This window comes from Homarus americanus, unplaced genomic scaffold, assembly GCF_018991925.1.
Source record: "Homarus americanus isolate GMGI-L3 unplaced genomic scaffold, GMGI_Hamer_2.0 scaffold41444, whole genome shotgun sequence".
Taxonomy (NCBI): Eukaryota; Metazoa; Arthropoda; class Malacostraca; order Decapoda; family Nephropidae; genus Homarus; species Homarus americanus.
Window position 1 is genome coordinate 907,261 of NW_024753611.1, and position 62,516 is coordinate 969,776.

Below are 62,516 nucleotides of genomic sequence, written 5' to 3' on the forward strand. Positions count from 1 at the left end.
TGACAAAAAATTTTCCCTTTGTTTATTAATAATAAATGAATGAATGGTAAAATAAGTTTCCTTAGATTAAACACTATATGTTTTTAGATGAAGATTATCAAATACAGATGTCTTTAGGTGTGTGCATGTGTGCGTGTGTGTGTGTGTGTGTGTGTATGTGTGTGTGTGTGTGTGTAAACTTTTCTCTCTCGATTATTTACATAAAATTAAACCCAGCTAGTAAAATCCTCCAAACCCCAATTAAGATGTTTAAAAAAAGGTAACTCATTTTTGTAATAAGAAATCAACAAACCTTTTTTCCTCTACCCAGGGAACAAGTCTGAGACTCCTTCAATAAAAGAGATAAAAAGAACCAAGAACATATGATAATTAATAAAAATAAAAAGGTGGCCAAGAACTGACTTTAAGCTACATCAGTGTGGATTGGCTGCCTTGAGCTGACTCGTAATTGCTTCACGATAGTTTGAGTGAGCAGTTCCCCACGTGTAGTTTGTTCTCTATAGTAACAAAAGTAATAAGTACACTGGCTGATCCTCTGACCTAAACCAGTGTGGAGAGTCTTCATCAACAAGTACCTGAGTTATTTTGTGGAAACCATTTGTCTACAGACCAACATACAGTAAACATGACTACCCCACACACACAACCTTATCGAGAGAGGGACAAAGAATGGTGACCAAGATTTAGTCACGGGGGGGGGGTCACATTGTGCTTGAAAACGTCCCTCGAGCTCAAATATATTGTTCAGTCAGGTCAACAAACTAGGCCTTGGGATGACTTAAATAGCCAAAAGATAATAATAATAATAATAATAATAATAATAATAATAATAATAATAATAATAAACGTTCCATCAGAGTAAGTAACATTGTAATCTCAGTATATACAGTTGTGGGGCTCAGAATATACTCCCAGCGCTACAAGCAGGTTCTAAAAATTAAGCTTCTATAACCCCAAAGTAAATAAACATTCCCCTGAAATATAGATTAACAAAAAAAAAAGAGAAAAATAATTAGTCATCTATTAGGAATTCATTAACACACACACACACACAACGCACCTCTGTACACAAGGGCCAGAAGGGAAGAAAATAAGAAAATAATCCAATCCGTCAATTTGTTGTGTTACGTCTTATCCCAGGGTGGTGTCGCTACAATGTCAATACCTAGGAGGCTCTGCCGTGTCCTCAGGAAGATTACAGGTAACACAAGCCCTTTCTAACACAGGTGCTGGAAATAGTCTCTCTCTTTCATGTTCCTCTCTCTCTCTCTCTCTCTCTCTCTCTCACCATCCGGGCCATCTCCAGACTGGGAAATACCACAACAATAAATCGGGACCCGAATCCATTTCTCAGACAAAATAAAATGTTTCCAAGATAATAGGGGTGGCCTACGTTGTGTGTGTGTGTGTGAGAGAGAGAGAGTGGTTCTTCATCTAATACTGTACCGATGTAGTCAACCGCTTGAACTTTTATTATCCAATCTCCTTGCCTGACTGAGCTAAACTGAGAGACTAACTGACTGACTAACTAACTCACTCAATAACTCATTCTCACTTGCTCCAGAGTTCATATGCTACTCCCGAAGACCAAAACAATACTTATAATCCTCAGTTCCTCCACAGATTCAGATACAATAAATAATTAATTAATAATAAACTCACACAAAAAAAATCCTCGCTGGTTTAACTATATATACAAAAAACAAATCCGAATTATTGACACCTGGACAACGCGGAGATGTTGAGAAGCGAGGGGGAAGTAAAACCATTGAATATTAATGGAGAAATATGGAGGGGAGTCTTTCAAATAGAATGGGAAACGTCATCTGAGTGAACACAGGACAAAGGGCAGGGAATTATGCAACATCCTTATTTTCTTTTTTTTTTACTAACATATGGACGTTCTATCCCGACTTGCATCCTTTGTTCAATTGTCTGTCGATATTCTGTTCTCATCATCAATTCTGACTAACGTTCACACTTTCTCTTGTCACTGTTCAAATCTAAATTACTTTATCATCACTAACATATCACCACTTTATCACCAACACACCACCCCATCCCATCACCACTAAGACTCCGCCCATCCCCATCACGAAGACCACGCCCATCCTCATCACTAAAACTCCGCCCATCTTGGCCACGAACACTACCAAGCCCTCACAGCCATTTCCCAAATACTAATGAGGTAATCAAGAGCCCACACACACACACACACACCTTGAAGACACCAAAGAAACCTGGATGATGGCCTTGAAAAATTACTGAGAGCTGCTGTAAACCTCTTAATGACTCAGTCTAGCGCGTCAACATCATCTCTAAGGGCAGCTGTCTACCCCCTCCTGTGTTATCATGGCAAGGTAATCACCGACCTGTTATCACGGCAAAGTAATTATTCCCCTCCAGTTACGCTATCAATATCATGAATAATGTTATGACAATTAATCATCATGTGTTATCCCCCCAATATGATCAGTAAGTTGTTATCGTATAATAGTAACAGCTCTCTATATAAAGTATGGACAGAGATAACAGCTCCTCTGGTTATCTTAAAACTGGAATGGTTATCTCTTATTTCCCGACAGCATTCCAGGTTCCTATTTTTCCTCTCTTTTTTTTTCAACTCTTGATGGATTAGTGAAGATACACACAACCTAACCTAACCTAACCTATTCCTAACCTAATCTAACCAAATCTCTTGACGGACTAGGGGCGCTAATACACATACCGCTTAACCATGAATACGCATTTCAACACCACCACAAACTAATTAAATGAGGATAAGTGTACAGTATATATCACCCTATTTAAATACATAATTTATGAGCCAGTAGGGTGGGCTTATTAATGGCTCCCAACAGGTATCAATCACACACACCACATTGCCTCGGGGATTCGAACGTGGAGTCAGTAGGATGTCAACCCAATATGATCATCACTCCCGCTACACTACCCAAAATAATGTAACCTCTAAAGGATTTATTACAATGATAAACACAGAACCTAAGGGTATACAAAACACCATTACTCAAATAAATATCTCGACTTAGGGTTAATCGATGAATTTCAGAATTAACACTGCGAATCCTGTTGTCTCGGTAGGGTTGTCAAAATCCTTCATCTGCTGTGTCATATTTTATCAACACAATTTTGTATAGAAAATTTGTTGAGTGATTGTACATATATAAAGCAAACAATACTAACGAAAATAAACAATATTCACGAGGGGTAAACACACAGTATACAAACCACCATTACAAATATGAAACAAATATTTCTTTCGATGACAAATAAACAATTCATAAATAACGATTTAACAGGAGACACTGGCTAGTTACACTCTTATTATCATAGTTATGTAAACATCTCCCTACCATGACCATAACCATGTATTACACAATTCCCTTCACCCACCAAAACCAACACTACCATATAAACACCCTTAAACCATAGCCACCATTACCATAACCAGAAACACAATATCGTTCAATCACCATAATCACAAACCATCTACGGCTTACCACCATAACTATGAATAAGGTTCCCTGTTAATCACTATAACCATATATAGCTACAGTACAGTATCTTCAAGCACCATAACTACACCATATCACTTTCCACCATAACCATACAGAGAGGGATACTTCTTCATCACCATAACCATCACAACCACAGTTCCTTCCAAACACTAAGACGGTAAACTCTCGCGGTCTGACACCATAACTCACCATTAATGCCTGCACCACATACTCATTAACTTCCCCTCCCCCCCACGTAAACACTAATACCATGAAAACAGGCTCTCCCTTCATCACCATAACCATGTAATCATCACAATATCCCTCCAAACACCATAACCATACACCATCTGCGTCTTGCCACCATAACCATGCAAACTGCAGCTCATCCCATCATGAACGAACCCAACGATGCCATTTAGCGACAGTGGGTACTTGTCCGTGACCATTTTACAAGTATTGCATGACATTACGGAGCGAGGGGCCACCAACGCTGACACTGCTTTAGTCTGGATGAAGTGTATGTGGGGGTGTAGTGGTGTTGTGGGTGGGTGTAGTAGTGTGGGTAGGTGTGGGGTGTAGGAGTAGTGTGTGTGTGTGTGTGGGTGTGGGTGTGGGGTGGGATGAGTGTGATCTCAGGGGATGTGTGGTCTGGAAGTGTGGGTGTGTGTGTGTGTGATATCCGGGAACCTTTAAACTGTTATCATGTTGTGTTCTCAGATGCCAACCTCACGGGCTTTTTACATCACTGGTTTCATTTCATATCAATGATTAATTTTTCACTACTTTAACAAATAACTATACACGAAAAACCTTACCATTCATCGGGTTAGTTACAGAAGCTACCTGTAATATAAACACAAGTACTAAGGTAAAGTAAGTGTAGCATAGAGCTGGCATATTAATGGACCCGGGTTTGGATCCACAATGAGAGGACCCATTACTAACCCAAGTGTCTGGTCTGAGCTGGTAATCTCGTCGTGTACATCCAACGGGTTCAGATTTATCCAAGTAGAAATGGACGAGTTAAACCTATCGTACTCAGAAGCCATGGATCGGCTTAGTCACCAACAAGCAGTTTCTCAACAGCTTGGGGAAAACAAAAGACCAAGGACAAAGGCAATCACAGAATTCCCAGACGAGTCAGACAAAAGTAACACATAAATTACTAAAAACATTCATGAAATTACAAGGAAAAATGTCACACGGGATCCTGCATTATTTTGAAGTATCAGAGAAATACTTTTAACTGGGAAGGAGGAATGAATGCCGAAGCATCTGACCGAGTCTTCAAAGGCATACAGCTGACAGGTGTTGTAAAGAGTGACTCATGAGGGAAATGAACGAACAGAGTTTACAAGTGAGGCTGAGTCTATTGCAAGTCATGGTTCAGCCCCTGATACTGAGACGTGAAGTACAGGTGTGTGATATTACCTAACCCCCACATAATTTGATTATGTTAGGTCGGGGTTTATTGGGAATAGAGCCCATTTAATCATACTTCCTGGACTAATAGGCAAAATACAAGCTGTTGAGATAGATTCTTTGAGATGTGTTTGTTGAACATATAGACCGTGGACAGAAGGACACGAGATGAGTAAACGGAATACGGGGGCGAGTGAAACAAATAAGAGTAAGCTCTCACAAAGCTTCGCCAGCGCATTAATTAATCTTCTCCATCGGTGACTGAGACAGTCAGTCAGTGACAAATGACACGCAAAACTACTGGTTCAGCTAAATAAAGATGCAATAATAAAGGAGCATATAGGGGAAAATGGATAAAAACAGGTCGATGATCAGTGTGTGTGTGACTGAGGGGGAGGGGAGGTAACCAAGAGACCGAGGAAGGTGGAAAGGTAAGAGGAAGTGTGTGGGTGAGAGGGTTATTAGTCCAGAAAAGTGTGTGGGTGGAGGCGAGTTAGTGACTTAACAATGGAGGAGTGTGTGGTGTTGTAAAATGCGAGGAGACTGCCCTATCAACCTGCTACATAATGCTAAAATATATATATATATATAATTACGGTATCAAGAGATATTACCCCCGTTACTAAAGGCATATTTATCTTCATAAAAATGGTTAACAATATTATAGATAGGATATTATTTGGCGATTGTATTTGGGTTTTATTCACCTTTACAATGGAAAATTGTGGTTGAAATGTTATATATTCTCGCTATATATTACACAGTTTTACCACCGTATCCACCAGTGGCGAGTTTTACAGTGGCTTATACGGATGGGTAGAGACGCGATATACGAAAAAGTTTGATATTTCGTGTCGTAAAATAAAGTACTGTACACGGGAAGAATACCTCTGAGCTTACGATAAATAAACAAATAAATAAATACAATTGAGTAGGCTAGTGATGCGCTGCTCTTAAGAGTGGCTGTGAAATGTGTGTTAAAATTTATGGCATTACTAATTCCTAATCATTTCTTCAAAATTTGTTATGAAGTATTATATAAAATTCGTGACCGGTTTTCAAGCGTTACAAACACCTATACATGAAGGTAACTTTTTTCTTAGGAGTGCCCATTTTACACTAAGTTTCATAAGTGCTGCAACAGGAAACCTACAGATGTGATATAAACATGACGTCACCGACAAAAAGCAATTCATAAGTAAAATATGAATAAAAAGAAAACACTCGGATCCCCTTCCCATTCAACCATATTATTCTAATACCAAAGTGTTCTGTAATGATTTCTTTTATATGTTCAGTGCCATAAAAAAACCTTCGTGGTAATTATAAATAAAAATTTAGTATGTTGTCACGCATGCCAACAAATTATAACATGGCTTTTATCACTCGTTTTGCCCACACAAAACTCTCGCGAAATTGCATCTACCGATTTGTATATTTTCGCTGGGTTTGTCCCGTTTCTTTCAAAATAATGCACTATGAAGAACACTGGTCGTAAAAATGGAGGCGGGTGGTTGTGATTTACAGCGATAACACTACGGAAAAACAAAATTACGAAAATTGCAGTTCCTGTGCTTGATCTCCGGTTTTATGGAGGTAAGAAGGAAGTTCTCAAATACAATATAAATCATTGTGGTTTAGGTGCACAAGAACTGTTAAGTATTGCTCATACCAGTTAGAAGTGATTTTGTAGCATGACGGCAGAAGAAAATAGATGCACTTGCTGTCACAAGGTTATAAGTTCCCGCCTCACGAAGCGTCGCCATGGTTACTGACCCCAGCAGCTTACCTCCCACCCACTCTTCAGGACTAGTCACTCCCATACTTTGCATCATTATCGAAAAAAATCCTGTTTCAAAACCCGAAAGTTACCTTAAAATAAATAAAAAACAACAATTTAATCTATTTTGTACACCAAAATGTACTGCATAAAGCGAGAGAGGAAAAGAGAACTTATAAAGAGAAGGCTTAGAACAGTGCTGGTGCCGGTGTCTATGTTAAAGGCGCACGGCTGGTGCCACCCCAGTGTGGCCGTGAACGTTATGTACCTGTACAGTACGTGGTGTATATTGTGTGCGTGAAGCATGCTGTGTGCATGATGTATAGTATGCTGTGTGCATGATGTATAGTATGCTGTGTACGTGGTGCATGTTGTGTATGTAATGTATCTTGTGCACGTGGTATATATTAATGTTATGTATGTAATGTATGCAGCGTATGTGTCGCATGTTTTCGACGTATAAATGTTGTGTACGTGGTAAATATGAATATTACGAATGTGGTGTGATGTTGTCATTCACGTGGTGGATATAAATTTGTGTGGTGTATATTGCCATGTTTATGACAGACTTGTGTTGGTGGTATGTTATCGTCTACATGTTGAGAGATGGGAAAGACAGGGGGAGGGAAAATGTAAGAAGGATAGTTGGAATACGAATGAGAACTTAAAAAGCAGGTAAAGGATGAAGAGAATATGGAGAAAAACGAGGGAGGGGGAAGAGGAGGAGAACAAGAATGTGAAGGAAGGCGAAGGAGAAGGAAATGGAAAGAATAAGCCAGAGGGAAATTAACAAATGTAAGAATATTATGATTTAAAATCCGGCTTTCGACTGCGGTTAAACAAAACGCAATTTTCTTGGGGATACTAAACAGTCATGCTTTATACAAGATAGACCAGATACCGTCAGTTACTTGACCAATCCTACGAGAAAATGTAAACAAGAAGTACGTAATTGTTTCTTGCGTGATAAAGTAGTATTTAGAATGAAAGTTTCTTGGCTTTCACTGACCTACGACACACTGTTCGTAATACTGTGAGATGTTTCTTTAATTACAGAAAAGTTAAGTTTCCAACAACCTAGATTTAAAAAACTTCGATCATAATGAAGTTGTAGAGTGTTACATGTTATACACAATTTCCGGGAAGGTTTCTTTAGGCATCATAAGAGATACCTCTTGTCGTAAAAGATGGAAGTGAATATAATACAGATCTTCACAAACCTAAAGTAATGATATTAATAGTTGTATATTACTACTACCATTATTATTATTATTATTATTATTATCATTATTATTATTATTATTATTTCCGAGTATTATTAATCTCACTCCTACTTCTACTCCTATGCATAGTCACTATTGCCGCGGGCGCCCAAATTCCACTTGGTGCCTGAAACTCGGAAACCCGTGTCTCAATTGTGTGATTATATGATTATTTCCTTCCGTATGTATTATTCAATTCATTCCTAGAGATGAATGGTGATGATATCGTCCTCGTGGTGATTAGTAGGGCCTAACAATTTGATTGTTCTCAGTGGCACATTGTACTGGAGTGCCCCCATGACGGACATTACCAAAGCCTCAAGCTGGGCTATAGTTTGGTACGGCGAGCAAGTGTATAAGAGTGTTTGCACAAGAAAAAACCGCACTAGGGGAAACCTGTGATGTTTGGTAGTGAGGGTCACACTGGATAACACCCTTCGCACGTGTGTCTCGGCCGAGCAGGATTAGAACCCTTGACATCTTAGTGAGAGATATGCGAGTTACTGCACTAACGTAGAAAAATTGGCAGCGGCGTCACACAGGTGGGCCATACCTGAATACAGATATATGCAGCTGCTATGGTTATCAAGCCGCCTCTCCTGTAAAAAATGGTGACGGTATGAATGCGTTACACTAGCATAGGAGCGCATTTTTAAGTATACTATACAATGCAGTGTGAGTACGAGCGTATAGTACATGTGTTTTAGTGCTACACCATCATCACTGGAGGGAAGTGGCACTCCGACAGAAAATGAAAGCGTATTTAATGTTGCGAAGCCTGTTTGTCTTCACTACGGTTCAGCTGGTGCAAGTCGCTAGGCGTCTGTAATGGCCACATCTGATGCGATAGTGTTCAGTTTATTGCGTTCCTTGTTGCTATGCTTGTCTTTAATGGCCACAGTTACTATTAATTTATAGTTTATTGTTTGTGTTCCACCATGTTAGTCGTCTATAACAAAAGGCTACACAGTCTGAATATTTTTCTTCACTTTACTATCTCAAACTGCAAACTGTTCTGCAATTTATAAGTGAACATTAATTGAAAGTTGTTTTTTTATCTTGCATTACATTGTAACTTACTAAGCACAGTGGCCAAGCTGCTAGGCTTATTATACCGTATTCCAAGCTGATGAACCAATATTCACAGGGAGGTATTCGTTAACGCTGTAAATTGAAAGCGTTAAACACAGGTATTATTTGGAGCTTTCAATGTACTGTGCTGCACTCGTCTAAATATAAAATAACGATTTTCATAGCATACAAGGCAAGACGACAACTAAATAAATTACAATAACAAAATCCACAATTTGATGTGTCGAAGATCCACAATAAAAATATATATTTACAGTTATACCAAGAAAATCCCAGCAAAGATAATACTTGCAAACAATTTACAAATGACCAAAACCTTATCAAAATACCACTTGTTCAACTCCGAATGCCCCTTTAGGTTGGGTTAGGTTAAGTTAGGTTAGGTTAAGTTAAGTTGAGTTAGGTTAGGTCCGAATGAGCCTGGTTTCCCCGATATTGCCGTTCACTTGGGAAACAAGACTGTATTAGGAGAGTAAAGGTTGTCTCAGGGGGATTATATAATGAGGAAAGTTTGATGAAGCAGGAAGAAAGAACAAGGAAAAGGGGAAAGAGTGAGAGAGAAAAAGAAAATACGATGTGGCGTTAGAGAAAATTAATTTACATAACTAATGGAAAATAACATAAATACTGGTCATTTATAAATATAATAAAAGACTAAAGAAACAAGAATGACGAAAACGGAAGTACTGTACTGTAGATTTCCTCCTGCGGAAATGCATCCTCACGGCTAAAGATCAACTGGGGAAAGGACATTTTGCTCCTCAGTTTCCAGGAAAATTACTCAAGCCTCCATGGCTCAGCCATGTTAATATTGTTATTATTATCCACTCTGTATCTGTGTTTTTCTGGCTAAATAAACTGTTTCAATTCAATTCAATTTAAGTGAGAGAAAAAAAGTCCATACAAGTGACGATACGTTAAGGTTATAAAATGTTTATGATTTCTAGGTATTTTCGCTCCCTGGAATATCCTGTTACCCTATATATAAACGTACATGAGTATATAATAAAAATACCGCAGTCAGCAACGAGAACTTTATATAGTTCTGTTAATGTCTCACTATTCATCCTTCAGTTATTACCAGACACAGCAATAATACCAAGATAGTTAGGTCCAATAACCCGATAAAAGACTTAAAAGGAAGTGTGCAGCCAGCGTTCAGTTTAGACGGAAGGAGGTAGCGCGCGTCATTTAACCTTTACGTGATGCGTCGATCAGACCGCCCACACGTTGACATGCTCTTCTTTGATGAACACCCACACTGCTGACAATAATATTATCGACGCCTCTTAAGATTGTAATTATTTTTATTAATGATTACAATATCAGGTACACACACACACACAGAAAACCGATAAATTTTTTTAATGTTTATATCTTACCATAGCTTATGTGAAAGATAAGCAACAAGAAACCCATCACATTATACAATTCTTCCTATGAAAGTTTCACCTTCTTTGTGACCCTAATTAATGACTTAAAAAAAATGCACTACTTTTTCCTCGACAAACTCCCAACACGTCTCCCAAGTTTCATACAAATTTGTCCTCAAACTTTTCGGGCGTTTTGTTCACACACAACGAAATCAATAGCCCCCTTCACCCACCAACTAGCAGTTATTAAGTTTTTAACGTATGTAAGTTGTCAGTTTGTCTGCAATGCTTTGACCATGTAAATAAAAAAATTACGTGATATGGAAAATATTATTAATCTTATAACGCAAAGGGTTATCACTTGATATACATCGCTTTTGAGTCATGTGCAGTATTTATACAGTAAAAATTTATATCATTAGTAACTTTAAATGAATTCCGTTTAAATGCCACTTATAATATTTACTATGTAGTTTAGGTAAGTGATTGTGACTCAGAAATATGCAAAAATATAAACAACGCATCTTTAAGACCCATGTATGATGTATAAATCTTTAAACAGGACAATATACAGGGGTGGGTGACCCGCCCCCACCCAGCGGAGGCGCCAGGCAGCATCACCGCGCCGCTCCATCACCTGACACACGCACACGTCAACAGCTACTTACTTTCCGATGATTTCGCAGACGTCGTAGACCTCGTCGAATAGCACATCATCCTCCGCCATGGTGAGGGTTGGAAGTTCCGCGCGCACACCTCCTCCCAAAATCTCCTCTCACCACAGTCACAGGCTACCGCTGCTCCTGCTACGTTATCCCTTAGAGGATAATTTTACTATTTTCTGCTAACACTTGACTGATTTCTACACAGGATTATTACGAATTCACTGAACTGTCTAATTCCAAAGAAGTGGGTAGATGTATGGGATAGGGGGGCCGGGGCCGAAGCCCAAAGAGGGGCTTGCTCGCCTGTTAGCTGCTATGCCTGGGTTATACTGACACTATCACTACACTGTATATTCCAGCACTTGCACAGCACCACACACTGCGGCAGCACACCACACTACACTTTATCAACCACAGGAACAACACTGAATCAGCTGTTCCTCCAGGCGCCCCCACCTTCACCCCCGCTACTGCGACACCTCCTGGGCCTCGGAACGCGGCTGCCCAACTACCACTTCATATACCTTCTAAACTACCCTAAACAAGCCAGTTAAGTGGCTGGTGACGACAGAGAGGGCCCTGCCGTCCGTCTTAGCCTCACGTAGAGTAGACGCACACTGCCCATTGATTTGCCACCGAACCCCGCTATAGCGCATGTGCCATGGCATAGTTACCAGGTACCGCCAACCGGCTTTTTCGCGCACACCCTAAATTTTTCCTCTCTTAGTCCATGTTAAGGGGAAAAGTCTGTGTGAAATTCTGAAGATATCTTCCTAATATTCATATATCATTCGGGAGTAGAGATAGTCTACTGTCGAGGCCTATACATATATAGTATACAGTATATATACAGTGTATATATATATATATATATATATATATATATATATATATATATATATATATATATATATATATATATATATATATATATATATATATATATATATATATATATATATATATATATATATATATATATATATATGGTCAAAAGAATAAGTATCTCACCAATATGAATAAAAATATCGAAATATATCGTCACTTGATATTGAAAAATCGCGGAGAAAGTTTCATCTCGAAGAAAAGTAACCAACCACAGAGGTGATGAAAAAATGAAAGTTATTGAAAACTTAACAGAAACGTTCGAAGGTTAGAGAAACGCATGTTACTAGGCGATACACTGAAACAGTTACCAGGCAGGTTATTTTTTCACTTTAATATGTTTACCACGGTGGCAGGGCACACACACACACCCTCCCACATACAATTTAATTCCCCGGGTGCACCTTCGCACCGGCCACACCATTACGAAGACGCTGGCCGATTGGGGGTATGAGGGAGAAAATGCTATATTAGCACAGGTAGGAAGGACACACAGTTGCCATCGTGAGAATTCAAAATGCATGACAGCGCCTATTGTGCCCGCGGGTACTTGCTAATAATTCTCCCCCGCGCTAAAAAAAAAATTACCCCCCCCCTCCTCCTCCTCCCTCCCCCCAGCCTAAATTCCCTCAGAAAATGTGAACTTACGAGACCACGAAATTATTCATTAGCTTCTTACCTCGTCTTATTATAATATCATACATTATGTAAATATCAATTTTCACCTTCACGAGTACGATAATTAGAAACAAAATCTGATTTAAAACAAAACAAGAAAAACTAATCAAAAATAAACTGTAAGACTCAGCACAGTCAGTCTAAGTTACACGTAATTAATACGTCGGTATGTAAGTCTAAAATTTTTCCCAGACCTTAATTTTATACCTATTTCTGACATCAACATCAACACCGTCATAATGAGTGTGTCCAAGTCTTTAATGGCAGCTTAATTTAGTATATAAACCTCATTCATCAAACAGCTGTTATTAAGTTTACAGTGCGTGTTTACCCGCGCCCACTAGCTGGGGTGAAATAAGCTGCGACTAACCTTCAGGTGAAATACGATTATTCAGGTGATACGATTATTGTGTTAAATGGGTTTTTTTCGTAGTGTCACCGTAAAATTTCAATACAGTAAAGGCTTAGTCACCGTATAAGGTCAAAAGTCAGTAAAGTATCATAGTAAAGGATCAGTCATTGATTGATTAGTTGTCTAGACTCTAGACAACCAACTTGTTACGACGTCAGATGTACTCTAGACTCTGGAGTACATCTGAAGTCGTAACAAGTCAAGTGACGACGTATTCACCGAAAAAACTTTTTCTATTTATATAATATAGTATACATATAGTAACTATACTTAAATGATTATAATAACTAGTTTATATTATTCTGGAGGAGATCAGCTGGGGGGGGGGGGTGGAGCCTCCTCAATAAGATTAAAAATTCCTTCCTCAATTCTGCTGCGAGATGATGGATACGCGGCGGCAGTTACCACCCCTTCCCCGATTCCTGGATAGATGTTGCCTACGAGGACGCCACTTTTAATATTTTATTTGGTAAATGCCAGACGATTTTATTCATCACAAAGACGGAGGGGATAAGTCTCCTAAACTAGATAAGTTTTATAGTCAGAAGTGTTAATGCGCAATCTAGCCAGGGCTATGTTTCACCTCCATGGCATTCAGAAATAAGTCCATGGGCGTACCTCTGCTGTATTCTCCTCGGGAGACTAAAGCAGAGACTACAACATGCTCCAGGAGACTCTCCTGGAGCATGTTTACACAGTCATTGAAAAAGGTCAATGGTCCATATAGTAAAGATTCGGTCATTGAAAACGGACGTTGGTATAAAGTCCCATCAAAGGTAAAAACCATATCAGAGGTCAAAGGTCAAGAAACATTACACGTCAAGATCACTAAAGAGGGTCACAGTTGAAGGCAAGGTGGATCCTACGAAACCTTACAAGCTCTGTTAGGTGAGAGGCATCAAGAACATAGTTCGTTCTTCAGACAGTATTATCAAGAAACAAAGGCGAATATAAACACTATTGTTAAATACACACTAGATATTCCCACTTAATAATTCAGGTGCCGGCCATCAGCACATGACAGGTAAGAGCTATTAAATCGGTATTGACTTAAAATCTGGGGTAGATTATAAATATTTCCTTTAATTGAAGTTGAAGAACAACTGTTCTTCTATGTGAGTCAGTTTCCCGCATACATCATGCTGCTTGTTTCACAGGCAACTCGATACATGTGGCAACAGACTTCGGGAACATGCGTCCGGGTCAAGTAGGACTCACCATGGTTTTGTGGTGAGAGATACTAGCATTACAACTGTACCACCAACACTTTAATTCAGGATGTGATTGATTAGGTTACAACAAAATTAAAATGATTAGGTTACACAATAATTTAACTGATTAAGGTTACAAAAAACAGAATTTATATCTAATGTTTCGCTTACTTGTCAGTTAGTAGGTGGTAGGCAGCTATCAAACAAGGAGGTACTACCATCTGGGAAGATAATGGGAGCATAATGTGTTGTCTAATTGTAGACCCTGCTTATTTAACGATTAACAAATTTATTGGCAAAGATCTGGGTACAGTTTGCCTATTCTGAGTAATTCAGTCAGGTCTTGATACTGAGGGTGCTATCACTGTCACGCAGGACAGTGGTTCATATACAGTAGAAGTCATATTCTATTTGAGGAGTAATCAGTGTGGGCTAGCAAATTTGGGATAGACAGCAAGAATGTCCTCATAGTTCATAGTTCATTATACAATAAGCCGGGTAGCCTGAAGTCTTTGACAGTGTCACATTCAATAAGACCCTGCTGCCATATGGCATCACAAAAATTGTGACCAAATTCCAGGTTGCTGATTTGACTTTCTGCCTCATTTACACACAATAGCAGGGTCTCAAATGTTTCTCTTATTTCGACAACACAACATACATACCTGTATATGGTTTCTCACTATTGATTTTTGTTTTTTCTTTTTTATTGATGGTCCGTTATTTTTATTATTATTATTATTATTATTATTATTATTATTATTATTATTATATTTATTTAATCTTTTTTATATTTTTGGGTTATTTTTTATTAAATTTTATTTATTTATTATTATTATTATTATTATTATTATTATTATTATTATTATTATTATATTTTCGACCCCAGGCCCTGATGTGGGTTATTAATAATAGACCTTGTGCCTTGGTGGGCTAATCCCGTAAGAAAAAAAATCACTAAAGTACTGATACGATGCATTTTATGTACGACAATGATATTATTTGTATTGCTCTCATTATCTTGGTTAACACAATGATGGATACTTTTTTATTAAGACCATCCCCCATGCGCTCCTCTCAGTCCCAGACCTCCATAAAATATCATGGTGTGAAGGTGTGGAACAACTTACCCCCACACATCCCAGTAAAGACTACACGCCCTTCCTTTAAATCATCTCTAAAAAAAATATCTATTGTCGAAGTATTAATATTTTTTGTAACACATACTATATTTACAGTACCTGCTTTTATTGTACCATCAAAACCGATTTATCTGAAATTATCATGTAAATAAATCAGTAATTACCATTGCAATAAACATAATTGCCAACTAGATATAATCCTGAAAGCTGTCCTCTTGTTCAACCGTATTACTGTGCAACCCAGGTTGTACTGCTCCCCCATTATACTTATGTTTTTCAATTCCACTGTAATTTATGTGTGTATATATATATATATATATATATATATATATATATATATATATATATATATATATATATATATATATATATATATATATATATATATATATATATATATATATATATATGTGTGTGTGTGTGTGTGTGTGTGTGTGTGTGTGTAAATAAATAAATAAGTAAAATAAATAAATACAAAATAAAAATAATAAATAATAAAATAAATAAATATTGAAGTGATAACCGTGGTAACATTTTGAGATGTACTTATTACCACCATGCTATTATACTATTCCAGATGATACTAAATGTTACATAATACTTCCTTGAGATAAATGTATAGTATATATCAGGTGCCTCAAAGAGAGCTCAAGTCTCCATGGCTCAGCCATGTTAATATTGTTATTAATCCACTCTGTATCTGTATTTTTCTGGCTAAATAAAATGTTTCAATTCAATTCAATTCAACATTTTGCCTGAATGTACTGTAATTATGTTTGAAGATGAAGGTGGTAACTGTTAGGTCACTCATAAAAAAGTAATGGCAAGTAATGTGCCTCAAGCTACCATTATTTCAAGTTTAATTCCTTATTAATCTTATCTAGAGACGATTCATTGACTGATTTAGTGATTTGTATATAGTACAGTTTGTTTTGTGACGCTGTATTCGCTGAAACCTATAAAGTACATACATACTGTATAGTTGTTGCTACTATAGTATATTTAACAGATTTTAAAATGGCTATATTTTTTTGCTATTCCTTTCTCCAAAAATAAAGATTTTATTATTTTTTTTTTTTTTTGCAATCAGCATAATCTACATTAGAAAAAATATATATTTCCATCTTTGAGTGCGGTACAAGGAACCGAAAAAATCTGTATTCTCTAGACATCGGTACGAGCATAGCCTAATTAATTATATAATTTACGTAGTGGATATTATGTCGTGACCGGCTAAGTTCCTACTTATGCTATTTTACCGCGAGTGCGCTCTGGTTGTCTAAGTACTTTTTATAGGACGAAAGGCGGGGGGGGGAGTTGACCCTCGGCTAGGAAGTTAGATAAGGTTAGGTAGGTTTCTTTGGTTGGAGAGGTCAGGTTCTATTAGGTTCTAGTAAATGTCGCCTCTTTTATACGATAAGTTTCCATGCACAACAGAAATATGGTTAGGTATGTTTACAGCTACACAACGGTCAACTCACAATGAAATAAATGCCAAATGCCGTCAGTCACGGTCACATATAGTTCTCGCGTTGTTCGCCGATTAATTTGGACGATTAGCCAATCAGCGCACTTTCGGTAAAATAGTGTTAGTCGGAACTTAGCCGTTCACGACAAAATATCCACTGCCTATAATTTAATGTTGAAAGTCTACAAAAGGGTCATGACGGCAAACAACCACAATACAATGTGAGAGTTTATATTAGAGGAAGAGAGGTTTTGCTGCCTCCACGTCCATTGATAACCCAATTGATGTGAAAATAAGCACATGAAAATTATGACTGGAAACATGATATTTGTTCATCTCCCACGCGGCAGCTTACACCTCCCTCAACATTCAACTACAGTGTTCTTATCTAATGATAATGGTCATTTAAAAACTTGTGAATTAAGAAAATAATAATGACACTCCTTCAAAAAACGCTGTTTATAGTGTTTTCTGCTTCTTTGAAATATACAAAAAGTTATAACACCCATTTTTATGTTGAAGCGGAAATAATGTACAGTACGCTTACCTTTTGAACATGACAGTTGTAATGTTGGTATTGCTCCATTCTTAATCCTTACAAAGGTTCTTGGCACTGATAGCCCAAGTAGTTACTACTTCAAGTTCTCCTCAAATGCACTGACCTCAAAATGCAAGCTGCATATTTGGGTATTTTCAGCATTTTTAGTCTTCCCTCTTCTTCTCAGTTCTTTATCCTTCGGAAAGCGATGGGAAATTACATCATCTCAGTGTCTAATTTTGATAAACACCCCAAAACCTGAGCAAGTGGTCGACTTGGTTGCTGCTGTTGAATTTCTGTAGGCACAGGTGACGTCACGAGCTCCAAGGGGTTGTAGTGGATTCCTCCCCTACAAGCACCGAACCTTCTCGAATTCCCCAGCCTACGCCTCCACCGCCGCCCACGGAGCGGGGGTCAACTATCTACCCACGCCTACCCCTGCCTTATAAGGCCTGACACCGCTGTGACCACCCTCTTTTCTACTCAGTGCCACCTTCAAGCAACACCTCCTCCTCCGCGCCAGCCTGGCGGCTGCCGCTCCCGCCAGCGACCTTGGCGTCCCTCAAGCCGGTGCCCTCACTCTGGGCACCCTCACCACCCAGCTCTCTCTACTCAATGCTTATTACCATGCTACCTACCCAGCATAAAGCTGCATTGTACATCCAATACAATATGTGTACAGTGAGCACATTGTGAGTTTCCTTTCTCCATCCCATCCTGAGTGTGAACCAACATCTCATACCCCCACAGGGTTCTGCCTTCTTTGACGAGAGAGTAGAGTTTTCTATATATAGTATACAGAACTTGACATAAAGGCGAAAAAAAACTCAGCTACTGTCATGCGCATTTGCAAAAATGAAGGTTACTTCTTTAACATACTTTTACAGCATATAACATTGAGAATTACAGTTGAAGAAATATTACTCTATAAATTGACAACCTGACACTAATTTTGTCCACAAATAATGTTTTCAGGATGTAGGTTAAATACGTAGTTCCAATTCTGAAAAATCAGTAAATCTGAGAAAAGGCGTGTGTAACCAGCCTAAGGGTCGAGTTCAATGTAGTATCTATTGATTCAAATTATTTACATAAACTCAACCCATATCCGGACCTACCTGTGAGAGGCAAGATATAACACAAAATTTAAATACTAGTTGAGAAATATTCACACTGACTTGATGAATTATATTAAAATACAGTATTTTCCATTACGTTCAAAATTATCCTTTTGGGACTAACAGAAATAACTTATAATGTTTCTTTGTTTATTTTGGGTGATGAATATTACCTTGAGTTTCCTGTTGCAATGAAGAATACCAGGGACCATTACGCTAAAAATAAGCTGTAGTATCCGTAAACTGTCATATAAGTAACGTACTTCAGGTAAACGCCTCAATAAACATATTTATTTCACAAATTTGTCGCTTTCTAACATAAAAAAGAACTTTATTATTACTAACACTTCTTGTGCCCTAAAGCGTTCAGCTGACGTCAACTGTCAGCTGCCAACATGGCTAAGAAAAGTGAAAATGAAATAGTTCGCGTTATTTTATTATGTATATTATGGTATTTAGTTAGTTCTAGTAATAATGTAGTAGGCAAGACGCTACTCAACGAATTCCCCTATCCAATGACAGTAACTATGGTACAATTGGTGTCGATAACGTTATACAGTAGCCCAGTGTTAAGATGGATGGGAGTGAGAAGAACAGCTGATATTAGTTGGAGTTATTACAAGAAAATCATTATTCCTCTCGCTTTTGGAAAATTTGTTGCATCAGTGTTTTCACATGTTAGTATATGGAGAGTGCCAGTCTCCTATGCTCATACAGGTGAGAGACTATGTGGTGTGGAGTGTGTAGTGCAATTTGGGAATTTCATATTAAAATATACTGTGCACTGTATTGTATATGGTTACGTGAATTTAAAACTATTGCATTATTTGATTTATTATCTCAGACATAAATAATGTGTGAATCAGGATTTTAATTAAGGTACCCAAAAAACATGTACAACAGCCAGTATATATTTTTGTGTCTTAAAAATCATAGTGTTTCACTGCTTTGTACAGTGAATAAAGAGGCTTACTGGTAATAATGTACTATTTAACAGATTATTTTATTTTGGTCATTCATGGAATCATAGGAATTTAATCCCCACCAGAAAAGGGGAGTAGCCCCTCCCCCCGGTTAGGTTAGATATACTGTGCCTGGGTTCTGTCGCTCGGTTGAGTTAAGTTAGATTAGGTTGAATATCTAAATACACGGATGACCGAAACTAAAATTTTACCATTTAATACACGTAAAATCATGTGGATGAGTTTTCGTTTGAGGATGGTATTCATTGCTTCCTTTCATATATATATATTTTTTTTAAAGATACAGTAATTGTTAGGTTATGTTATGTACTGTTAGGGGTAACAGTCTAGCAGAGGAGGGGCTCTATAATAACTATATTGTAGAACATACAATATCACTATATGATAAATGATTTCTTGGTAAAATTTTAGTTTCGTTCATCCCTGTATTTATATATCCAAACTATGGGATTTCAGACAGATATGCAGGTCCAAATCTTTCAAAACTCATCAAAAACCATCGGAAAAACATAGTTTGGACATCTAACCTAACCTATTTCCTAAGATTCTCTAAATGAACAAAATTAAAGTAAAGTAATACCAATTTCTTATCTAATGAAAAGGGCAAAAGTGAGCAAAAATTATATTTCGAGTAGTACAGTACTGTAATATCACTTTGGGGTAATAGAGTAGATGGCTAACACCAGAAAGAGCTGTTGGGGTTTGTTCACTTTTCCACAGATGTTCTTTGGATGATAGTAAGTAATAAGACTGGTATGACAACTGTTTCCTTTAATTTTAAGTATGATTTTTAATTTGGTTTTCCGTCTTTGATTGTAAACCATTGTAGTGGGCAGGGCATGAAAGAAAAGTGAAATTATGCGGTAAAACACGGCAAACAGTTATAATATGGTAGTAGTTTGATGTCTTTACATAGTTTATGGGTGAAGAAATTAATTATTTACTGTACATGTGGAGCTACTCTTTTTTTTTTTAGCCGAGTCCCTCTTCAAGAGACGTTTCCCCAATGAAGAAGACAGATTCCGCCACCTCAATATTAAGGTAAGTTCCTTCTGTTGAATATGCCAAAGTTAGGTTAGGTTCTACAGTATTAGGTTCTGTGCATTGTCGTATCATTTGTATTACTTACTATCATCCAAAAATTATATCTGGAAAAAGTCAAGAAAATCGAACAACGGCTTCTAGTTTTTGCAATCTCCTTATGTTAGGTTACATTAGACAAGTTTAGGTCAGTTTCTAATAGGTTCTGTGCATTGTCGTATCATTTTCATTATTATCATCCAAAGAATATCTTCTGAAAAAATGAACAGGTAATCCTGGACCTAACCAACCAAAAAAACCTTCCTAACTTCCTAGCCTGGGGGGGACGGAGCCCCGTGAACCCTCCATTTTTTTGAGGACGTCAGAGTACTCTAGGACCAAGCGGATCAGCAAATAATTAATTTCTTCACTTACAAAGCACATAAGGGCATCATTTTAGTGTCAATGAACAGTTTTTCACCATTTTTTTACCCCCATAATTTCCTTCATCCTTCATACCCTGCTCAGTACAGTTGAATCATGATCATAATAGAGAAAAATATAAGAAAACTAAGAAAATAATTATAAGTAAAATAAAAAGTTGTCCTATTGGTTTTATTACTTACTACTGTATCATCCCAAGAACATGTGGGAAAATGAACAAAATCGAACCACTCCTCCTGGTGTTATCCATCTACTTCAGTATTACCAATGAACGAAATCAAACACCTCCTTCTGGAGTTCGCCGTCTGCTCCACCGTTACCCACTTTAGTACAATCTGCACTTGACAACTGCTGTGAACAAACAGTAATTTCATTCCTGTTACTTCAGGAATGTTAGCAGGTGCCAGCAGTGTCTGGAGGTACATCATCAAACTAACATGTATTTTTATTACAAAATGTGCAAATCCTACTACAGTACAGTACAGTATTATTAATACTAAGTCATATTTTTAATTATTATTATTAATGTAATAAAAATAATACCAACACAGGGTATCATCTGTAGAAAAATTGTCTAAAGTTGCTGATGCTTTTGTTGTTTATTAGTGAGTATTAAACAGAATAGGTCAGTACTGTATTTATTATTAATGTCTAAAAATTTTTGGACTATGCCTTCTGTTGCTCATGGAAACATAGTTGGCAGTGGTATTGTGCAAGCAGCAGTAGCATTTTTGTTTAAGAACAAAACATAAAAGGAAAAGAGGTATTCCTCCACCAAATTTGCTTTATTTTTGGGGTAAGAAATAAGTTTTCTTCAATAAATATTTTTCATTACGTACAGTAGCTGATAACCCCTCTTGTTAACCTTAGGCTGGAATGAAAAATGTGGGGCCATGCCTTTCATATAAGGCAGTATCCTGTAGTCATCACAAAAATCTAATTAGTTTTTTTTTCATTATTTTAAATTGTTTAGCATCACTTTATTTACAGTATTTACAGGTATTGTATTTAAATTATTTGTAATGTATGATATATTAATTTTGTTTGCTCAGGGTTGTGTTTTGACCTAACCTAACATAACCTATGGAATAAACTGCTAAATAGCTAATTTTGAAAATGAGAGTGGATTGGAGTATGGATATTTATGATCAAGCCGGAAAACTTGTCAGCTTTCTCCGTTTTAGGGCACACATATGGAATCCCTTATTTGGCATGCCGCTGTCCAGAAGGATCTGAAAACCAGTTACTCTAGCCATGGGTAGGAATTTTAAATGCAAGTGCCAATACAGGTAGTTCTCCTAGCTGCCACTTCATAAGGTTACCGGGTAGGTTAGTTTAGGTTGTCTGTTTGTAAGTTATTTTGTAAAATTACCAATATGCATGCCAGTAATTTTGCAAAATAACCAATTTATAAAAAAAATAGTTACACATACTACAGTACATTAACATCGTCTCAAGGTTTTCTCTTAAAAGGATTTTCTTTCTTGCAGTAAAAGCTACAATGCCTCTATTCACTGTTGTGCTTGCGAGAATGTTGTTTGGAGAAAAGCAGACAACTAAGGTATGAGTAAATTTGTCCTCTTTGGAAGCTTAAGTATACTGTAAAGCTTATGATATTTTATGTATACCTTCTGCATGTTTACAATATTTTTGAAAAATTGGCCCATTTGCAAAAAGGCCAAACAGCTGGCATATTTGCATAATTATATTAATGCTAGGAGCTTAATCTAAACATAGCCTGGCCTTAGCCATGGCTTGGCATTAAATGGCTTTGTGCAAAAAGACCAGCTGTTTTTCCTTTTTGCAAAAGCCAGTTTCATAAAAAGGCCATAACATATACAGGTACCTGTATATTGTAATTTATTGGAGTTGTTTTTCTGCTTCTGAAGTACAGTAATGTATTTATATGTGCTGTACTGGTGTGTTTCTAAAAAATTATGGATTAATTCTGATAATCCTATTTCATGATTTAGTCCAAATTAAGCAACTTGCACACACTGTACAGCAATCCCATGAATTCTTTAGGTTTAAACCCATGTAAACCGAAGACAATGAGAGCTTGGAATAATTCATTGACATGTTTATACCATCCTGTTACAACCATTACCCATAAATAGTGCACCACCAGTAATAATATATTCTTTGTCATTGCCAATTCCAAACAATCATATTGTCAGAATAATTAATGAACACAATGCAAGCATAGTTTTGATGGCTCTGAACCTGTTGGTTTTCACCAGCTAGCAACTGCAGTTCAGTGATGAGTTTTTTTTTATCACTCATTATAACTGTTCATGTTCAGTTCTATTCATTAAAGCCAAGGAATAGAATGGCGACAACAAGATCATGGCACTATACTGGTCAAGGGAGCTCAGATACCGTATAAATCTGTCAAACATCAGACTTGTCATGATACAGTATAAGTGTACAGTATTGTACTGTACTGTACTATATTGTACTGTACTGTACTTTACTGTACTCTATTAGGAGCAATTGAGATAATGACATAAACCCAGTCAAGAGGGTGTTCAAGGCCACAAGTTTGTTTAGCGAGAATCCAGTTTGATGTCATCCAAGCTCCACCCATTCAAGGAGGCAGGTTTCAATTTTATTGTTGTAGAAACCAATATGTAGTTGTGGTTCAAATTTTTCTGCCATTGTCTTTAGACCTTTAATCTCTGTTGTATAAGAATAGATACCAGCTAATGTGCTGTCACAACTTATTTATGTCTTAAGCCTCAAATAGTAACTTTACCCCCCGGACACTTTTTAAGGTTATAACAGGAAGGTATAAAATAATCAGTGAATAGACCCAGCCATCCTTGTCTAAGGTTTAACAGGATATATATATATATATATATATATATATATATATATATATATATATATATATATATATATATATATATATATATATATATATATATATATATATATATATATATATATATATACTGTATATAATTTTTTTTAGATTACTGTAATATACAGGTTTATGACTGCTGTTTTTATTGCAGGTATATTTTGCATTAGTTCCAATCATCTTGGGAGTAGCCATTGCCACCATAACAGAGATCTCTTTTGACATGCTGGGGCTTGTGGCTGCCCTCATGGCAACAGGAGGCTTCTCACTCCAAAACTTATTTTCTAAAAAGGTAAGAGTGGATGGAGTTCATCCATGGCATATACTGTATATTAGAGCATCTAGAGTAATTTAGTAAAATAAAATATCAAAAAATAATTGTTGAAAAACTTGCTCATGTCTGGCAATGTATTTACAATATAATTAGGGTCAAACATCTCCCTGAATTTCAGAAGTTGACCCTAAGGCTAACAGTCTTTGAGCCATCTACCACAATTTGTGAGGATAAAATCCCTGAATGAGAAGCTCAGATAAATCCAGAACCATGTGATGGTAAACAACTATCTATGTCATCAGCACTGACAATAACATTGGTCTAACACCGCCCAGTCAGAAGATCCAACTCAATACCCTATTTCATGTTACAAGTGTAAAATACTGTATTACCTCAAAAACTCCAGCAATGAATATCACACCTAACTTTTATCTTCATCAAAACATTGTTGCAGATATTGAGCAAATTATCATCACCATTTTATGGCCATATTCCACACTTGATTAGGTTTGCATGGTACACTGTACTAAAAAATATTGATCCCTATAACCTTCTTACAGGATATATATATATATATATATATATATATATATATATATATATATATATATATATATATATATATATATATATATATATATATATATATATATATATATATATATATATATATATATATCCATTAGTCTGAATCCTTCTTAACAGTAACTCTCCGATAACTGGAAAGTTCCGAGAATTCTGGGGATAGGGTAGTTTTTTCCGGGTTTGAGAGATGAAAATCAGGATAATTTTTCGGAAATTCCGGAAATTTCTGGGGATGGGGGATATTTTTCTGGGTTCGAGAGATGATGTAATGTACAATTTCTGGAACTTAGGAGAGCATTTTTTCTGTTACCTTGAAAATTACGGAGATAAGGGATTATTTCCGGCTTTGAGAGAGTCGTCTCGTTACCCGGAAATCTCTCATTAGCAGAATTTCTCTGCATCAATTGTTCAGGCTAATGAATATATATACAGGTATATATATATATATATATATATATATATATATATATATATATATATATATATATATATATATATATATATATATATATATATATATATATATATATATATATATATATATATATATATATATATTATGCAAGTAAATCACTGTAGGTGAGTACAGACTGTACTCACCCTGAAGATGTGAATTACACAAAGCGCTTTGGGAACTTGTTTTCTTCTTATTATATATATATATATATATATATATATATATATATATATATATATATATATATATATATATATATATATGTATATATATATATATGTATATATATATGTATATATATATATATATATATATATATATATATATATATATATATATATATATATATATATATATATATATGTATATATATATATATATATATATATATATATAATGCTTGCAAACTTTTATATTATATATTATATTTGATATTTTTAAAGTTTTCCTTTACTTTTAACACCAATTAAAGTGGATATGACATGAATTCAGCAAGTATTTGGATATACAGTATGGTAATCATGGCCCATCTCCATAGTTTAGATCTGCGTGATCTCCTCATACAGGCAAGGTACTCATGAAGTGTTCTGTGTTCACACCTTGTGTTTCACCAATTCCATGCATCCTTTATCGAGTTAAGGTCCGGTGAATTCTCAGGTCACTTCAGCACTCGAATATTCTTGCATGCCCTTCATGAGGAGTGGTGTTTTAGGGGCTTGACAAATGGGTATGTTCAGCTCCTTTTGCAGTCAGCATTGACTCATTTGTTCCAACACATCTTGAAGGAGGTTGTAGTGGACTTTTTCAATTGCAGCTGCAGACATTGTTAGAGGATTCATGGCTTCTCATCTTATAAGCATGACAGTGGCCTTGGAGGTCTTTTTGCACTTCCTAAGAGACAATTTATGTGGTATAACAGAATTTGATGAAAATTTTGTGTCTTGTGCTTGCACTTCAGTTTTAATTGTTGCTGTGCCTCGTCCTGGATTACCTGCAGAAATACAGTATTTAGTTCCCAAAATAAGGCAAGAATGTAAGCCTTTTCTTTAGACACATACTGACTGTTATGAGAGGAAAAAATCGGGCTAGTATAGCGGTGTTTTTGTTTGTTTTGTTTTTCATGTTACCAAAATGCAGCCGAAACTGATGCAACTGTTACAGGACATAACACCCACCGGCCATGTGGGAATCTCGGGCATAGAGGCCATCTTATTTGTACCACTGAGTTAGAAACAAAAAAAAATTTGATGGGTGGTAACTGAGCTCTAATTAGTGCATAAAAAATACTGTACTTCTAATCACTTACTAGATAATTATTTTTGGCAGACTCTGTATGTACAGTACATATTATATCACTGTGGTATTTATATGCATCACTACCAATTTTAAAAAAAAGAAAAAATCAACTTCCTCTGGTGCAGTACAGTACAGTCAACCCTCGCTTTACGCGGTCCCACATTCCGCGTTTCCACGTTTACGCGGTACCCTGCCGAAACAGGAATGCTCACATTCCGCAGTGCGTGTACCCCTTTACGCGGAGAGCGGCTGGCGAGCCACGCCATTTTTGGATCCAAACCTCCCGCCATCTCTCCCGCCCTCTCCCGCCATCCGCCATGTTGTGTAAGCGGCGTGAGCATGGTGCGCACAAGGTCGCCCAGTCATCAAAACATTACCGAGTTCTTCACCCACCACAGCCGGCCCAAGTCAGTGATAGTGATAATTATAGTGAGGATATGGATTTATATGGACTTTGAGGGGTTTGACAAAGAGGCCCTGCAAGCCTCTGTGGTGGATAGTGATACAAGTGATACAGGTGAGGACCAATAATCTGCCTTCTGCCTCGGAACCAACCGCCCATCCCCGTGTGCCCAACCATCTTTTCTACTAATGTAAGTGTTAAAAAACCTAATATTATTGATATTTCTCTTAATTATTAATTGTGTGTGCATACCATCGTAAAGTTAAGATAATATTTTTACTACAACATAGTTGTGTGTCGTCAAAAAGTGGAGTTTGGGGGTCGGCCCGGTCTCTATTTCAATTAATCCCATATGTTATGTTGTTCACTTTACGCGTTTCTCACTCTCCGCGGTACCCTGTGGGTTGAATTAACCGCGTAAAGTGAGGGTTGACTGTATATTGCTTCATAATATTATAGCAAATGAATTTTTTACTGAACATAATTTAGTAGAGTATTAATAGATTTCATCAAACTCAAAGAGTGATATAGTTTTTACATGGTTCTTAAAATATATTTTCTTTGGCATGGAATGTTTAAAATTTATATAAATATTTTTTTTTACAGGTATTGACTGACACGGGTATACATCATTTAAGGCTCCTTCACCTGCTTGGATGCTTGGCACTCTTCATGTTCCTTCCTGTCTGGGTATTTACTGATGGTCACAGCATTTTTTATGATGATACTCTGGTAGGTGTCTAGGTGCATGTTATTACATTATTATGTTATTGATATTCGGTAATGAACGTGTGCCATGAACTAACGCTAGGCAACTTTAATAATAAATGCCTTCAGTATTTTGAAAACCCTTTGTGTACATTAACATCATTTTAAAGGAATTAGTTAATTTTTAAAGGGTTTTAACATTATAATCAAGAGCTTGTCATCATACTGTACTCCCACTCCAACTAGTTTGTACTGTACCTTTGATGGGATATAACACATGAGGGTTTGCTCTCATGCCCTTCCTTAGGAGGAATCACCAAGGATATATAAACCCTTGTTCCCCTGATTTTGTCAATTTCTCATGGGTTTATTTTTTAGGTAATTTATAGTCTTAAATGGTCTTTGAACTTGGGTCCGGTTCTCAAGTTATGTAACTATGAATATTTGAAGTTAAAGAGGATTTGGTCATAATTAAAATATTTTGTTGAATAATTATTACAAATTTATAGTTAAGACCACAATAAATGTCCAAAATGACTGCGTTCAGCTTGGATCTAAGCAAAAAAACCCAGCTGAGGAGATGTATTGCTTCACTGAATTATGGATAGTACATACAAATTGACTTTTGATTTTCTTGGTATGGTAACTCATTCAATGTTATGATGAGCTAGAATGTATCCAAGTTGAAGATGGACATTTTAAACATTTTTTGTAGACTAAACAATACATTTACAGCAAAGTAACAAAGAACAGACCAGCCATCATAATGGCTAATTAGCTGATAAGCAATGAAATTATGAATTTATCAAACATTTTAATTACTGTACAGGGTATAGGTACAGTATTTTCAAATTACTCTTTATCTTCAAATACCTAAAGTTACATAACCACTGAGAATCGGACCCATAAAATTTTTTAATGGAGATGGCTTCAAAAATAAACTCGTTAAGTATTGGCATAAAGTCATGGGTCACCCTGTACTGTATAAGCAATTTCAAGTTTTGGATCAGAGTTCTGTCTTTGCAATTAGAACACTAAGTAATAGTATTATAAATGTTCAATAAAAATGTAAGTTGCCGGTTATGCATTATTTATTTTGTAATTGTTTGTTGCTGTCTGTTTCGTGAATTAAAGGATGATACAGAACTTTGATATAAAATTTAAAACTGCACACAAGAAGAAGAAAATCATCACCAAAACATGAATACTGTTGATTTAGGATCTTCTTCTTGGTTAACATCATTTTTGCCTGTGAGGAGAACCTTTTCATATTTGAGTGTTAAAACATTTTAGAGTGTGAATGATGACATGGTCTACATCATCATATCAAAACAACTTTAGTAATACTTATAGCCCATTGAATTAGATGAAGTTTAAATGGCTGATGCAGCAGGTAGGGTTAGAAGACCAGTCCTCTTTTGCTCTTTTACCTTAAATCTGTTCTGTTCATTGATTGGTGCTATGTTTTCAGCTTTAAGATTGTGGTGACCTTGTGGCAGCCATTGTACAAAACCTTTATTTCAGAGACGAAGAAAGTTTGAGTGCATATTACCTGGCTGATGTGTATTTATATTTTTGGTGTCAGGCTTAGGTAGCAAGTATAATTACTGTACTGTACCACATTAATATCTTCAGTGTTGTGTTAATAGAGAATACTTTATTTTCCATACAGCTGCTAAGAAGAGACCCTGGAGAGACTATCATCCTGCTCTTGGTGGATGGTGGCCTTAATTGGTTGCAGAATTTTGTGGCCTTTACCATCCTAAATTATGTCACGCCACTCACATATGCAGTTGCCAATGCCACCAAACGAATCTCTGTCATAGTAATTTCACTACTACTGCTGAGGAATCCAATCTCACTTGCAAATATTGTTGGCATGTTCCTGGCTATTTTAGGAGTCCTGGGCTATAATAAGGTAAAAACAACAAAACTGTTTTACAATTACTGTACATATTCTACATTTCATCATAAATCTTTAAACTTACAGGCAATACAGTACCTTATTGGATACTCATGTTTCACTTAAATACAGTACAGGTAGTCCCCGACTTACGACCGACTCGACTTACTTCCATCCGCACTTACGACCGCCTCAATCGTACCAAAATGTGGTCAAATTATGTCTTTTTGAGTCCCAAAGTCAGCACACAGACAAAATTTTCATCTGTAATTCACTTTAAAATGGCTGACAAGCTTAAAAGTGAGTGTTTTGTGGTGCTGAGAAGAAAAAGAGACCCAAATTTTCGATTTTCTGTCTTATTTAAGTAATTCCGACTTACAACCATTTCGACTTAACGGCCTGGATGTTGGTCCCTAACCCTGTCATAAGTTGGGGAGTACCTGTATATCAGTACCAGGACGGTGCACTCTATTCTTACATAAGCACACAACTCTATCTTTCAAGGCTCTGGCACCCTGTCTCCCTTTGATTTAGACTGTTGGGTATCTTAACATTCGCTCCTCCAGCCACAAAGAGTGACACTCAATTATTTAAAATCCTTTGTTATTGCTAACTCCCCATCTCCTGAATCCCTTCGTTTCAACACCACTACATAGATTCTGCTAGTATTTTTTTCCTAACTTCAGTCTCTAACTATCACATTCTTATTCCATTATAATACAGTATGTAGTTCTTTAATGCATATGTAGTTTCTCCATACATAGTCACATTTTAACATTCCCATTTACCCAAGTGTTCCATGCTCTTCCAGCTTTATTTTCCTTGTTAGCAAAGTAATTAGAGCAACCTGATGAGGGGTATCAAGCTAATTACTTGTTTCTTTACTTTATGACGTCTCTCATTGTAAACATGGTACCCAAACAGATATACGTACAGTATTCCTTTTAAATCCCTCTTATCTGTCACCTTGCCACTTGTAATCACGATAATTCTTTAATCATGATTCTTCCTACTTTTAAAGGGCTGACACCCTTTATCCATATGGATTTTGGACCTGTGTCATTTGTTTATGTTGTTTAACATCACTTTATATACAGGTACAGCATTTACAAGAGTTTATATTATTTGTTATGTATGGGATATTATTGTTGTTTTGTATGGACTGGGTGGTGTTTTAACCTTACCTAACCTAATGTATGGAATTAACTCTGTTCCGACTTGTGAACAGATCAACTTACCACACTGGCCGTCAGTCACGAATATATCCGTGATAAATAATAGGAGTGGGCTGGCGCCAATCACGGATATATCTGTGATGGAAGGTTACCAGTACCTTGTGACCTTACTTCCATTACAAGTAGCTTGATTTTTATGAAGTGTTTCAAGCACCTCTAGGGCTATGATTTGGCAAACCTGTCAGCCTGGCCATGCTGCCACACATTACAGGAACATACTTCAGGAATTTGGAATGTGAGCTTGGGGATGAGTTATTACTCTCACATGTGACCACCACCCACATACCTTTGTCGGCCAATTCTGGCCTACCTACACCATTGCCCAACCCTCCCACCACACCTCATCACTTCACCTCACCCTCTCACCACTGCACCCCACCCTGTTTCCACCTCACCTCACCCTCTCACAGCTCATTAATGCACACATTGACTAGTACAAAGTTTCACTTGAAAGAGTGAAAAAGTAGTATAGAAGAATACAGATAATACTATAGATAAATGTAATAAGTGTTTTAAGTACCTATAATGAGAGTCGTACAAACACCCGCATATGCATACAAAACATCAAGTATGATATGTCTCCTCAACATATTGTAAATATTAAGTGTTATTGATTGAAAAATGTTATAAATAACAATAATATTCAATCATTGATAACAACAATATGTGTAAAATCAATATATAGCAGTTTGCACACTTCATGTGTGTGTGTTGCTTGCTAAATATTAACCAAAACAATTATGTAGACTTCATAATATACAGTAATAGTGTGTTGTGGGCTAAAAATAGATAATTAAATGTCACCGAAAGTATATACAGTACAATGCAAATAAGATACATGATGTGGCAAAAGCGCAATGACTTGTACTAGAGAGTGATTGTCAGTGTGAACCATTCCCATGGTGATGGATGAAGGTCACTCTCAAGAGGCTCCTGTATTTAAATTGCCAGAGCTCATCTAGTAGATATTTTTTTTCCGGCGCTGGTGTGTGATTTAATCATAATATCCTGCAACAACGCACGAGTTAAACAGGGTCTAGGAATGTAACCAGTTTGTAACCTGGGGTCTCCTTGTACTAATTTGTCATGTCCCTTCAAATGTCCAGCTAGGTTTTTTTTTTCAATTAATTGCTAATACATGTATATTGACCAATGCCTTCCTCGGCTCATTTTTTATTAATTTTTCCCTTAATTCTATCTGGAACAGTATCAATGGATGCAATCCATGTATCTTTACAGTGACCCCATAATTATTTTCTTTTGCACTGATGTAGTGGTAAATCTCATCACCATCAGCCCCAAATGGTGTCTTTAGTACCTTGAGGTAACATTTTAAATTTCTGAGTGTGACAAGAAAAGATAAACCAATGGTGTACTGTAAATGAGTTAGTTCCAGCCACTTACGTCAAGGATTATGAAGGGATTTCAACCAATCGTCATGGTTAACTAAGTTTTAGGTTAAAACTGCAGAGATACTGTACGTATTGTGAAAACTTCAATCTCACCCCACCCCCCTCCACAACACTGCTGTTACCACTGCCTTTCCTAATCTTTGCTAATGAATTTCCTCAATAAAATCTGTTAAATGGTTTATTTGTTAATGTGATCCATTGTATAATTACCTGTTATATTGCAGGCCAAATATGATGCAAATCAAATGAAGAAGAAGGCAGCTGTTGCACCACTAAGCCAGGTGATGAGCACCAAGCTTCTTCAGGGTTCTGCTGATAATGGTGGGCAAACTTTTAAGAATCTCTACTCTCCACTGTATAATGGGAACCCCTTACAAGCTCCCCCTTTCCATCCAGCATATGTTTTCAATCATATTGGGTCAGCTGGGCTGGGTCCCTATCCCAGGATGCCAAATGGTATTGCAGAAGTCTCCCACCAAAGTAGTGTTTCTCTTGCAGGCGCTCAGAATGGTTATGTTAACAATAGTATCAATGCCAGTTTACATAGTACCTTTACTGGACATAATACACGATCAAATGGAATAATATATAAGGTATAAATTTTCAGAAAAGTAGTTAATGAAAATTTTCTATTTTTTTACATGACTGTTAGTTAATCCAGGAAAGTTTAGATAGTATAGGTGAAATAAAATATTTCTGTTAACACATACAGTAGTGTACAGATTATTGGTGATGGTGTGTTTTGGATATTGATGTTCAGAAATTTCCAATTTGGTGCCTTTAGTAGTTTTCTACCATCTAAAATATTTATCGAAGCTACTTAAGTTATGGGTCATTGTAGTTTGTTATATTTTAAAAGATCCAGTATTCATTTTTTTATTACCTATATATTATTAGTACTGTACTGTTATTGGTTGAGTTTTATTGTTTGTAAAATGTATGATTGCTAGTATTAGACTGCTCTTAGAAATAAATTGGAGACTTTTTATTTTGTACTTACCAATTATTTTTTATCAAATATTTCTCTGATGCCAGAGACACATGCAGAGTTCTTTCAATGGAGTAAAATAACTTTTGAAATTTGTAAGAAACAGTAATGCTTACCATGTATGTCTTAATTACAGCACGTTTTATCATTTATTTATTGTGTGTTTTATAACTCAACTTATGGGTACACACACACACATAGTAATATGTCATCAAAACTAACAGGCAAGACTTAATGAATGAAGTTTATTCATAAATTTTGATGTTCTATATACATAACACTTTAAATGTGCTACAATTACAGTATATAGTATACAAATTTACTCTTATCAATGTTATAATTTTTGTGTTGCAGTGAAACTGTATGATAATTATTGTGGTCACATGCATCAACTTTAATAGATCCTAAACACAATTTGTTAGGATCATAACAGGTTGACAACCCTTTATCCGAAAACCAAAAAGCTCTGAAAACCGTATATATATATATTTTTTTAAACAGGGATTAGCCCATCGGGGCCTGGGGGCGAAAATGTAAAAGTAATAATAATTATAATAATAATATTCATAGTAAATAAAAATTTTGATACAAAATACACCCAAATATAATAATAATAACAATAATAATAATAATAAAATATAATAATAAAATTAATAATAATAACAATAATAACAATAATACTGTTATAATAAAATAATAATAATTAAGAAATACAAGAATGAAAAAAAGATAAAAAGTGAGAAACACGACCTAGACCCAAGAAGTATTATTATTATTATTATTATTATAATAATTATATTTTTGCCCCCCAGGCCCAAATGTGGGTCAGTGACTTGTGCCCAGGTGGGCTAATACACACATAAAAAAAAAACTAACCATTCTGTAAACCGAAAAATTTCAAATTACGAAATGCCTCTGGCCCCAAGGATTTCGGATAAGGGATTGTCAACCTGTACTATGGTTTTGAGCAGATCCTTTTAACTTATTTTAGATATGGCCCATGTAAAGAGCCATGCAAATACATACCCGGTATGTTAAATACCCTGTATTGACAGTTGTCAGTCAATTTTGACCAAGTCCTGGCCCCAGGCTTACCCTTAAAGTCAGCAAGGACATCCTCTCTTTGGTGTCTGCTCCAGTCCCATAACTAAAGAGCATTTATATGAATTATGACATCATTGTTCATGGAGCTATTATTTGTCAAAGTTTAATGTTAGCACTTATCAGTCTATTTTATGACCCCATAATAATTTTTAAGAAACTATGTGCTCAAATTAATTTCTTAATAGTTGTTGATGTAATCATTAGACAGAAAAAGAGGTGATTAGAACAACACCCCATCAGAGTTGTCACTGATGTAATTTATACCCTGCTTCAGTGTATAATTCTCAATTTCCAATAGTATTCAGTAAAAAGAAAAGTACACAAGCAGATTTGGCTATGGCAAAGGGAATTCCTGTATAACTAGTTTTTTAATAAAGTTCCCCAAAACTCATTAATAAATACCTGTACTGTACTGTACAGTATTGGCTCTCTATACCAAACCGCTCCTCAGATTCCAGTACTTTTACCTCTCTATACCGAATTAATTTGCCATATTGTATACCAAACCCTCTATTACTGTAGTGTAATACCATACTCTAACGTGACTTAGAAGTAACAGAAATAAAATATAAAACAAAAAAATAGTGGGATGTGAATTTTATGGAAAAAGATGGGAGATAGGCACTAAGGCAGGTTGCTGGCAAATCAGCTTACAATGGGGTCATTATAATATACTGTACTGTATAGTATTTGATATAGAGTTACTGTACTTTCTTAACAATCTTATTTTTTACATTTGAATGATACATGTTGACTTTATAGGGCAACTTGTACACTAAGATAAGTGATTAATATATAAACCAGGGAATATGCAGACGCATAATACAATACAAAATTAATAAGTGCTGAAAAATACACTGCATTATTATTAACTAAGTGTTGAAGATAGTTGTTGTGGTAAGTGACAACCATCTTAAGCAGTAACAGTGGAGATGCATGAGAGAAGTAGAGCATTAACAACACTGCTCAGAGGGAGGACAATGATGGTCGGCTGGTTGGCTTTGTAAACAAGCACCAGGCATTTAACACAATGCAATAACTCGTCTATGGTTGGGTGTGGGATATTTTCAGGAAAATTTATTATTTTACAAATAAATTTTATTAACCCGAAACCAAATGAACGTAGATTATATGAGAATTATGGTGAAATTCAAACTGTCGTGTTAATGGGGCCAAGGGTGGCTTCGTCCAGCCACTTCCCCACCCAACCTCCCACCTATTCAAAAATATTTGATTTCCCATTCTTAATTTTTCTTTCTATTGTGTATTTTCTTTATTTCTAAATCACATTACATCATTTAAATGGTATTTCCATAACTTGCAGCAATTAAGTGGATACAGTGCTCACCTCTTGTTCCAGGGGTCGGTGGTTCAATTCCCAGGCACTCCCAGTTCACCAACTTTAAATGGGTACCTAAGTTTACGACTTGAGGAAATGAAAGCAGTACTGGCAATGCTGCCTCCTTGTGTACTGAAAGCATAGGAGTAATACTTTGTACTGTATCTCTGTTAGTCGGAATCCTTCTTAACCAGAACTCTTCGATAGCCGGAATGGTAATTTTCTCAGAATTTTCTGGGAAAAGATGGGTTTGTAAACAATTTTCCGAGGAACGCATTTTCTGGAAAAATCAGAGGAATTTTTCCGGTACCCAGAAAGTTCCAGAGATGGGGGATTTTGTTTTTCTGGGTTTGAAAGTTAAAAATGAGGCACATTTTCCCTAAGTTACGAGAAAATTTTTCTGGTACCCGGAAAATTCCAGGGATGGGGGATTTTTTCCAGCTTTGAGAAAGTTGTTTCGTTACCCGGTATCTCTCATTCCTGGAAGTGCTCTCCACCAATTGTTCTAGCTAATGGAGATAGCACTACTGTATACTGTATTACTACCTACTAACGATGATGATAATGAAGTATTCTGTACAACAACTGTGACGACGTCTAGCAAGCTTCCCGTGTATTGCTTTCTCAGTTCGCACCAGCACTACTTTTTCTCTGTGCTCTCATTTGCATTGTGTGTTTATTACGTACCTTTTTAGTGTTAAACGCTGTTTTCTCCATTCGGCATGTCTGGAAACGTCCATCTACCTCCTCTGGGGCGCCTAAAGCTAAAAAGGCACGAAAAACAATCACAGTGGACGTGAAATTAAATGTGATCACCCGCCTTCAGTGAGGAAAGCGTGTGTCGGAGGTTGGCCGTGTGCTTGGTTTAAGTGAGAGCACTGTTACCCTGTGCTGTATATGATGGTTTCCCTAACCTGTACCATTTACATGTATTCTAATGGGAAAATTCTGTTTAATTTATGCATTTTTGAATTAAGCGGTGGTTTTCAGGAACATAACCCCCACATAAAACTAGAGGTAGGTGTACAGTATAGTCTGGATTTACGCGGTTTTTGTTTACGCGTTTGGTCACTTACGCGGTGCCATGCCAGAATGGAAGGTTTTAATTGCACAGTAAATTTGGTCATTTACGCAGTGAGCGGCTGGAGAGGTGCAGACGCGACGTGCCATTTTTTACTCATCCGTTCCATTCTTGACCATACGCGGGAAGCAGCGCAGTGAGGAGTGCGGATTAGGTCGCTCCTATGTTATCGCTGATGTCATAAGACGTATCAGACTGTGATTGGGCCACGCATCCTTACCGCCCACGCATTCCCTCCTCCGCTAGCTGTGATTGGTCTAATGTAACATGACGTGCCCTGCCACCAGAAGTCGCTGACCTAGGCGGGCCAGTCTCATTGTTTTCAGTCCGCGTATACAGTTCTCTCTTGTGCCCGCTATTCCCCTCACAATGGCTTCCGCTGGACCCCCACCACCAGAGAAAAACATTGAATTACCTGGACCAAGCCATGATTGTGTGAAGGAAATCATCGAGTTGGGGGAGAAAATTAAGCTCATCCTTGACAACGACCCGGACAAGCATCGGTATGAAGCGTCTAATGACCATCTGACGAAATTTATGGAGCCGTATATCCAGATCTATCTCGACAACATCAATGCTAGTCGTCAACGTAGTATTGAGGACTTCCTCTCCCGCAACCCACCACAACCACAGCCAGCCCAAGTCAGTGATAGTGACAGTGAGGATATGGACTTTGAGGGATTTGTCTGGGAGGCCCTGCAAACCTCTGCGAGTAGTGAAAGTGATTCACCTGAGGGCAACTACTCTGCCCTCTGCCTCGGAACCAGCCGCCATCCACGTGTGCCGACCCAGCTTTTCTACTAACGTAAGTGTTAAAAAACCTAATATTATTGATATTTCTCTTAATTATTAATTGTGTGTGCATACCATCATAAAATTAAGATATTATTTTTACTACAACGTAGGTATTGTGTCAGAAAAAGTGGAGTTTGGGGGTCGGCCCAGTCTCTTATTTCAATTAATCCCATATGTTCTGTTATTTCATTTACGCGTTTCTCGTTTTACGCGGTACTCCACGGGTTCAATTAACCGCGTAAATGCAGACTATACTGTACTATAGCTATTTATTCTCCTTAGTGTTCACATAACATAGTATGGTACAGTACGTACAGGGTATTTTGCTTAGACAGGTATGGTATACCATACTGTATTAGGTCTCACATCTAAAGTGATTGACTGTTGCTGAAAATTTAAGTATTGAATGATCACAGGAAGTTTACCAATGAGTATTTATACTGTGTAGTACAATATTTTAATTTTTGATTCTCATCATAATACAGTACAGGGGGTCCCCAGGTTACGAATGGGTTCCGTATCTTGAGGACGTTCTTAAGTCGGAAATGTACATAAGTCAGAACATGTGCTATGTGCATACTGTACTTACAGAACAATATTTAAAATCCCACTATATCATAGCCTAAGTCCTCATATACATCTAAAATCACTTAATTTAAGAGAAGAGAAGAAATAGAATGTCAAAATACAGTAAATGAAAGTAAAAAAAAAGTCACCAGGTAAATAAAATACTGTAAATTTAAAGTTTAACCGGCGGGAGTTTGTACCGGTAAGTCGGTCGGACACTCGTAAGTGGGGGGACCCCTGTACAGTGTACTAGTGAAAGTAAGTCAAATTAAAAGTACAAAATGTATACAGTATGCTTCACTAGTTTTTGTTTGGTGTATACCTTACACACTGTGGTACAACTGACAAAATTTGACATTTATTTATACAGTATACTGCGGGGTTAGGGACCCAAATCCAGGTCATAAGTCGAAAATGCTTAAATAATACATAGAAAATCTAAAATGGGTGTCTCTTTTTCTTCTCAGCACCACAAAACTCTCACCTTTAAGCTTGCCAGCCATTTTAAAGTGAATTACAAACGAAAATTTTGTCAGTACACAGCACAATACGTTGGGACTCGAAAATACATAATTTGATAAAATTTTGGTAGACTGAGGCAGTCTAAGTGCGGCTGGTCGTAAGTCGGGGAGGATATATATATATATATATATATATCTTGATAAAATCACACGGGAAAATGGAAACAACGGAGTACCTAAGCTTTCGTCTTTATTCAAGACATCTTCAGAGGCAACTGGATTACATGGACAGAGAGAGGCATAAATATACAGGGTGACCTTAAAAACATGAGGTCAGGTCATAATGATGACATCCACTAATCCCCACACCAACACCCACGTAGAGGAGCTTAAGAGAAGGGTGGTGACGTGACTAGACAGGTCAGGTCAGAAAAAAAAGGGGACCCACAAAATAACTATCATACATCAAGATCAAAGGTTTTCAAAGCATTTTTAACCTTGGGCCACTGACAAATAAATTTATGTAACATATCAGTTTTGAACTGACCATCACTAAGGTTTATTGATTTTAATTCCTTAATCAAACTAGCTTCAACCAGAAGTCTTTCTGTGACACAAGATGATTTGAATACTTCTAAGCTTTTTTCCCAAGCAATGGGGTGATTATTATTCCTAACATGAACGAACAAGGCACTGCTTTCAGATGCAGTTCTGATATTATACTTATGTTGTTTGATTCTGAGCTGCAGTGTTTTTCCTGTCTGACCTACATAATTACAATTACATTTGCTACATGGAATACAATAAACACTTCCATTTACATTCAAACTTGGGCTATTCCTTATTAACATATTGGTAATGGTTGAGTCATACTTGAAAACAACATTAATATTTAGAAGCTTGAGGGACCGAACTAACGGGACAAATTCATTACGATAGGGCAGTCAAAATATTCTTAAGTGTAGGAACTTGTCTGGTTTGAGAGGAATGAAAGGATTTTTTAGCCCTTTTAAAACAACGATCAACAAACACAGAAGGGTACCCGAGTTTCTGTGCAATAGAACGAATGTGTTTCAATTCATCGTCAATAAATTCAGAATCACAAATACGCAGACATCTTAAAAACATAGCAGAAAAAACTGACATTTTGGTAGACTCAAGCCTGTATTTATATGGAGTTTTTTGAGTCTAGATTACTCCCCAATATAGTGGACTTTATTCCTCCATGGTATAGATATGTAGATGATGGTCTTTGTCTTTGGCCTAGAAACAGTGACCCATTGGAATTTTTAGACAAGCTTAATGATATTGTCCCTAGTATCACATTCAAAATTGAAAGAGAAATAAATGAATCCCTTCCATTTCTTGATATGCTTATCATGAGAAATGGCCAAAACTTTAAATTCAAGGTATATAGAAAGCCCACACAGGTAGACAGTTTCATTCACTTTTTATCAAATCACCTTGAGTCTACCAAAATGTCAGTTTTTTCTGCTATGTTTTTAAGATGTCTGCGTATTTGTGACTCTGAATTTATTGACAATGAATTGAAACACATTCGTTCTATTGCACAGAAAATCATTAATCATTATGAGAAATAATATTGGGCCCAAAACGCTGCCTTGTGGAACTCCGTTTTCTAGGACAAATGTGTCTGACTTTACGTTACCTTTTAATTTGACGGAAAAAGTTCTGTCTTGCAAAAAATTTCGAATGAAAATTGGCAAATTACCTCTCAGACCTCGGTCACCACGAGGTCAGGTCTTTTATAGCGGAGGTAGGCATGGCTTAATAGTTGACCTCCGTCATGTAAGGCGGCGCTGGTTGACCTAGACCACGAGGCATACACTGGGGAATTGGTAGGGTCGGCTACTCACTACTCAGCGACAAACAGCGTTTGTAGGGGAGAAATCCACTACAATACTCCCCCTTCCCTCCAGGCGGTGTAGGAGACTTGTTGTCTGCAGGGTTGCTTAGCACATGTGAGGCAGAACGGGCGGTGCATGCCTCATGTGAGACAACGGCGATGGCGTGGATGAGCCGGTCGCTGGATACAACTGTCTATATACACACTGTCTGTGGGAGAAGAGAGGGAGAAAAAGGGTGTGTGGAGGCGATGAATGTTGTGCTTCCCTCACGGCAGGTACAGAGTCGTCAGATGCGCCTGCTGGGGTGTGTTGGCCTGGATCAGGAGCAGGGGCAGCGTCAGCAGGAGCGGAGGAGAGTCCGTGACAGCAGCTGGGTCCACGACAGCAGCAGGGTGCAGGACAGTAGCAGGGGGTACTGCTGGGCCGGGTCGGCGTCTGGGGCAGGAAGGGTGTTGGGGTCGGTAGAACGTGGTGCTTGGGGCCGGAAGAGGAGCTGGTGTCTGCTTTTAGAAGCAGTGCTGCTCTAGGATGTCTAACCTGCGGTGTAGAGACAGTAGCTGTAGAGCCGATGAGAGCTGCCTCTGTGTGGATAAGCCAGTCTTCCATGTTGCTTGAAGACTGGGAGAGTGATCGGTTTCTCCTCCATCCTGTGTGAATGCGAATCTCCGGGGTTACCATTTGTGGGGTAAGTGATGTTTGGGTTCACACTCAGGATGGGGTGGAGAAAGGAAACTCACAATGTGCTCTCTGTATACATATTGTATTGGACGTACAGTGCAGCTTGGTGCTGGGAAGGCAGCATGGTTACAAACGTTGAGAAGAGTGAACTGGTTGGTGAGGGTGCTCAGAGGAGGACCAGCTTGTGGGACGCCATGCTTGCCGGTGGGAGCGAGGGCCGCCAGGCAGTAGGCGGAGGGGGAAGAAAGAGAGAGCTTGGTCACCACGAGGTCAGGTCTTATATAGCGGAGGTAGGCGTGGCTTAATAGTTTACCTCCGTCATGTAAGGCGACGCTGGTTGACCTAGACCACGAGGCATACACTGGGGAATTCGCGGGGTCGGCTACTCAGCGACAGCGTTTGTAGGGGAGGAATCCACTACAATCCCTTGTGGGGCGGACGCCACTTCCAGGTATGGACACTCGACAGATATTTATAAACTTCAACTAGGTCACCCCACGCCCGTCTATAGTATAAGCTAGATAGTTGTGATTAATTTTAATTTTGTATTCAGTATCAGTGGTTACAATCGCAATAAAAAAAATACACTATCTTTTATACCAATGCAGCGTTTCATACCATAAGAAATTGTCAACAAAAGCGCAGATGGGAGTGGTGCTATCGTACCTCTCTTATGTACAGGACCCTGTTTGGGTCCGGCCTTGAATCTAGAGCAATGTATGTTATTTAGAATGCTAGAAGCCTGGTCCACCAATGGTAGTGGTAATACAATGGGATAGGCATACTTCTATCATCTTCGCCACTGATATTAAACTATGAATTAACACAGTTCAGCAGGATAGCCGACAGTGTTCAATTTGGTTGCGTAACTGATCGCCAGTAAATTTTCCTAGATACTGATCATACTGTACAAATGAGAAAATAAAATTACAAACATATTGTGTATCATGCCTAAACATCAATATCAAAGGGCAGTAGTTGACCTTGAACCACATGAATTTAAGCTGGTTGAGGATGTGTTACATTAGGGATTTTTCAATGCTCCACACTGTGACCACATGTCACAAAAAAAATAATCAGCGCGTCAAAATATATACATAATGTTTACGAGGAAACAAAATCTCAAAAATCACAAAGAAAATGTATAAATTAGATATCTATTCATCATTATGGCTGTTCTAAATAATATGGAAATATGCGTTGCATTTTTTAACTTTATCACAAGGCTAACTAGAACAGAGTACTGTAAAACACCTTGAACCAGACAGCCAATGGTAGGAGTGGGAAATTGGGGACAAATTGATAATATAACTTCTACCGCTCCGCTCCGCCTCCCGCCTGGCACTGACCCTGACACACTGACAGTGCAGTGTGAGCGAGACAGTGAGACAAAGAAGACATGCAACGAGGTGCTCCTCTTGTAACTGAACAAAATACTGTGGTGGTGTAAAGCAAGTGCTACTCTGTATCTACCGTACCCACGAAAGTGTTACGTAAGTGTTCCTTTTCCTCCTTTCTCTCCAACCTTACTCATGAAACTGTGGTACTCAAGTTCTCTCTTTTTTTCTCATCTTACATCTTAACTGACCCAGATTTATTTAACATCCTGGCCTCCTGGAGCCAGTACCTGCAAGTATCAATGTGTAACAGATGTGATCAACTTTTAAATACAGCAATGTTCTTTTATCACAACTAAAATAATAGCCTGTTAAAAAAAAAATTACAATGCATTGGTTGGAGGTGCTGGTGGTAGAGTGGTACCGCTCTTGCCTTCGCAAGCCAGATGTCACGGGTTCGATTCCCGGGCCGGTGGAAGTTGTTTGGACATATTTCTTTGCCCCCATTAGTCCCTGTTCACCTAGCAGTAAAGTAGGTACCTGGTGTAAATCGAAAGTTGCGAATTCGTATTCAGGGACAAGTTGTTGGAGCTTCCAATAACTTGATGACATAAACCACTGACTCTTCAGGCTTCTATGCCCTTGACTCTTCAGGCTTCTACGCCCTTAACTCATGAGCCATAAAGGCAAGCACGAACTTAGCACGCACGCTTTTTTAATGTTATGCATATATTAATTCATTGTCACGGCTGCTTCAAGGTTACATAGCGCCAAAGTGTGTGCCGGGGGGTGGTACGATGTCTTCTGGAGCGTCCTCTTTTTTGAATGTTCAGATATGGCAACCCTAAATTGTGATGAAGTCCCAGGTTGCTCAACTGACTTTCTGCCTCATTTACACACAAGTACTCTGACAACGCAGCATACATACTGTATTTATTTGTAGTTATTATTATTATTTTTAATGTATTATTTTTATTTTTAGTACAGGTATTTTGTAATTTTTTTTAATTATTATAATAATAATAATAATAATAATAATAATTATTATTATTATTATTGTCATTATCAGTATCATATTTTCGCCCCCCAGGCCCTGATGTGGGTCAGAGACCTGTGCCCGGGTGGGCTAATCCCCGTAGGAAGTATATCCATTTCATGTTTATGTCCGGGAGTCATTATCTGGTAACGTCAATATAATAATCTAATAATGTTCCCATGCCATTCAGTTAACTAATGAATAGCTGTACTTAGAATTGTTGTTTAGAAGACTCCACCTAAGAACATGTTAAATAACTGTTGGGCTACGCTACCAACTTTCCTCACTTTGCAACCCCTTCTACTATAACTTTCACTATATCTTCATAATGGTGCCAATGGTATCCATTACTATGGTGTCAGAGAACCCATTGCAGTGGTGCTAAAAGCAGTCATTACATATTGAAGTGGCATATAATACTGACGCAATGATAGGCTGAAATTAAATTGCCTAATAAGCCCATTTAATAACCAACGTAACCCGTTACTCATCACTCTTTATTAATATAACAACTTTATATAACCTCTTACTTACTGTATATCTTATCAGATCTTATCATTAGCATCTTATCTGAAGCATGTTTAGCTCATGGGTAGTTCGAATCGAGTCATAGTGCGGGGTGAAACCGTACGGCTGGTCGCTAACCATGAGTATGTAGTACACCCGTATCATATTGTATCACGCCTTAAGGGTGCCGAATAAATTTTTAGTGGGTGTAGCGCAGAAGCGTTTTCAGTGTCCAACTGGGAAGCATGCGGAGTTCATGCTTGCCTATATGACTCCTGCATTAAGGGCGTGGAAGCGTGAGATAACCCCTATCGGCTGGCCGGGTACCTTATCTCTACCTAAACAAACATTTGGGATGGATTGTGCGGGAGGCCCAGCGCAACCCATGACACCCATGTACCCCAGACGCGCCTCCATTGGCCGAAGCAGTCTACTCGCTGTCATTGGCGCAGCTGGGAGGTGTGATGCGCACTTGTCATGGGCTGCTGTGTGAGTTAAAGGGATGGGGTATGGTGGGGTGGGACTTGCGGCCTTGTTTGATGAATGTGCGTTGAACAAGGTCCTTTTAGGTACACAAACCAAAGTATTTCAGTTCTATTTTCGACCCTGAGAGAGTAACACAAGGCTGCAAATCCAAGCTCCACAAGACAGAACTCAACTTATACGTTGATACCAATAACTCCATTTCCCCTGTGGTGGCGCTTGCTGCCTTGTGCTTCTGAGGCCCTCAAATCTTGAATGTGATCATGACATCAAGGAATTTTGCTCTCTCGGCTTGTGTAGTAAGATTCACCCAGTCAGCCGTTTTCGTGATTAAAATCTATCATGATTATTGATATGTATTGTGTGTGTGTGTGTGTCAATTTCTCACATGGACCTCTTTTATAGGTGATATTAATATTAGTATAAACTATTTTGTGAAAGCTATTGCTTCTTCAAATTTGGAGCAAATAAGCCCACTAAGGAATTAGGGTCATAAAATCTTAGAAACTGTAAAAGGATGGGTAGCTGTTGCCAACTACTCTTGTCCAGTATACTCTTTTATTTTCCACTCAGACCATTGGAACCAACATGAAGGTGTTTGTGGGTACCTTCGTCCACTCCACAGCTAATACTCCAATGGTCATACTCACTGACACTGCCCTCGGCATTGTCAACACTAAGGTAAATAACTTTCTTTTTGATAACCTTATCTATTTTAGCTGTTCTAAGTGATGACCTTAGCCATCTTAACTATGATTGGTGAAGACCTTAGCCACCTTAATAAATGTTCATACTGATAACCTTACTTTCAGTGGCGTAGCTAGAGTGTGTGCCGCCTGGGGCCTTGAGTTTGACACCCCGTGCCCCCACAAAAAATACATATTGCACAGTGACTCACTCTTATATATATATATATATATATATATATATATATATATATATATATATTAAATAGTTTGTGTACCATTATAATATTACTGTACTTTCACATACTCAAATATAGTATGCTTTAAATACACCCCAAACATACTTAAACTTTATAAGTAACAGTTAAACAAAAAGCAAAAACGACATATAGGATAGGGAAAAAAGTAAAAAAGTGTAAAAAATTAGGACCATCTTTATTTCTGAAATGAAAACTACAACTTTCTACAAAGTAATTTTTCTTGAAAGGATTTCCTTCCACTTTTTCACTTGGCTTTCAACAACTTGTTCTTTTTTATCAATTGTTGCTCCACGAGCAATCCTAATTTCCAACTCCTTCCATTGTGTGAAATTCCGAACGCGAGCTGCACTGGATTCGTGCTCGGATATTCTAGGATTCAGTTTCCACTGTTACGAGTTGGGGATTTAGAATATAGTTAAAAGTCTACCCAGATCCCAACAGGCAACAAAAAAAAAAAACAAAGACAATCGGACTATAAAAGGGTAGACAAAGGATGCGAGTTTTCGTTGTGTATAATAAAGTACCATAAATCCCTAAACAAAATATTCAGCTTATAAATTACCCTTAACCAAACTTAACCTAAACATTAACAGTATATACATATTAATACAACATAAACCATTTTGAAGCAAGTGGGCGTGGGGGAGGCAATACAAGATAAAAGTACTTAAGTGAGGAGCTGAGATGGCTGACGAGTAAGGCTGAGTATTGTAGAAGACGGTAGGTAGTCACTGTCCGTAGGTTTAGAGGATAGATGATCCTGTGGTCACTTCCCAGAGCCAAGTCCTCTCTCCTCGAATTGGAGCTGACAAAGAAGACTTTGAGGAGGTGACGCAACAACCAAGATATGGAGAAGGGAAACCCGGGAGTGGTAACTAAGATGAGTCATACTCGTGTCTCGTCCCTAGATGGCGTTGCTCGTGGTGCTGGGTGGAGGGGTTCGTAACACCACCATATGTTGAATCCATCCTCAGAATTAAATTTTGAGTTACTTCTGTCTGAAAACAGTTTGCAACAAAAGCAGTAAAAAGCTTCCTTGGAAGGGGAGTACACCCCTACTTTGATCGGGGTGGCTTTTGTCTGACAACCCTAACCTAACTTAACCTAACCCTAACCTAACCAATAATTAACCACAGAGAAGAACAGTATATTTTACCCTCAACTATTTAATTATGTCCGTAACTTTTGAAAGCCCTTACTGTTGTCAGACAAAAGCCACCCCGATCAAAGTAGGGGGCTTTTGTCTGGGTGGCTTTCGTCTGGGGGGCTTTTGTCTGGGTGGCTTTTGTCGGGGAGGCTTTTATCTGTACCCCAGTGAGGATAGTGTCTTAGTATAAAATCGCAATGCTGTGAAACAAAATCTTAATATTTAATCTCAGTACCGCAGCAAAAGTCACATCAATATTTTTTAACCAATACTTTAATATTTCTTACCTTATAGTATTATGTCTTCCAACGAAGTAAATAACTGGATTGAAAACACAAGAGAACTTAAAAGTCGTCTAGCCTCCCCTCGTCTTGTCACGATGGAGACTTGTGCAGAACTGAAGTGAATTGCTTGTAACTGGTGGATTGGTCCGCTGTACATGAACTGATATGACCCGAGACTGCATGGTTTTGCAGCTACTGGAGACGTTAATCCATCCCTTTGTATCGGCGGCAAGTTAATCCTCGTCGTGTCTGACCTAACACCTGACCCACACCACATGAGCTCACTGGCGTACTTGTTTGAAGTTGTTTCCTTAATCCTCAACAGGTTACAGGTTGTGTGTGTGGCGGGGGGCGCATAGCAAGGGTGTAGCTCATGACGTGGCCGTGATGATGTGGGTCAGGTGTTAGGTCAGACACGACAAGGATTAACTTGCCGCCGATACAAAGGGATGGATTAACGTCTCCAGTAGCTGCAGATATGGTTGATGAGCAGACCCAAAAGTGCCGACCCCCAAAAGTGCCGCCCGGGGCGGACCGCCCCCCCCCCCCTAGCTACGCTAGTGCTTACTTTATCTTCTTCAGCTCTAAGCCACTGATTGCTCTGTTAGCCACTTGTGCTGAAGAGGATAAATATAACTGAACTTAAACACACACTAGCTTCTCTAAAGTTAGGTAAGCTGGGTGGATTAGGTGGTGCCCCGGGATCGAATTAGTGCCCCTTAGGACGGGAGGCGAGCATTGTATCCATTCGGCCATCGTACCCACAAAACTTAGTGATGGACGTAGGTGGTGTTTGATCTGTTAACCAACCAAATACGACACACTTCAACTGACCTACATTCTCTGTATGCAACAGAGAAATGAAGTGCATATTTCTGGTTCATTTTGTGTGTGAAAGCCAGACAGTTTCATCAGAAGTTTAAAATAAACGCATCCATTAATAGGTAATGATGATGTAGCAGCGACACACACGGTACTGAACAACACGGTCAATACGCATAACTCAAGTCAAGGTCAACGTATTACCATATTACAGAAAACGGAACCTCTCCGCGCTCGTGACGTCACTAGCACGCCCAGCACTTACGCAGTGTTTGGGTGTCCATCACAAATTAGAAATAGGGATAATATAACTATCCATCGCTTTCCGAGAGATAAAGAACTGAAAAGAAGATGGATTCACTTGTGCTAGAGGAAAGACTAGAAATTTTGAAAATGCCCAAATATGCAGCTTACAAATGAGTCCAGAACTTGAAATATAAACTGCTTGGACTGACAGTACCAAGAACCTTTGTAAGGATTGAGAATGGAGCAATACTAACATTACAACTGTCATGTGCAAAAGGTAATCTTATATTATTTCGGCTACAACAATAATAGGAGTAGGTTTCGATTAGGTTGGTGGGTAGGGTCCGACTAATTCCCTCGGTACATGCACGCGATCTATTAACTCAGATTAAAGTAAGTTTTCCAATTTTTTGTGACTTCATGAAACCAAATACTAGTCGACAAGTGATTGGCAGTCCGATTTATTTGTGTAGGACCATTATTTGACTTCATTGCAGCTACATTTGGGTAATTAGTCGGACCCGTCCCCTACAAGCATCGAACCTTCTCGAATCCCCAGCCTACGCCTCCAGCGCCGCCCACGGAGCGGGGGTCAACTATCTACCCACGCCTACCCCTGCCTTATAAGACCTGACACCGCTGTGACCACCCTCTTTCTACTCAGTGCCACCAGCAAGCAACACCTCCTCCTCCGCGCCAGCCTGGAGGCTGCCGCTCCCGCCGGCGACCTTGGCGTCCCTCAAGCCACGTGTCCCTCCTCTGGGCACCCTCACCATCCAGCTCTCTCTACTCAACGCTTATTACCATGCTACCTACCCAGCATAAAGCTGCATTGTACATCCAATACAATATGTGTACAGTGAGCACATTGTGAGTTTCCTTTCTCCATCCCATCCTGAGCGTGAACCAATATCTCATACCCCCACAAGCAGACCTTATTTTATAGACCTTGCCTATAACCTCATACCTTACAATAAAACTCAATAACACTATTTTTATTTTTCAGTTATATACTATCGATGCATTTATTGGTGTATCTTTATTTTTATTAGCTACGTACAATTAATACCTAAAAGCTATTTTTTTATGCAAAAATCCAATATGGGTTCCACAATGTTCAGAAATCCAGGCATTACATGTTGTCAAGGTGTTTAGATCTTTTAAATTGTATTTTTTAAACAATTATTCCAATGGTCTAAATTTTTCAGAAGTAACTAATAATTCTTCAGGATACAATACAAATTTCTATTATATTTCACTGGTTAAATTCAAAGGATACTGTTTTATGGAATTGTGCTCATGTCTGCAATAACATTAACTTCTGCTAAATAATACAGTACAGTGTATTTTTTTCGTGTCTAGTACTATCCTTAATAACTGTACCATTGCTAAATGCATAATATTCATGCAGTATTTGGTGTTGCCATACACTGGTTTTTCCCCATTTCAAGAGGTGTTTAACTAATGAGCCAGGGTAGTGTGGTTGAAGATCATGGAGATTAAGGGAATCAGGATATTCAGTTATATCATGTTTGTAATTAAAGGATATTGATTACAGATAGCATTTATAGAAGCAGCGGAGAAGTTGGAGCAGCTCAAGATAGACTATGGGTTCACAGACTCTTGCATTATATACCTAACACAGAGGTATGTGATGACTGTATACTGTATGAAAATTTTATGTTACTTCTCCATTTTTAACACTGAATATAGTTTGCCCAATTTGAGGCTGGTGAGCGCAGTCAAATAAATAATAAGTACAAGAAGATTGGGATCTTCACCTCGTTCGAGCAACTTGCTTTTGTATTGTGCAAGAGAGCAGATAGCCACACATCATATACTCCACTGCATCCTGTTGTGTCTAAACACCAGTGTTTGCAAAGGTTCTAAATTGCCCAATGCCCATGACACTAGTCAGTTACCAAAATTTCAGATTTCACCAGACAAAAATTTACTACAAACTGTGTAATAAAAATAACTGTGCTATTTTTACTGATATATAGGGCACGCATATTTCTGACAATTAACTGACAAATGTTGTTTAGTTACATAACAGTATTAATCAGTTAGAGCTATGTTTTTCAAATATACATTTTTGATTAGCTAAGTAATTTGGCACCCCTGGGCCATGATTAACCAATTTTGCACCTTTAAACAACCTTGATCTACCATTTATTTTGAAAGAAATTAAAAAAAAATTAATTTGCTGCAGTGTACAGTAGAAACAACAATTAAAATTAATTACCTAGTAGGCTGCACTAAACAATTACTGCAGTACAACAGGTCTATTTAAGTAAAATCTGCTTTGATATTCAGTACAGTAGTACTCATAACTTGAGTCGTCTCAAACCATCCAACGAATAGATTTCGTTTTCTTTTGTAATGCAGTATACCAAGTGTCTATTTTCATTTGATTATTAATTATTTTCATGTATTTTCTATATATTTTGTGCATTTTGTAGAATTATATTGATTAAAATAAAAATAAATTTTGCGTGAGATTTGGAAACCTTAAGACACGAATCTGGTAAACTTTGTTTTTTCATGAGTGGCATCACTGACAATGACCCTCCATCCAGTAAGGGTGGGGCTTACTTTGCTCCTCCACCTTTACTGTATCAAGAACTTCTCTCCAGGAATGTACAGTCGGAGTCAAAAGTCTTGAGCACTTGACAGTATTTGGCATGTAAGTACCCGAAGATCTTCGGTATTAAGGAGAGTTTTATCCCATTTTGTGGCTCAGGCATACTATGTGATGACAAGTAGTGTTATTAGTATATCCCAATCATATACTGTATGTATAACTCAGAAGTAAATGCCAGAAATTGCTAAGTATTCAAGACTTTTAACCCCGTCTGTACCTGTACTGTAATTATATTTTTATTTTCTTCTTTCAGCCATCAAAAACATTCATATATGTCACCACAACCATGCCAAAAAGAGTGAAAGAGGGCCATCAGAATGCATCATTTAACTTTATTAAAAAACAAACAAATGTGGGTATGCCCCCAGACACCCATATTACAGGTGTGTGCATTTGGCCCACACACATTTCATATGTACTACAGTACCTGTACAATTCCTTGCCTCCTCTGTCTTTGCAGCCTATGATGAGTTCTTCTGCATTAACAAATTTGTTTAGCCTTCAGTACAAGTTACAGTACTTGCCTCATGATAGACATTTCAAGTACATATATAGTAAGTGTGTATCTTTTCAGCCAGTTCATGATGCCCGGAATGGTGGACACACACATACATGCTTCTCAATTATCTAACAATGGACTTAAGTTAGACCTACCATTGTTGGAATGGCTGGAATCCTACACCTTCCCTACAGAGGCTATGTTTTCTGATTTGAAGGTGGCACAAGATATTTATCCCAAAGTAGTGGTTAGTTTTGGTCATGTTTCAAGTTGTGAAATACATGTGCAGTAAATAAGGTGCATGCATTTTGATGTGGTATGTAATATATGGGTTCTGCAGGAACGGTTGTTACGGAATGGCACAACAACTGCTTCCTACTATTCTACTCTTCACCTGGAGGCATCTAAGTTTTTTGCTGGACTGGTGCACACTAAGGGTCAACGTGCCCTGATTGGTAAAGTCAACATGATGGTCAACTGCCCTGCATATTATTGTGAGGACAGTCTTGAAGAGTCACTCAAAGACACAGAGGATTTTATCCAGTATGTTTATAACATGCAGGTAAGACTATCATAAAAAAGTGGCATCTTAAACTGGTGCCACAATAGATAGGTATAAATATTTTTTTTTAAATTACTGTGATTGTGTGTGACCCAACATTCATAAGATGATCAAAACTGTTGAGGAATAGTTTAATAGCAATATATTAAGACTTGAGGTTTCAGTGATGACTAGCAAAAAAAGCAATTGGCAGCACAGTACTGTCTGAAGCAACCTTGGAGACATACTGAACATTAGGTAAATTGATCAGGCAAAAGTATTTTTTATAATACAGTACAGCCTGATATCTTGAAGACTTTTAAACTTGTGAGACTGTTAGTAATACTTGAACTGGCTGTGTATAATTGAGGAAATTTGGGAAAAATCTTGTGCATTAACTATACACTATTTTAAAGTTAACCTTTTCCCAATATATTGATTTTATACATAGCATTCAATGACTTTTTTGGTTTCGGTAATGATTCTAGCAAAAAAATGCTAATGTTCAGTACTAATTGTTAACTCTACCCTATTGATTCGTGGTGTTTGCTTTTTTATGAGCAGGATTTACAACATCCCTGAAACAAAAAGTAAGTACAGTACTGTATTAGTTGCTTTACATCCATCTTCATAATACTGTTACAGTATGTGCCCATTAACAAATAACCTTTATCTTATTCCAGTCACCACTGATACAGCCCATCATAACACCACGATTTGCCATCACTTGTCCAACAGATCAGCTGAAGGGACTTGCCAAACTTGCAAAAAAGTATAGTTGTCACATTCAAAGTCATTTGTGTGAAACAAAATCAGAAATTGAGTGGATTCAAGAGCTCTTCCCTTGGTCTAAATCTTGTACTGATGTTTATGACAGTACAGGACTCCTTGGAGAAAAGGTGAGGGGTTTTATATACTTCTAATACAGTAAACGTACATCACAATGATGGATTGAATTAAGAAAAGCCATTTTATGACTGAGGGGAGGAAGCAATAGTGGCAGAGTGGGGGAAACCAAAGGGGGCCATGTCCCCTATAGCCCTTTCCTAGACACCTTGAAAACAAGATTTCTTCCCTCTTTTTTTATCTTAATTTCATTAAATGCATTTATACAATAATATATACTGTATTGTACACTCCTTGGTGCCTACCTCCTGCCTTGCTCACTATCATCATTGCCCTGTCTCGTATACATTACCACTCATTACTCTCCACCTCTTGCCTGATTTCATTTTCAGTGGCACCTTTGTTGAGTAAATGCTTTATTCATAAAGATTATTAATTTTCTTTATTTTGTATGGAAAATTAAAATATAACAGAAAAAAAAATGTGCTAAACTTTTGTTGGCTACATGGTCCATTCAGACTTTACCCACATTAGAAACTCTAATGGTCTAGCTCACTGGATTGTCATACATGATTGTGTTCATGCACATCTTGACCTAAATAATGTGTACCTAGACACCATTTGTTTTATTTTTATAATACTCCAAAATATACCCTCATTATGAGTGCAAGTGGCTCTGTTAGTGGTAGAGTGCTTAAACAAGTGGTGGTGTTAGTGGTAGAATGCCAAAACAAGTGGTGCTGTTAGTGGTAGAAAGCCTAAATAAGTGGTATAACTAATATTAGTGGAGGAAGGCTTAAACAAATCATGGTGCCAGTGGTAGAAAGCTTAAACAATTGGTGGTATTAGTGGTAAAAGGCCAAAACAAGTGGGAAAGTCTACCCCTGACTTACTCTAAGCATCAGACGAGCCACCCATCCATTCCTTACACCTTGGCCTTATATAATTTTATGTTTGTAATATGTTGTTACCTTATTTCAATTTAATTTTTTTTCATGTTTAGCAAAACTGATGCTACATGGTACTGTAAAAGTTCATATATTTATACAATATTTAAAATAACCCTAAAGATTATATATAATGCCCTGCAAAAACCTGTTTGAAAAATCTATAAATTAACAAATTCCATATCCCCTTGCCATAATTAATCTGATTTAACTTGGATTCATTGGGGTGTTTCAAAGCAGGACATGAAATAAATTACAGTAACAAGATTGGGAGAATCAGCTCATACTTGATGATTTTTTTGGGGGGGCACTACTCGGTTAGGGTTCATGATAATTCCCAGACAATTTTTATGGCTCAGTTCCTCAACCATTTCTAAAAAACATAGATATCCCGAATAAAATCCAATAGAAGTAGCAAAATATTATTTACCTATGTACAGAACTACATGTTCAATTAAATTTGACTTATGCCCTAGAATTAGCCAAGGCTATGCTGAACTGAAATACACTTTCAATTTGTATTGAGAGTCCAAGTTATTTGAGTCACTAAAACCCAATGTTCTAAGGAATACATTAGTCCCACTTATTGGTCACCATCCATATTGAACTTCCTGTAAAAACCAAGTGCAAACACTGGGCATAAATCAATCCACTGTGAGCAGGAAGGACAGGTTTTCTCACCTTGGAATAGTGACTTTTACTTTACTTTTTACTTTTATCCTCTTCACCACTGATCGGCTCATTAGCCGCTTGGGCGATTGGCCACGTCTATGTTACATACTTTTGACAAGTACTGGGCATCCACTGGCTCCTGAATGTATCTGAACCTGCTCCAGTGCTTGTCAAGCCTGGTCTTGAAAGAGCTCTTTTTTATGACATTGAGGATTCTAAAGCATTTTACTCCCTGACCTCTCAGAGTTTGCTTGTTTGAATATATTCACTTATTCTTGCACAACATATTTAGTATTAAAAATTGTAAATGAAAAAAAATCTGCAGACAATCATGGCCCACTGTGTTTGGATGAAAGGGACGGAGTTGGAGCGGCTGAAGGAGTGCAACGTTGGGGTGGCACACTGCCCCAATTCCAACACATCCTTATGCTCTGGACTCTGTGATGTTAGAAAGCTCCTTCAACAAGGAATTAAAGTCGGACTTGGAACAGGTGCATACTAATATTTGTATTTGGTAATGTAAGGTATAACCGTTTGTTGCGTTCATATTAGGACTAGAAGCAAATATGTAACCCTGGACGTGATGCACCTTGGTGTTGTCAGGTATATTAACAGGTGCATTTACAGTATCATCTTCAATAAGGCAAGCATGAAGTTTGGCATATGTAATGTGATGAGTGATTATCTGTACTGTCCTCAGCTCAACAGGGAGCTCCAGAGAATATTGCCATAAAAATGTATATTAATTATGGTATATGAAGTTTCATTTTGTTGTCTTTGTTGCTAAAAACATAATTTGTTGACAGCCAGTAAAAATGAGTAGTGATGCTTTTCAGTCTCACTTGGGAATTGTCTGAATTGCTTTAATGTAATTTCTGGCAAAAGTGTTCTATCTCTATGTGAAATGCTCCATCATCTTGCCTTGGTTAATGTTAAAATTCTTGTCACCACCAGTGTCTGTAACTATATGGAAGATGTTTAACACTTGTTCTCTTGTGCAGTAGAGAAGGAATGCTAATTTCAGCTAGTAGTGTTGATAGAAGCTTAGTGGTGAGTTGTTTTAGCATTGCAAATTTATTCTTCTCTACAGTATTCTAGAGGGCACCTTTTGTCTTCTAAGGGGGAAGTTTCATATAGCAGTCAACTTCCACAGACTCAACAAAGGATACTGACTTTGTCAGATGTTTTCATTCACCATACCCTATCTCATTTGATGTGCTTCATGCTATTTCCATCTTGAGCTGTTTACACTGATTGCCCACTTCTTTTACCAGGAACCATAACTTTCCTTAGTCTTTTTGACCCATGAAGAATAACTGCAGTTTGCCTAACAAACATTGATTTACTGTGTTCTATAGATCAGTTTCGTATTTAAATGAAGACATAAGGTAGGTCTTATAATCAGTAGAGTTGTTAGCATTTTGTGATTGATTAATTAACATATTGGCAGTAATAATGCTTTTATAATCATTTAATCTTACCACAGGTACTGTAATTGCCTGCACAGTCACCAACAAAAATCTGGTAACCTCTTCTGCTGTTTCACATACCTGTACCTCAAGTTTCAGATTCGTGAGCCCGAAGCAGTAGGCACTGGTGCATTATTCTGTCCAACAGTGGTTTTGAACATCAGCCAAAACCTTTTTTTTTTTTTTAAAGGGGTACATAATAATGCATGCAAATAAGTTGAAGATTATTTTGTGATGCTTTCAGGGAAAATGAAGAAATGCTGCCTTAGTATAGTTTAGTGAAGCTCAAGTGTTGGCAAGAATTAAGCATTTTTAATGACCCAGTATCTGGCTGAATAGCAAAATCTGATATTCAACGCACCCCTACTCGGTACCAGAAAATAGCTTGGAGGATTTTTGCATATCACTCAAAAATGTCAATTTGAATTCATACCATTGTTGGGCACACAGCACATTTTAGGAAGGTCAAAAGCAGATTTTTTATTTCCCCATTTATCAGTGTTTATAGCACACAGCAATTTTCAGTGTATCCCTGCACAACTTAATTTAACAATATTAAACACAAAAATTACTGATTAGCCTACAACAGTTTGTATATTCAATTGATAACTATCAAAAAAGATTTTTCACATCATTATACTTTTAACATATACATATTGCACATTGAAATACTTTATTACTGTAAAGTTTTTTAATAATGATAAAACAAATTCCATAATTCCCATAAATATTTCATTAAATATTCTCAACTATCGACAGATTGTTCAGGCGGCTACAGCCCATCTATCTTAGATTCCCTCCGGAGAGCGCTAGATGTGTCTAGGACTCTGAACATGCAGCATCAAGACAATCATTTCCTCACACTGCCGGAAGCTTTCCGTCTGGCTACACTAGGAGGTGCTCAAGGTATGTGCCAATTATGAACATCAAATAATGAAAAATCATTATACGAATGTCAATACTATACCATACTGTAAATAATCATGCTCACTGTAATTTATACCATAATACTGTACAGTATTAAGTTAATACATGAAAGTGGATGTGTAAAAAAAGACCTGGGAAGATATTGGAAGCATAATGTGTTGTCTAATGGTAGACCCTGCTGCCATATGGCATCACAAAAATTTTGACCAAGTCCCAGGTTACTGATCTGACATTCCGCCTCATTTACATACAATTGAAGGGTCTCGGTTGTTTCTCTTACTTTGACAACACAAGTTACATATATCGTTTCTCACTCTTGTTTTTTCATTGTTGTATTTATTTAGGGTTAATATTATTATTTATGTATTATTGTTATATTTTTGGTATTTAAAAAAAAATATTAGTACTATTATTTAATTTAGTTATTTTTTCTGAATTTTTTTATTTATTTCTATTACTTATTTCAGTATTAATATTATTTTTATTATTATTATTATTACGTATTATTATTATTTTTATAATATTTTCGCCCCAGACCCTGATGTGGGCTAAACAACAAAAACATGAATTAATAACAGTTGGCAAATGGCCATGAGAGGCCCGAGGGACAGAAGCATAAGCTCTACAATTGTATTATATACTGTGTGAGTGTGTGCGTGTTTTTTTTTACACAGGCCGCAGGCCTCTTTACCTCGGGTAAATAAGGTAAAGTATCTTATGTTAAAAAACAAACAGAAGAAACATAACTACAGATCCATCTAACGAAGCCATAGTGTACAACCAAGATAACATTCCTGCAACACTGAAGCCATGTCATGGTGTTGTATAATAATATGTAGTTCTGTACCTGTTTTGGAAGTGTAATGAAAATAATGCCACAGTTGAAATTATAATACAGTAGTGTATGTTACTTCTTTTACAGTTGTTCAAATGGATGATCAAATTGGAAATTTTATGGCTGGTAAGGAGTTTGATGCACTTTTGATTGACCTTGAAGTTCCCAGGTCACCACTGGATATCTTTGCTAAGGTAATGAAAAGCCTGACTGTATTCCTCCATCATCATCATCACTTGCATGTGTTTGCCATGATTATCTGATGGCTGCTTTCCAGGCTGCACAGTCTCTTGCAACTTCTCTTAACTCTCTAGGGTCATTTCTCACAATCTCTCCTCCCTGTCATTTTCATACACATGCACCTCTTGACTCAGTTGGTCTCCATTCACTCTTCATTCTCAAATCATTTCAGGTTATCTCTACACAAAAGCTTGCTCATGCCTTCAATACACAACTGCCCTCTTAACTCTAAACAGGGTTTCTTATATCTCAAAGACACATTAAATTTCAGTCTCATCATACTCCTTTCAGCTTGGTCAAGTGTCTGTACCAGCATATACACCTGTCGGTCAGTTCATCGGAGTCAATCATGGAGTGCACGTCTAGTCTATCGTGCAAGCCTTTACCACTTGTTTTTCCATCAGTGCCCAGTGTTTGAGCCATTATATCTGATGACCATAAATCTGGTACTGTACTGTACTGTACTGTACTGTACTGTACTGTACTGTACTGTTCTGTTCTGTTCTGTTCTGTTCCGTTCCGTTCCGTTCCGTTCCGTTCCGTTCCGTTCCGTTCCGTTCCGTTCCGTTCCGTTCCGTTCTGTTCTGTTCTGTTCTGTTCTGTTCTGTTCTGTTCTGTTCTGTTCTGTTCTGTTCTGTTCTGTTCTGTTCTGTTCTGTTCTGTTCTGTTCTGTTCTGTTCTGTTCTGTTCTTAGAAACTTTTAAATTTTGATTGGGGCAGATAAAGAAAAGTACCATTGTTTTGTTTGTTTTCCCTCGGGAGAAGGTGTCCATCATAATTCGTAAAATCTCATAATTCGTAAGGACTAGAGCCCCTATTATTTGAATTATGGGGGTTTTACTATCACTTTGGTTCCTTATTTTACCCCTCTCAATCCTTTCATATTACAGAAACATGAGTAACTGAAATATACATTTAACTGTGAAGTTGAAATTGTAAAGTCAGTTGTAGGAGTTACTCCCACCTTCCTCCTGTAGCAAAGACAATTATTTTTGAAAAACCACTAAATAGCATGCTCGTACTTTTCTATGCCTTGTATGTAATAAGCTGCTACAATATTTTCTCCATTGCAGGATACCATAGAAGACAAGATTCAAAAGTTCTTGTACAATGGTGATGACCGCAACATCATCCAGGTGCATGTGGCTGGACGGTGTGTCATCAACCAGCAGAACCACTGACCCAGAGAACATAGTTGTTTATGAAATAAAAACCTCTGTATTATAAAAAATGGTGGCCTTTATACTACAGGTTGAAGATAAAGAGACCCTTACACTTGACTAGGAGTCCAGGAACTTGAGACAAAAATTAAGGCAACCCAGAAATAATTGGATAAAAACTGAATACTGTATTGGGTCAAATGTAAAGTTAGGTATCCAAAACAATGTAATAAAAGTCCCATCTGATCATCCCCATGAGAGGTGTCTTTTCTAGAGCGACGAGCACTGTCAAGCTCGAACTGTGTGATGGGATGATCAGTGGGGGCAGGGGAGGTAAGAGCAGCACGAACAACAGGCTCAGACGCATCGATGTGAGCCTGCACTGCCTCCTGCATTGGATCTGGAAGTGCCTCAGGGGAGGAAGCTCGTGCCCAGTCCTCCATTAAAGAGCAGGCAAGGGAGGCGGGGTCAGGGTGGGGAGGATATTAATATTCATAAAAAAAAAAAAAAATAAATTGAATTCTTGATTGATCTCTTTCTTTGGGAATTTAGATAATGTAACAAAAAAAAAGATTGATTTTTTTTTTTTTTTTTAAAGATAGAGCTACCCAAAGCTAACCAATTGTCTACCTCTCAAGTTCAGACTTACACAGTATTACCTTGTCAGAATAACAAAGAATACGGAATATTCTCAAAATCTAATGGTAATATTCACCACATTGTGCAGGGGAGGGTCCTGGGGTACTGGACCCCCTTTTTCATTAGAAAATTCCTATACATTTTCTTCAATGCAGTATTGTACTCAGCATTTTTTTATAATAAAATGTAATTACTATTGACCTCAGAATATCTCCTAATATCAAGTGCACATGGCTTTAAAATGCCCATGATATTGGTCAGATTTCAAAACAATTTCTGGGGGGCTTAGAGTGCCTCCTAAACCCCCCCAGCTGGGTGGTTCTGCTGTGGCTGTTCATAAGACCTTACTGAGAGCTCAAGACCTGACATTCACCTCTATAAAACCTCCAACTGTAATGATTCTTGTAACACTGCTGAGGAGGACTGTAGGTTATGATCGAAATACAGTGTACTTCAGTGTCATTTTGAGTAATATTGTCAATACTTAGCCTGTAACAGGATGACCGACACACACACACACACTGACCCTTGCCCCTGGTGCACACACACACTGACCCTTGTCCATGGTGTATACACACATTGACCCTTGCCCCTGGTGCACATGCACACTGACAATCGGACTGACCCTTGCCCCTGGTGCACACACACATAGACCCTTGTCCTTGGTGTACATACACATTGACCCTTGCCCCTGATGTACACAGTGACCCTTGTCCCTGGTTTACATACACTTAGACCCTTATCCCTAGTGTACATACACATCGACCCTTATTCCTGGTGTACATACACAGAGACCCTTGTCCCTGGTGTACATACACATTGACCCTTGTCCCTGGTGTACATACACACTGACCCTTGTCCCTGGTGTACACACAGTGAACCTTGTCCCTGTTGTACACACAGTGAACCTTGTCCCTGTTGTACACACAGTGACACTTGTCCCTGGTGCACACACACACAGTGACCCTTGCCCTGGTCGTACTCTACATCTGTAGTTCATCACAACCCTCCTTAACTATTTTCTATAATTTATTTACTATATCTTCTTAGAGAATTCTCTAGCAAGTTAAATGTATTTAGACCATTTCTACACATTACTTGAAAACAGTTACATTCAAAATGTTCACTTCATATGCTTGGCACTACTTATATGGTACAAATAAAATGTGACAAATGCACACTTTATATGTATATAAACAAATATTTAAAGTGATTACTCATGTAGTACAGTACAACCTTCCCTCGAGATGCAGAAGTTCGATTTAGTGATAAGTTTTGGGAAAAGTATCCCTTCAATAACTCGAAGGCTGCCTGGATCACTAAATTATACTACAGTACACTACTTCCAGGCTTACATATGCAGTTAAAAATTACAGTAAGCTGCTGTTTTCCAGGACCCATGCAAGTCTTATACCGGTGTTTCCAGGACCCATACAAGTCTTATACCGGTGTTTCCAGGACCCATACAAGTCTTATATCGGTGTTTCCAGGACCCATACAAGTCTTATGTTTCATAAAAATCGGCACAATTTATAATACATTCGCTAAAACATAGGTATTACCAAAACAGTGTGCGTGGTTAGGGTCAGCTGAATGTTTCGGTACAGTTTCCTGTATACTAAATAACATACTGAACACCTTATAACAACCATCAGTATGATTTTCAGTGTAAGTTTTTCCTCATTCCAAGTCTCTTGTTTTAACTTTGAGAATCAGTTGATTTTTAGAATGATTTTAATAATTAACTATTTATAAAAAAAAAATATTGTGACTGAAATAAAGGCAGAGTCCCTTGAAAAAAAAATTCACAAGGCAATCCTAATTTTGTAACTAGTTTCCTTGGTCGACAAAAAACGAAAATTTATCATTCAGTGTTCACACATCAACAACATACTGTATGTCCAAAATGATACTACCACACAACTCCTTATAAGTCTGGAAAGATAATTAATTACCACAGTCCTTTGGATCATTAAAGGTTTTTTAATTGAGTATTCCCTAGGAATATTTAATAAGGAAGCTCAATTGACACATTCCCATTATTTTCAGGTCCAAACATTTTATTGCAACACCACCTGTTACCGAGTTGGTGTACAACTTAGAGAGAATAGGGAAAACTAAAAATAAAAGATAGATAACTCGGAAAATGAGTCCGAAAGATTTCATAGAAAATGACTATAGTTTCACGAGTAACTATTGTTGTCATTGCAAGAACGATAGGATCGTTAGCACCATCCTGGCAGCGGCAGCAGAGAAGTCGTAGGGTTGAGATTCCTTTGTAAGACAACCCCGCCACGAAACCAAATCCAGCCCCAAAAAAAAAATACCCCTTCAGATCTCAGTGAACACACCATCAAAATATAAAGAACGGAAGGTAGGTTAGCTGTAGATTTGTTTGGAGAAAGGTGCAGGTAAAGTCTTGAGCCGATTTTTTTTTTTTTTGTGGATGCTATTTTCAGAATAAAAACAAGATTGTTTTTTCTATGATAGTTTCTTCGCATTTTACCCATAACCGAGATATCGTGGATTGAAAATCAGAAAACTACTTGAACAGCTATTATTGCATTTGTTGCCATCAACCGAATCTGGAGAATTTATCTTTACAAACAATAGTTTAGGCAATTCTAAGACACTTTTCCTCTATGACGTTTGCCTGAAAAATGACCTGGAACCGGAATATTTAATATGCCGGAGGGTTTGATTGGTTAAGATAACTTAATTAGCAATACACGGCGATAGCACCAACCAAACTTTCTAACTTCCAAACCGGGGAGGTTTACACACCTCAGACCCCTCGGCATATTAAATATCTTGGTTCCAGGCGTTTGCGAGGAAAATGTAATAGAAAAAGTTTTATAATAGTCTCCTCGAAACTATTGTTTGCGAAGATAAAATTGAACCATAAATAGATAGAGAAATGGAAAAATAAAACAAATCAAGAATGAGAAACGATATTTATATATGTTGTGTTGTCAAAGATAAACAGTTGAGACCCTGCAGTTGAGTGTAAATGATGCAAAAGTCAGTCAGATCATTAACTTGGGACTTGTTCACAATATTTGTGATGCTGAATGGCAGTAGGGTCTACCATAACACATTATGCTTCCTATCTCTTCCAAGGCGGCATTGATCCACAGCTAAAAAGAGACGTCGTAGCTCAAGTTACGACCAAATCTGGGATATGGGACGTCCTAAATATTTTTGCGTATCCAGCACCCTGGCAAATAAATAACTTTTACTAGTAGAAGAACGACTGCA

General features: G+C 37.6%; 2 protein-coding genes across 4 annotated transcripts; both read left to right on the forward strand.

Annotated features, from left to right (window-relative positions):
- The first annotated feature begins 18,929 nt into the window (after window positions 1-18,929).
- LOC121855395 (solute carrier family 35 member E1 homolog) lies at window positions 18,930-33,138 on the forward strand. Of its 3 annotated transcripts, XM_042350295.1 has the most exons (7): window positions 19,152-19,284; window positions 20,527-20,591; window positions 22,505-22,575; window positions 24,032-24,169; window positions 27,499-27,624; window positions 29,273-29,518; window positions 32,375-33,138. In XM_042350295.1, exons 3-7 carry the CDS (start codon window positions 22,516-22,518, stop codon window positions 32,747-32,749), a joined length of 945 nt encoding a protein of 314 aa, XP_042206229.1. In that variant the 5' UTR covers window positions 19,152-19,284; window positions 20,527-20,591; window positions 22,505-22,515; the 3' UTR covers window positions 32,750-33,138. The 3 variants fall into 3 exon arrangements, with proteins under 3 accessions (XP_042206227.1, XP_042206228.1, XP_042206229.1); XM_042350293.1 differs by lacking the exon at window positions 20,527-20,591 and having other exon boundaries at window positions 18,930-19,284; XM_042350294.1 differs by lacking the exons at window positions 19,152-19,284; window positions 20,527-20,591 and adding an exon at window positions 18,948-18,975.
- An 8,302-nt stretch (window positions 33,139-41,440) lies between these two features.
- On the forward strand, window positions 41,441-58,691 carry LOC121855396 (guanine deaminase-like). Its single transcript, XM_042350296.1, has 10 exons — window positions 41,441-41,482; window positions 44,968-45,075; window positions 49,398-49,486; window positions 51,058-51,229; window positions 51,323-51,544; window positions 52,207-52,422; window positions 54,314-54,479; window positions 56,217-56,363; window positions 57,307-57,413; window positions 58,533-58,691. Exons 2-10 carry the CDS (start codon window positions 44,983-44,985, stop codon window positions 58,638-58,640), a joined length of 1,320 nt encoding a protein of 439 aa, XP_042206230.1. The 5' UTR covers window positions 41,441-41,482; window positions 44,968-44,982; the 3' UTR covers window positions 58,641-58,691.
- The last annotated feature ends 3,825 nt before the right edge of the window (window positions 58,692-62,516 follow it).

Bases quoted from the DNA above. Each gene is read 5' to 3' on its own strand.
- LOC121855395 (XM_042350293.1), top strand. From the start codon at position 18,963: ATGGCTAAGAAAAGTGAAAATGAAATAGTTCGCGTTATTTTATTATGT. The intron at 19,285-22,504 runs GTGAGAGACTAT...TCTTTCTTGCAG, and splicing joins AGTCTCCTATGCTCATACAG to TAAAAGCTACAATGCCTCTA. The intron at 29,519-32,374 runs GTAAAAACAACA...GTTATATTGCAG, and splicing joins GAGTCCTGGGCTATAATAAG to GCCAAATATGATGCAAATCA.
- LOC121855396 (XM_042350296.1), top strand. From the start codon at position 44,983: ATGAAGGTGTTTGTGGGTACCTTCGTCCACTCCACAGCTAATACTCCA. The intron at 51,545-52,206 runs GTAAGACTATCA...ATCTTATTCCAG, and splicing joins AGTATGTTTATAACATGCAG to TCACCACTGATACAGCCCAT. The intron at 57,414-58,532 runs GTAATGAAAAGC...TCTCCATTGCAG, and splicing joins CACTGGATATCTTTGCTAAG to GATACCATAGAAGACAAGAT.